The 72,089-nt window shown below is 39.3% G+C and overlaps 1 protein-coding gene across 1 annotated transcript; it reads right to left on the reverse strand.

Moving 5' to 3' along the window:
- Nucleotides 1-36,917: 36,917 nt before the first annotated feature.
- On the reverse strand, nucleotides 36,918-57,090 carry EMB1144 (chorismate synthase, putative / 5-enolpyruvylshikimate-3-phosphate phospholyase). Its single transcript, XM_028198667.2, has 13 exons — nucleotides 56,624-57,090; nucleotides 52,302-52,452; nucleotides 51,904-51,980; nucleotides 51,719-51,777; nucleotides 50,989-51,072; nucleotides 50,781-50,873; nucleotides 50,211-50,291; nucleotides 42,047-42,178; nucleotides 41,691-41,793; nucleotides 38,513-38,607; nucleotides 38,352-38,417; nucleotides 37,747-37,831; nucleotides 36,918-37,315 (listed from the first exon to the last, which is right to left on the reverse strand). The coding sequence occupies exons 1-13, from the start codon at nucleotides 56,760-56,762 to the stop codon at nucleotides 37,167-37,169; spliced, it is 1,314 nt and encodes a 437-aa protein (XP_028054468.1). The 5' UTR covers nucleotides 56,763-57,090; the 3' UTR covers nucleotides 36,918-37,166.
- Nucleotides 57,091-72,089: the final 14,999 nt, after the last annotated feature.

The raw sequence follows: 72,089 nt of genomic DNA on the forward strand, positions 1-72,089 counted from the left end.
CCATTCGAACACACTGACGCATCACACGTTGTAGTTCACTGTAAGCACACAGGCACCTGGTATTTGTTTGAATCCGAAAACATGCACACATGCTGTATACCTATATGCTTCTCAGAACTGCGTTTTGAATATTGCCTTGCAATTGTTGTTTTTTATTACAGGGGGATTCCCATACCATCCGCGGGTATGGGAACACCGTTGCTCGGGACTGGTACCTAGAGTTGCCAGACGCTGTTCGTCGCATCGTTGATGAGGCCGGCTTCGGCATCTTCTGCAGGGGGCTCTCCCGACTTACCACTTGCAGGCCCTTGCTTGCTGCTCTAGTGGAGAGGTAGTGGGATACCACCAACTCCTTCCACTTCTCCGTCGCAGGGGACATGACGATGACCCCTTACGACTTCTCGATGCTTACTGGCATTGGGGTGGGGGGTGATCCGATCCCCTTCGACACGGATATGGATGAGTGGGACGCTGCCCAGCTGTACCTACTTGGCACTCAGCCTCCCCTTGCTCGAGCGGGGTTCGTCAGGTATTCCTGGTTCGAGAGCCACTTTCAGGTCCAGTCGGCCTTGGCAGAGGAGGCGCAGATGTCCTCGGAGGAGGTGGACCAGTACACGCGGGCTTCATCATGTTCCTCTTCAGGATGACTCTCTTCGCCGATCAGGCGAACACCGTGCCCTTATGCCTGTTGAGCGCGCTGGTGGACGTCAGGCAGATCCGCCATTATGACTGGGGTGGCGCAGGCCTGGCCACATTGTATGGTTATATGAACTCTTCTTCCCGCCTCAGCAGACAGCTCCTTGGTGGCTACTGGCGAGCCTAGGGGGTACGTCTTCTTCCTTTTTACATTTCTGCTTCCTGCTTTCTGTATTCTGCATACTGCACATATACTGTACACTGCCCCACATTGACTGCACACTGCTGTAGACGTCCCCCGAACGCCCCGGGAGGGTGAGCTCCTGTTCTGTTCATTTGTGGGGTTCACTACAGTTCGGACTCGATTTGTGTCACGGTTCTTAATATGAACCAAGGAGTCCAAATCCGGCAAATCGTTTTGAGAAACAGATTTTTTTTTGAAAAGAAGTGCCAAACATGGACTGCTTTGCCAGATACAGAGTCGCCACCTAAATATTTTTTATGGGGGAATTTAGGAAACCCTGATTCGGTGCCGAAGGCCACATGTCCTTCATCACCGGAGTTGTCTCGGCTCGGGAGCTTGGGTACGATCGGGGAAGGTCAGCTATGAGCACCCCCTCTCACCCGATCCGAAGATCGGCCTCTACTAACCATGATATCCGTTTTGAAAACGTTATGTGTTCTTAAACCAATTATTAGCCTAGCGTTACTATGTTATGCGCACAGCAAACAAGTATAGACTAGATTGCCTAATTTGGAAACACGCATTGTATATCCGTTTGTTTTGAAAAGCGCTTTGGAAATTGCTACTCGCAAGTAGGCTAAAATACGGATTTCAACGAGTTTTTCCAACTCAAACAATCTAACCTTCACCCACAGGCATTCAAACAGTTTATAACAAATAAGCATCTAGCCGCATGGTAAGCACGTTATCATGGTGACATTCACACGCATGCGATATGCTAAAACATAAATACTTACATCGTACTCCGTGCCAAAACAGGGACGTGTTAGCAATCAATGCATGATCCAAGTCCATGTTAAGTGCCTAATGCATCGCATACAAAATGTCGCCAGAGTAGGCTCGGCTAGTCTATGAATGACATGTGAAAATGCACAACTAACACGTATTCAGTTTGGAATTTTGAAATACGGATATAGTTAGAATGATGAGCCGAGCCCGGTGTATGCAAAGCAAATGTATGAATGCACGCATGCATTGCATGAGGTATGCTAATTTAAACGTGCCCTAATACTAACCATCAAAGCAGGTAAATAAAAGGGAAGAAAGAAGTGGGGATTGGAAGACATACACACCACTCACACACACTTATTACAGATTTGCCCTCGCCCGAAGGGACCAAATAAATAATACAAATTAATTAACTACGCAAGCTAATTAAATATTACAAATTACCTAATTAGCTAACAAACTAATTAAGCTAGGAAAAGTAGTAAACCGCCTCAGGAGGAGGGCCAGATGTAGCGCATGCTCGGGTCTTGCTCGAAAGTGCACCGCCATGCCTAGTCTGCCTCTGTTTTCCCTACTCTGCCCCTCTGAAGACTGCCAAAGTCTCAAGGATGCTTCTCTGGATACTGGGAACCACCACCGGCTGAATAAAATTGCCACCATCAGTGAATTATGGTCATCGGCACAAAATTGACCCATCGGCTAGTGATTGACTGCCGGTCGGCAATATATACTGCCGGTCGGCAAAGAATGCCTGCAGAACCTGCAACTCACAGCAACGGAGGACAGAACTTGCATGGCAATACAATTCAAACAATGTATGCACCAATCATGCCCCCTATCATGTTTGTAACTCAAAAGGACATGTGTCTCGATTCTCGGACCACCAATCACGCATTTCCATGCATGATGGCCCAAGGAACCAAGTGTGCAACTTTCATGTCAAATGAAATGTAAACCAAACAAATGAAACAAGGCCCAATTCCTATCACCAAGTCAAGGAATAAGGCATGCATGCAAGATGCAATGCAACCTAGGCATACGAGCTAAGGATGCAACATGTCATGGCAAAACACTTATGCAAGCATACAAGCAAACATGAGGTAATGTAAATTGATGGAAAAGTGGACTTACACATGATTTAGGCAACTCTAAATAGGCCTAAAACAATGGCCAAAGTGACCAAAATAAGGGACCAAACACTTACACGCATGCACATGTTAAGGCCTAAATGCTTAAGCATCAAAAGACTACTTCTAAGCACACTTAGAAAGGAATGATCATGAACATATGACATGCAACATGAACTCTGAAAATCATGTTAAAACATGGTGCCAAACCAAGCAACAAGTCAAGCTAATCATGCAACAAATAACCCAAGTGCTTGAAGCAAGTCAAAGGGGCTTGAACCATGACCAAGCCAACCAAGCCTCACAAGGCTAAGAGGACTTAAAATAGGCTCAAGGCAGACCTAGACCATGCAAAGGGGACCCCTAGATGGCATCTAAGTGGCTCAAAATCAAAGGCATGTACAATGGCCAAAACATGGAACATGCTACACAAGCTTTCAAAGCTTCAAAGAGGTATCCAAAGTAAGCATGCGAGCATACTATAAGGTCTGAAATTATGCTATAAATGATGCCAAATCATTAGAATGAAGCAAGTAATGCATGCTATATACTCACACACTTGAGGCCAACAAGCCAAAATGCAAAGGGGGTATATGATGCATGCCATGGCCGACCCAAACAACCTAGGACAGACCTTAAATGCGGCAAAATGAGCACAAAACCTTCACAAGACTAAGCCTAAAACATGCTAGAACAAAGGCTAACAACCTAAGGCATATTAAGGCAATAACATGGCATTACATGGTAGGTATGCTAAGCATGCATGGTGTACCAAAACCAACACACAACAAGGTTATATTATGGCATAATAAGCATGGAAAACAATCAAGACATGACCAATACACACTCTAACATGATGCTCTCTCAAGAGGCCAAAAGGGGTCCTTTTCAAGGACAACAAGGAGAGGGGATGGCCCTCCCCTTTTGGAGACTTCAAGGCACCATCTCCACCACTGAAATCCCTCAAGATTTCAGTAGTGAAGAGGCCCAAACACCAAAGTCTCGAAACTCACTCAAAATGGCTCAAAATGGGGCCTTTCAAGGCCTAAGAGGGGTCAAACACCTCCAAACCACAAAACACTCTTAATGAACAATCAAGAGGGACTAAAAATAGAACTTTTTTGTATTATACACCAAGCTCAAAAACGATTTTAAGATAGGTAGAAATACAATGCAAAATTGGGAAATAAAGAGGCAAAATTGTTACCCTTGAAGACCCCTTTAACAATGGTGCTCCAACAGCTCCTTCTAGGTTGAAAACAGCTCCAAAACTTCAAAACCAACCTCTTAGAACCTCAGTAGCTAAGTGAAGGTGAAACACTATGTGTTTGTGTGCAATAGTAAGACACAAATGCACTTAAACACACACAAGAGGGAGATATAGAGATAGAAAGTGTATGGTTTCTAACCCTAGAACTCAAAACCCTAAAAATGGCTGTCTAAAAATATCTCAAGTCTCTCAAGTGTCTAACCCTAAAGCCAAGAGACAAGGCTCTCTCTTATAGAGCCTTTTGTCTTGTAAAGCTTACAAGACAAGCTTCCAAGAGAGAGATCTCTCCATACACGTGTATGAGGGGAGCAAAAAGCAAGACAGCTGTGATAAAATATCTGCAAAAGCAGATGCACAATAGTCGGCCGGCCAAAAATGTCATTTTGACAAAATTTAGTGCCGACCAGCAATATACATTGCCGATGGCAGCAAAAACCAGCCGGTGACCTCTAGCCGCTGTCGGTGGTGTGTGGGGATGCCTCACAAGGCATTCCCTGCCCCTCCAAGGCAAAACACAAGTGTTTGGTGTGAAACCAAACACAAAACGGTCAAGTTCGGAGATCCTGAGGCAGGGCGCGTAGCCGAGAACTCCGGGAACTCCAAACGAACACAAACAAGGGATAATCACCGAGTGTTCAAACGGTGACGTCCAAGTCTTGAGGACGGTAAAAAATGGGTTGTCTACAACTGCACACCCGGCACACATATACTCTGCTTTACACTGACTGCACACTGCACACTCTGCACAATACACTGCACAACACACGGTTCTGCCATTTCTGCTTTATTCTGTATTTTGCCTTATCTGATAGTCATACTGATATCTATTCTGCAGTTATGGGTGTATGCCTACTTTCCTAGGCTTGCCCCAGTACCCGATGAGGAGATCCCACTTGGCGCCCCCTTCTCTCATCGCTTCGATGTGCGATGCGTGCGGAGACCACGGGAGTCTCTTATTTTCTTCCGCCGATACTTTGACACCATCATCGCCGCGGAGGTATGTTCAACTTTTTATTTTTTTGGCTTTGCTTCGCTTAGCACTGTATGTTTTCAATAACAGATAGATAACAAACTGCATATTATTTTCAGATCACCTGGCAGCCCTGGGCTCCGTTGCCGGCCGTGGTGAGGGATCACTATGAGGGCGCAGAGGAGACTGCCCATTGTCGAGTTATATTTGAGGGCCCAGTCTGTCGGGCTTGGTACCTGGGCGAGCGTTTCTTGCGTTAGACCCTGGGTTTACCGGAGCAGATAGTGCCGGGTCCACCTCCTGCCCATATGAGAGATACCGAGAGGTTCGCCTCCTGGGAGATGAGGGATTACACCGTCGGCTGGGGAGCAGAGCATCACAGAGGCGAGGGCGACTACGCAGAGTACATCCGTACCTACATTATGCGACCCTTGAGCGGTGGCCGCCGAGCTGAGGGGGAGAGGCCAGCGGCACCGGCAGCTGGAGCGGGCGCGGGGGCTGAAGCAGAAGCAGGAACGTCGAGGAGAGCTCGAGTGCATGGCAGGAGCGGAGCTCGGGGGGGACGGGGGACTGGCTGGCCTGCCCTGCCCATTGTACTGTCATATAGAGGGCAGGATGGGGTGACTTACCAGATCCCCTTTGCTCCTCCCCCGGCTGATCATGAGTTAGCCGGTATCCCCGACTTGCCCCCGGTATGTATTACTACATTTTGCATCTTGCATTGGTATTTCATTTCAGTTTATTTGATATTCCGCAAAACACTGATGTATCTTATACTCTTGCAGGCGTCCTTCGAGTACACCCGGCAGTCCGTGGAGTTGAATGCCTCCATGATGGAGATGCTACAGCGGACCTTTGACCTCCTGGCCCTCTATAGTATTCCGGTATGCCCTTCTGACGATGGTCTCAAACCATTCATAAGCTGATTCACGTAATCTGATGCACGACACAACACCTGATACACTGATCTCACAGCATCTGATACACTGCATACACTGCATTTATACACTGTACTCTGCAATGATAAGCTGCCCACGGCATTCACACACTGTATACTGCATTCTGCACTGATAAACTGCTCACGACATTCTCACACTGTACACTGCATTCTGCACTGATACACTGCCCTCGGCATTCTCACACTGTACACTGCATTCTGCACCGATACACTGCTCACAGTATTCTGATGTTTTTGCCTTTTGTGCTTTTCAGCCTCCCTTCCAGATTCCTCCGGTGGGTGGTGCTTCGGCTGGGCCCTCTATTCCTGCTCGAGGAGGGCGTGGAGACACTGTACGTCCTCGTACCAGGGGGGCGTGTTCATGTCGGGAGTAGCTCTCGGGCGCCGACCCCTGACGATGACGATGATGATGATGACGAGTCCGAGGCAGAGGCAGAGGGCGGGTCATCTGAGGAGGCTGGTGACGACTCAGACTCAGGCTCAGATGGCGACGCTGATGACGATGCCCCTAGACCTTCGTCCAGGAAGAGGGTGAGAACAGATCCATGGGCCCGAGACTACTGATGATGATTCAGATCGCTGCTTTTCTTCCTTTTGTACTTTTTTCTTTCGTTTTCTTTTCTTTTCTTTCTCTTTGTTGGTAGTCAGATTACCTTGTACTGCTGCAGGCAGATTTTTGTTTTCAAAGCTATGTACTTGAAAAAAATAATGAAATGAACAAACTTTTTGCTTAAAACGTGTTACATTTACATATCTCATGTATTGCATCACATCACATCATGTTACACCTCAATGTGAATGGAATTGACCTGTTGTCTGAAAAATTGAGCATTTGTACTGTAATGATCAGATAACCAAACGACTTCATAGCAAAGCAACCCATACTCTGTTGGGGATTAGTCTGCATACAGCCCCTAACACAGCATTCGGTTCATTCGGCACACAGCAAATCCTGAGCAAACGGCCCAATCTAACAAGACGGAACACAAAGATGGAACCAGTTGGAGTTGAAGCACGCTCAGATGCCTCGAATTTTTCTTCTTTTTCTGCTTCGCACAGATGTAGAGAATGGCACAGCACTCTTAGCATAAACGATTTTCGAAATAAAAAAGGATTTTCAACCGGGGTATCGAGCCTACAACTGTACACAGCGGGGAGGACTCAAACAAAAGGGTACACGACCTGAACATAACGAGACACGCTCGGAAAAGACCTAAAACAAAAGTTGAGGTAAACAAAACAAAAGACACGACATACAGACGCGTTAACGAAGACGGGGGACCTCAGATCACGAGGAGCCAGTTTCTCTGGGTATTGTTTCCCACCCTTTCTGATTTGTGATTCTCACATCACTCGGCCCTCAGGCTCGGGTTTTTTTTTTTCTCAAAACCCTTTTTCTCACTTTTCTCTCAACTTACACCTCTCTATTCTTTATTCTCTCATTTTTCATCCCTCCCCAGGGTGATTGATGGATGAATAGGAAGTTGCGGGTTCATGCCCAATGCCGTTAGCTCACAGCTATTTCTTCTGGTGGGTAAAGTGCCCTCCTGGCAAGTATGTTGACGACGGGGGAGAGACAGAACGCCTGACTCAACTGTGCCCCTAGTTCATCATTTTGACCATTTTTTGTCTTGGTTTTCTACTAAAACAGTTTTGATCAAAATGAGAGTCGAATTAACGTACTTGTTCGATTTTTATTTGAAAACCATGCAAGTCAGGCTGTAAGCACTGAAAATTTTCCTTTTGGGGTCCAAGAAAATGGTCCAGTCTGGAAAATGGAATAGTTTTCGAGAAAATAGTCAACCTCAGTAAAAAATTTCAAAAACTATTTTGCAAACAGTCAATGCTCAACGAGCATGGAACGTACTCTTTGAGATGCGCAACCTCGGATCGGAGGCAATGGAAAATTGCCCCTGGCTTGAAAGGGGTGGATGGCAACGGAAAGTTGCCCCTGGTTTGAACGACAACTCATTGCAACGGAAAGTTGCCCCTTGTCTGGATGACGCCGTAGCATTTGGTAAACAGTCTTCGTCAGTGATGATTGCAAACGAACCCTCGGATGCTGAGAAGACGGAGATGGTCAAAACCAATATATGGACACAGTCACCTTGAAGGTGTCGAGGGCTGGACTTCAGGACAAAGTTGCCTAGATACTCCAAACATGGGAATCAAGGATGATTAAAAACCATTGCATGGACTTAGTCGCTATGAAAGCGTTGGGGGCTGGACTTCTGGATGAAGTTGCCTACGTATCCCAAACATGGGAATCAAGCCTTACGTAGTTCCGGTTAAGGTACACTCAGGTATTTTAACCTTCACTTTTCAGGCTCTAACTTTTGCCAAGGTGCCCGATGCGGGTTTTCGACCTTGCGAGGTTTCCTTTCCTTTTTTTTTCGATTTCTTTTTTTTCTTTTTTTTTCTTGATTTTTTTTTATTTTATTTCTTCTCTTTCTTCTTCTTTCTTTTGCATTTTTGCTTGTTGCTTTTTTTTGTATTTTTCTCTTGCTCTAACTTTTGCCTGGGTCGCCCTTCCGGGTTTTCGGCCTAGCAAGCCTCTCAAAGGGTAAAAGTGTAACAAGTCCATGCCAAATGGTTTTTGAAGTTGAAGCCTCTCTATATCTAAGAGAACGGTTGTTGCAATGATTTGTAGGAGAATCCATCATGGCTGCTCCACAAGCTTCTTCTGGTGAGATCTAATCTTTTGACTCGGCTTTGGTGCCTCTTGTTCGAGGGCTGCTTCAAAACTGGCCACATGGGCCTCCTCTGACAGTTGACTGTTGAATGTTCCGAAGGAGTTCGAGGTTCAAGACAAACAGGTCGAATCTTGAGGCTGAGAGCGATCCTAGGCTGCACAATCTCAAGAGCGGTTCCACACAGGTCTTCACAGGGCCGCGTAAAACATTTGTTTTTGAAAGTTTTTAAGAAAGCGACAAATTGCTTGCGCCGAAGATAGTGTAGGGCCAATCTGGATCAAGCCAGGATCCCTCTCAATACTCATGCCGACAAGCATGATTTCATTCATAAAAAGGCTTAGCATGCCTCTCCTTTTCTCAATTTAATCAAAGTTTTGCAAAACCCGAGGAATTCCTTCCTCTTCGTTTTTATCACCATAGTGTTCAAAAGGGGTTTGTAGAAAAACTTAGGTTAATGCAATGAGTTTGGCGCGCAGGAGAGCAGGAGAGATGTACTGTCAGCCTAATCAAATCCTCTGACACAACTAACTTACACTGAAAGCAAGCATGAAAATGAGATAGCCACAGCTGTTTCATTCAGATTTGTTGGCATAACTGGCCCCTTGGCAGAAACAGACTCAAAACAAAAACGGGTAATTACAAGACAAAACGGTGTTCGAGGCAACAACCCCAGAATCACCTGGTATTGTATACAAAGGGGACTGACTCGCTACAACAAGACATAGCCTTAAGCAAAAAGACTGACTCCAGACAAAGAGACAGACTCAAAACAAAAGACTGACTTGATACCCGAACCAGAATTCACAAAGCTAGCGTTCACAGATGCTCAAAAATGCGCGCCAGACGCCACATCCAAAATATACCAAATGCCGCTCGCAGATGGTTCACTTTCTGATCACATACTTGCAGTATCTGTGTCCTCAAAATCCAATAACTGGGTGGTAACGGACTTGACTGAGGTGGGCGTGAGGATAACCTCGTTGTCAATCAAATCTTGCACCTCGTGACGGAGGCGGAAACAATTGTCGGTAGCATGGTCTGTCTGCTGGTGGTACGCGCAGTACTGGGCAGCATCATGCGTGGCAGGGAGATTCTTCAGGAGAGGCCGAGGCTCCAAGGGTTTAAGGTGTCCCCTCTCGGCAAGGATTTGAAGTGCCTTAGACAGAGGCATGTAGAGAGCATGAAAGACCCTGCGCCCTCGGGGCAGGTACTTTGAAGTCTGAGCGTTCTTACTAGCCGCACAAGCAAAAGGGTCGGCTGGCACTGCCTTGGCTTTCTGATCTTTCCCAGGTGCAGGGGCGAGAATAGGAGGAACTGTTCTGGCATGACGGGACCTATCCCGATTTTTTGACTGACTTGAACTACCCTCAGGTGGAGTGGGGAAAGCATCCTCCACAGTTTTTGCCACAACTGCGGATATCTGTTGCTTGTTCATCCCTCCAGCCTTCAAAGCCTCGACTGCCCGCAGCAGTTGTTCAATGGGATCGGCATCTGCCTTCATTTTGTCTTTTCCTCTGGACTCAGCCTGATCGAGGGTTTGGTTTGATGTGGATATGTCATTACCATAGCTGGAGGCCATCTCCAGTTGGCTAAGTTCAATCACAATTTGCCCCAACAGCGGGGGCTCCTGGGGTACAAAACTCCCGGCATATGGTGCGGCTGGAGGTGAAGCTGACATTCCGTAGGCGAGATCCGCCACGGACCTCTGGAGATCACCTATCATCCACATTAGTTCAAATGTAGTAGGCTAGCGAGCCTGGTATACCTGGGGGGCCCAGACCGGGTGTGCAACAGGCGACCTGGGTGGATTTGGCATATCAGTATTGGTCTCACTTTGCAGAGTGATCCCTTGATCTAATGCAGCTGTCATAACCACGATCTCTTCCGAATTCTGCGTCATCATAAGTCCTACCTCAGCAAGGGGGAACACTAGCTATTCTGTACCAGCTGTCCGAACTAAAAAAGACAACAAGCAGCATTTTCAGCCCAAATGGATCAAACGCGGGTGTAGCTGAACAACTATACTCTACTGCTGATCACTGTTCCCCAGAAATCACTGTCCTCAAAACTGAACCTGATACCCGCAGATAACTGATTCTCATAAACTGACACTGATGCCCTCAGGTCTGATACTCAAACTTGCAAACTGATATGTACGTTCCCTGTAGAGATACACTCTAAAAGCACATAGCGAGTAAAGAGAGCCAAAACACCCCTATGTTGGGGTAGGGTTTCCCTGTCCTATTTTGTCAGGAGCTAGGGTTTTACTACGCACACAGCAGCTTCAAACAACCTATAATCGGGTAAGCAACCTGTCCGAACTTGGAATGGTCACTATGGATCCGAATATGCACTAGGTCAAATGGTCGAAAAGGGTGCCCCGGTAAAATCGGGGTTTGTGTTCCTATACTGTCAGAGCCCATAACTGGTCAGCCTTATGGTCATGCCTTGACAAGACAAGCCTCCGGCAAACCATTCAGGAATGGCAGATGGCAAACACGGTGTCCTAGGCGCACCAATGCACATGCAACGCAAAGAGACACATAAATGAAATCAAAACAGGATATCACGAGTTCGAGTCAAGCTCACTAAGTCCCCAGCAGAGTCGCCAGAAACTGTAGACGTGCCCGCGTGGGGGGCCCTCGCTACACGCTACAGTTCAGACTCGATTTGTCTCACGGTTCTTGATCTGAACCAAAGAGTCCAAATCCGGCAAATCGTTTTGAGAAACAGATTTTTTGAAAAGAAGTGCCAAACATGGACTGCTTTGCTAGATACAGAGTCGCCACCTAAATATTTTAAAAAGGGGGAATTTAGGAAACCCTGACTCGGTGCCAAAGGCCACGTGTCCGTCATCACCAAAGTTGCCTCGGCTCGGGAACTTGGGTATGATCGGGGAAGGTCAGCTATGAGCACCCCCTCTCGCCCGATCCGAAGATCAGCCTCTACTAACCATGATATTCATTTTTGAAAACGTTATGTGTTCTTATTCCGATTATTAGCCTAGAATTACTATGTTATGCGCACAGTAAACAAGTATAGACTAGATTGCCTAATTTGGGGAATAAGCATTGCATATCCGTTTGTTTTGGAAAATGTTTTGGAACTTGCTACTCGCAAGTAGGCTAAATACATGGATTTCAATGAGCTGCAACCCAACCTTCACCCGCAGGCATTCAAACAGTTTATCACATAAACATCTAGCCACATGGTAAGCATGCTGTCATGATAGCATTCACACGCATGTGGTATGCTAAAGCATGAAAATATTTACATCGTACTCTGTGCCAAAACAATAAACTAGTTAGCCAACATGCATGGTCCTAGTTTATGTCAAACTGACTAATGCAACACATACAAGATGCAATTAGAGTAGGCTCGGCTAACCTAAACATGGCATGTGAAATGCAACCAATTGATGCACGTATTCAATTTGGAATTGAAGTACAAATGCAGTTAGTATGATGTACCGAGCCCGGTGCATGCAAGACAAATGCATGAATGCACGCATGCATAGCATAGGGTATGCTGATTTAAACATGACCTATTACTAACCATCAAAGCAGGTAAGTAAAAGGGAGAAAGAAGTGGGGGTTGGAAGACATGCACACACTCACCCACACTTATTACAAATTCGCCTTCGCTCGGAGGGACCAAAAGAATAATACAATTCGAAAAATGAATTAACCATCCTAGTTAATTAATTATTACAAATTACCTAATTAGTTAACAAACTATCTAAGCTAGGAAAAACAGTAAACCGCCTCGGGAAGAGAGCTCAATGCAATGCATGCTCGGTCCTGCTCGGAAGTACACTGCCATGCGCAAGCTGCCTCTGTTTTCCCTGCTATACTCCTCTGAAGACTGCCAAAGTCTCAGGATTGCTTCCCTGGACATTGGGAGACACCACCGGCTGAGTAGAATGTCCACCGGCAGTGGCATGTGATCACCGGCTGTTGGTGAAGCTATCGACCCTGGAAAGATTGCCGGTCGGCACTTAACACTGTCGGTCGGCAGAAAGTTCTTACAGAATCTGCAGTTGCCAGCAACAGAGGGCAAGGCAGAGCATGGCAATGTAATTCAAGCAATGTATGCACCAATCATGTCCCTTATCATGTTAGTGACTCAAAGGGATATGCTCCTTGGTTCTCGGACCATCAATCGCGCATTTCCATGCGTGATGGCCCAGGAGACCAAGTGTGCACATTTTGATGTCAAATGCAATGCGAACCAACAAACCAAAGCCCAATTCCTATCACTAGATCAAGGAACAAGACATGCATGCTAAATGCAATGCAACCTAGGCATGCAAGCTAAGGATGCAACATGGGAATGCGAGATGTACATCCAAGCATGCAAACAAACATGCAAGGTAAGCATGCAAGCAAGCAAATGATGGACTTAAGCATGACTTAGGCAGCTCTAATTAGGCCCAAAACAGTGGCCATAAGTGTTATGAAATGAGAACTAAACACACATGCACACATGCACATGTTAAAGGGCTAACACTCAAGCACAAAAGGGCAACTCTCAAGCACACTTGAAAGAGGCATAACATGGACTAATGGCATGCAAGGTAAGCATTGAAAATCATGTTACAAAAGGTGCTAAGCCAATTAGAAAAGATAAACAAGGCATGCAAACGAAGCCAAAAACCCAAGACAAGCCAAAAGGCTTAAACCAAGACTAAGTCAACCAAGCCTCACAAGGCTAAGAGGACTTAAAATAGGTCTAATGCGAACCTAAACAACACCCAAGGGACACCTAGATGGCATCTAAGTGGCTCAAATTCAAAAGCATGCACAATGACCAAAACATGGAGCATGCAAGACAAGCTTTCAAAGCTTCAAAGAGGCATCCAAGGCAAGCATACAAGCATGTTAAAGGGACTGAAATAACATGGCAAATGGTCCCAACCCACTAAATTAAGGCAAGGATGCATGCTATACATTCACACACTTAAGGCCAACAAACCAAAAATGCAAAGGGGCTATACTAAGCATGCCAAAGTCGACCCAAACAACTATGGACAGACCTTAAACATGGCAAAATAAGCATGGAAGCTTCACAAGGCTAAGCCTAAAACATGCTAGAACAAGGGGTTTACCACCTAAGGCTTGTTAAGGCAACAAAGTGGCATTACAAGGTAGGTATGCTAAGCATGCATGGTGTACCAAAACCAATTAAAAACAAAGGCATATTATGACATAATAAGCACAAAAAATAGCCAAGGCATGGTCAACAAGAAGCTTAGCTAGGTGCTCCCTCAAGAGGCCAAAAATGGTCCATTTCAAGGACAACAAGGAGAGGGGTGGCCCTTTCCTCCCTAAGACCTCAAGGCACCATCCTCACCTCTGAAATCCCTCAAGATTTCAGTGGTGAGGAGGCCCAAACACCAAGGTCCCGGAGCTCACTCAAAATAGCACAAAATGGGGCCTCTCAAGGCCTAAGAGGGGTCAAACACCTCCAAACCACAAAACACTCTAAACAAACTATTTAGAGGGCCTAAAAATAGAACTTTTTGTATTGTATGCAAAGCCAAAAAACAGTTGCAAGATAGGTAAAAGTAGTGTACAAAAATAGGGTAAAAAGGGACTAGTTTCTTACCCTTGAAGACCCTCTTCAAAAATGGAGGACCAGCTGCTTCCTTGAGCTCAAAACAGCCCCCAAGCTTCAAGAACAAACCTTTGGCCCTTCAAGAATCAAGCAAAGGTGTAACACTATGTGTTTGTGTGCAATAGTATGACACAAACACACTTATACACACACAAGAGAGAGATATAAAGATAGGATATGTATGAAACCCTAATCCTAGAACTCAAACCCTAATATGGCTGTCTAAAATGTCTAACCCTTTTTTTTTCTAACCCTAAAGCCAAGAGAGGAGGGCTCCTCTTATAGAGGATCCAATCTTGTAAAGCTTACAAGGAAAGCTAACAAGGAAGCCATCCCTCCATACACGTGTATGGAGGGGAACAAAATGCCATACAGCTGTGTTAAAATATCTGCAAAAGCAGATGAACAGTAGTCGGCTGCTCAAAATTGCCATTTTGTCAAAATGGAGTGCCGACCGGCAACAAAAAATGCCGACCGGCAATATACATTGCCGATGGCATCAAAACACCAGCCAGTGGCTTCTGGCCATGGCCAGTGATGTATGGGGATGCCTCACAAGGTATTCCCTGCCCCTCCAAGGTAAAACACAAGTGTTTGGTGCAAAACCAGACACTAAACAGTCGAGTTCGGAGATCTTGAGGCAAGGCGTGTAGCCGAGACCTCTGGGAACTCCAAACGAACACAAACATGGATGATCACCGAGTGTTCAAACGGTGACGTCCAAGTCTTGAGGACGGTCAAAAATGGGGTGTCTACAAGGTGAAAAGTCAAAACTGCCCCGATTCAGGCATTTTTGGCCGGCCGGCCAAATATTTGGCCGGTGATGGATTTTGATGGCCGATGAACAGCCGGTGAATCCCCCTTCGGGCCGGTGAGCCTTCTACAACCTTGTTTAGGTCAGATCTGTAGGTTGGGGCCTTCATTGCTCAAGATAGTACATGAAAAGGCATTTCCAAAGCTCAATCGGCCTCCGTTTTGGCCTCGGACCGTGTCTTCTGTGTGTGGCACTCGAATATGTGCGAGGAGTATCCTTTTGTATCCTTTCGTCCCTTACAAGATGTGAAAGTTTCCTTACTTGCATTGCATTACGACGCTTTGTCGTGAACGCGCGCTGGTTATGCGTTATCTAGTTCGCATTGTTGCGCACATATCTTGTAAGTATCATACACATGTCAATCGCACTGTCTTGTGCATTTCAAATCAATCGCACTGTCTTGTGCACTCGCGTTGTCTAACGCAGCGCCCTATTTTGCGCATCTTATTGCATTTTGCATGCATTCCATCGCGCTATCTTGCGCATTGCACTGTCTTGTGCACTCACGTTGTCTAACGCATCGCGCTGTTTTGCGTATCTTATTTCATTTTGCATGCACCCAATCGCGCTATTTTGCGCATCTCATTGCATTTTGCATGCATTCCATCACGCTATCTTGCGCATCGCACTGTCTTGTGCACTCGCGTTGTCTAACGCATCGCGCTGCTTTGCGTATCTTATTGCATTTTGCATGCATTCAATCGCGCTATTTTGCGCATCTTATTGCATTTTGCATGCATTCAATCGCGCTATTTTGCGCATCTCATTGCATTTTGCATGCATTCAATCGCGCTATTTTGTGCATTACACCGTCCTGTACATACGACGGTCTAGGAGACCTTAAATCCTCGGAAGGTGCAAGACCTTTAGTGCATTGATGTGCACATTCCATTTGCATTGTCATGTATCTCAATAGCCGCGCGTTGCCGCGCATTCAAAGTTCATGTATTATCATGCGTCCTACGCCGTGCGCTGTCGTGCATTTCAAAAAAGCAACATGCATCATTCGCATTTCATTGTAAATACTGCATATGTCATGCATCATTGTAAATAGTGCATATGCATATGTCATGCACCATTGTAAATAGTGCATATGTCACGCATGCCACTGAAAATAATGCATATGTCATGCATCTTACAGTAAATATTGCATTTACGCCCATCCATTGCATATTTGTAAATAGTGCATTGTAGCTTGCATGCATTCACTGCATCACCCCCACCTATGGCTTGCACCTTTCCATGTTGAGCTTGGTCTGGTATGTGCCCACACTTTTCACATCGAAGCACAGTTCTGCATGTGTACGCGCCTATTCCACGCTGGTATGTTGGTTTGAGGGTTGCGGCACCGTTTCTGTGTTAGATGCGGTTTGTTTGAGTACATGCCTTTCCTAGGCAAGATTTGGTTTCACCCGCGTGCCTTATCCATTATAAATATTCCATTCCATTGCATATCGTAAATATTGCATTGTAGCTTGCGTGCATTCACCGCATCACTTCCATCTAGGGCTTGCGCCTTTCCATGTTGAGCTTGGTCTGGTATGTGCCCATACTTTTTATGTCTATACACTCATAGTTTTGTATGACCGTTCTATGTTAGACGTGGTTTGTGTGTGTCCATGCCTTTCTTCGGCAAGATTTGGTTTGGCTGCTTGCCATATCTATTATATGTATTACATTGTAGTGTAATTTTTTGCATCCAGCATTAGGATCATTGGTCTTTCTTCAGCGGGTCATTTCCCCACCTATGTCATTCCACCCAATTACTTGTTCTTGTGTCCGTCTACATCACTCATAGTTCTGCATGTGTACGCGCCTATTCCACGTTGGTATGTTGGTTTGAGGGTTGCGGCACCTTTTCTATGGTAGACGGACTTGTTACTTCCATCAATCTATTTGACATTTGTGTGGTTTTGAACCGCTCATGATTTGATTATGATTCAATTGCATTGCATTTTCATCTGCATTACTATACATAGTTTTGTATATCGCATATCATTTTGCATTCATTTTGCATATTGCTAACGATATCTGTACCTGTTAAGTTTGCTTTCTTTCCAGGCACGATATTGTATGTACGGTTCATTTGAGGCTGGTGCAACCAGACGAACCGCGCAGGTATTGTATTTTCCGAGTGAGACATATTGAGAATTACATAATTCTCTTACATCCTTTCTACATGGTAGTGTAGTTTGGTGTATGCTAGCTTAAAACTGTCGCATGTTATGCTTCGTTACAGCTTTCTTTGCATGATCATAAGTTATGTTCGTCTTTGTGCATTGTCTTGCATTTTGCCCCTGCCTTCGGGCACATATCTTGTTTGTCTTGCATGTTTGTCTAAGTCTTCGGCCTTGTCAAAAATGGGTCGTCTCTGGGCTTTGACATTCACTCCCGTCATTGTTATGACTTTCGAGTTCTGTCAAAGAGGGGCAACTGTAGGCACCCCATTTTTGACCATCCTCAAGACTTGGACATCACCGCTTGAACACTCGGTGATCATCTATGTTTGTGTTCATCTTGAGTTCCCGAAGGCCTCGGCTGCGCGTCTTGCCTCAGGATCTCTCGACTCGACCGTTTTGTGTCTGGTTTTGCACCAAACACTTGTGTTTTTGCTTTGGAGGGCAGGGAATGGCTTTTGGGATATCCCCACACTCCACCGGCCATGGCTTGAGGCCACCGGCTGTGTTATGTTGCAATCGGCCAAATGTGATGGCCGGCCGGCCAATTTGACTGCCGATCGGCCACTTTGATGGCCGGCCGGCCAAATGTGGTTTTCAACAGATATTTCTGCAGACAGCTGTAGCACGTTCGCGAGGGGACCTCGCTGCCACAGTTTGGACTCTCGATTTGTGTCACGGTTCTAAATCTGAACCAAAGAGTCCAAATCCGGCAAATCGTTTTGAGAAAACATATTTTGAAAGAAGTGCCAAACATGGACTGCTTTGCCAGATACAGAGTCACCACCTAAATATTTTTTAATTGGGGAAATTTAGGAAACCCTGACTCGGTGCCGAAGGCCACATGTCCGTCATCACCGGAGTTGTCTCGGCTCGGGAGCTTGGGTACGATCGGGGAAGGTCAGCTATGAGCACCCCCTTTCGCCCGGTCCGAAGACCGGCCTCTACTAACCGTGATATCCATTTTTGAAAACTTTATGTGTTCTTATTCCGGTTATTAGCCTAGAATTACTATGTTATGCGTACAGCAAACAAGTATAGACTAGATTGCCTAATTTGGAAACAAGCATTGCATATCCGTTTTGTTTTGAAAAGTGTTTTGGAATTTGCTACTCGTAAGTAGGCTAAAACACGGATTTTAATGAGTTTTTCCAATTCAAACAATCTACTCTTCTCCCACGCGCATTCAAACAATTTATCACATAAGCATTTAGTCGCATGGCAAGCATACTGTCATGGCAACACTCACACGCATGCGGGATGCTAAAGCATAACTACTTACATCGTACTCCGTGCCAAAACAGTAAACTAGTTAGCAAATATGCATGTCCTAATTCATGTTAAAATGACTAATGTATCGCATGCAAAAATGTAATTAGAATAGGCTCGTTTAACCTAATTATGGCATATGAGATGCAACCAATTTGATTCACGTATTCAATTTGGAATTTGAAATACGAATGTAGTTAGCATGATGTACCGAGCCTAATGCGTGCAATACAAATGCATGAATGCACGCATGCATAGCATAAGGTATGCTAATTTCAAAAATGCCCTAATCTACCATCATAAGCAGGTAAATAAAAGGGAAGAAAGAAATGGGGATTGGAAGACATACACACACTCACCCACACTTATTACATCATTGCCCTCACTCGGAGGGGCCAAATAAATATTACAGTCCAAATAATAAGCAACTAAAATTATTACAGAATTTCTAATTAATTAATAGAAAGAATGCAAAAGAAATGAGGGGATGGCCGCAGCCTCTGCCTCGGGATGCGCGAATGATACGTGCTCGAAAACCGGCTCGCCTGAAAAACCCGTACCATATCTCTGCCACCTCTGTTTACACTGCCCTGTCTTTCTAAAAATCGCCAAAACCCTAGGACAGGTTCCTTGAATGTTGCAGAGTACCACCGGCTTAATAGAATTCCCACCGGCAGTCCAGGATTTCCATCAGCACTGTTTTGATTTACCGGCCATTCAAAGATTGCCGGCCGGCACTGAATTCTGCCGGTCGGCAGAAACTTCCTACAGAAGACAGTTTTGACAGCAAACAGAGAACAGATAGTGCATGGCATGGGGTTTCAGGCATATGTGAGCATGGTCATGCTTCCCATCATGCTTTGAACTCAAAGAAGCATGACCCTCGATCCTCGAGCCATCAATGGTGCATGATAGCCAAAGGGATCAAATTTGCCACTTAATGTAAAGATGCATGCAACATACAAATGAGATCCAAAGCCTTATCATGTCGAAGTCAAAGGCCCCGGTGACCGAGAGTTAAGGCGTGTTTCATCACTTGTAGTATGAACACTCCTTAACACTCACACTTGGTTTGACACCCCAAACCAAGCAATGCAATGCATGTTATGCAAACATGGTTCAAATGCAACATGATACCAATTATTCAAGTCATGGCAAATGTTATGGAACTATCATGACAAATATGCAATGCTAAGCATGCAAAGTGCAAATGTGATGCAAACATGGACCAATTTGCCATAAAGTTAGCATGGGACTGCACATTAATGAAACAATCATGCAACAAACATGAGACAAGCATGCAAGAGGGCCTTAAATGGTAAAGGGGCAGACCTTCACCCACCTCAAAACAGTGGCAAAAAGTGTCCAAAAAGTGGACCAATGCTCATGCCAACAAGCCAACCAAAGGTCCTAAGGTTAAGGCACAAAAAAAAAGCATTTTACTCCCACCAACATGACCACTCATGGCATGATCAAGACAAGTAAAAACAGAATTTTCACATGCAAAAATGGACTCCAAAAAATCTCCTTAATATGGCAACTAAAGTAGCTCCAAAAAGGCATATGCACCAAGGCTCATGTGTAGGCATAAAAGAGCGCACCATCAAGGCATGAAAGAGACCATACATGCACACATACAAGCATAATTCTTGGGCTGAAATAAGGTCCTAAATGATGCCAAAATCATGAAGATGGTTCAAGCTATACATGTTAAAGGTCGAAATGCTCAAGGCTTACAAGCCAAAACACCAAGGGATGACATCAAACCATGCAAGCATGACTGAAATGAAGGGCCAACAGACTTTAAACAAGATAAAATAGAGCCAACATCTTCATGGAACCAAGCCAACACATGCAAGAATTAAGGCCCAAACACAAGACACGATTCTAGGCCAAATGGGGGAGTATGAAGCAAGTATACTAAGCATGCAAAGGGCCATAGATTCAGCCAAAAACAGAGATCCCACATGACCCAAAAACACCCAAAAAGTTCTGAAATAAGGCAAAAGAACAAGCAAGCATGCATGTTACCCTTTTAGGCCAAAACTCAAGGAAACAAGACAATGAAGGGAGAGGGGTGTCCCTCCCCTATGAAAGACTTCAAACCATCTTCTTTACCACTAGAAATACACTGGTTTTCAGTGGTGAAGAGATCAAAACACTGAAGTAAACAAAGCCCTACCAAAGAGGCAACAAAAGGGGCCAAATAAGGCCTAACAAGGTGAGTTTGCACTCAAACTACAAGACAACCTTAATGAAAGTTCTAAAGCATGAAAATATAAGCCTTTTTCATGTTATGCACAAAAGCTAAATCAGCAAGCAAGATAGGTAAATAACTATTGCAAGTTTGGGGAATATAAAGCAAGATGCTCACCCTTGAAGAACCTTTGAAGAACAAATGGTCCAGCCCTCTTCTTTTGATCAAAATCAGTCCAAAAACTCAAGAATCAACCCCCCAAGTCCCTCAATCTCGGAGCTAGGTGTAATAGTGTGTGTAATGGTGCAAAAGTAAGGTAAAAACACACTTTTGGGCCAAAAATCACACACAAAGGAGGAGAGAGAGGGAGATATAGAGATACGATGTATCTATATCTCTAAGCTCTGGTTTTTGGTTCCAAGTCTCTAACCTAGATCAGAGAGGAGAGCCTTCCTCTTATAGGACTCCCTCTTGCAAAGCTTATACAACAAGCTTGGTTAGAGGGAGATCCCTCCATACACGTGTATAGAGGGAGGCAGAGTTGGTGCCAACTATCACAGCTGGCACAAAATATCTCCATAAAGTAGATGAACAGTGGTCGGCTGCCCAAAAATGTTATTTCGAGAAAATTTAGTGCCGACCGGCAACAAAATATGCCGACCGGCAACAAACAGTGCCGACCGGCAATAAAAAGTGCCGATGGAATCAAAAACCAGCCGGTGACCTCTAGCCACTGCCGGTGGTGTGTGGGGACGCCTCACAAGGCATTCCCTGCTCCTCCAAGGCAAAACACAAGTGTTTGGTGCAAAACCAGACACTAAACAGTCGAGTTCGGAGATCCTGAGGCAAGGCGCGCGAGCCGAGACCTCCGAGAACTCCAAACGAACACAAACATGGATAATCACCAAGTGTTCCAAGCGGTGACGTCCAAGTCTTAAGGACGGTCAAAAATGGGGTGTCTACAACAGCTGGCAGCTGTCATTCCAGGCCATACCCCAGCCCATGCCTGGACGTGGGACTTCTGAGGAGCTGCAGATTGATATATCTCTATATCAATCAAGCTCTCAAGAGGAAGAGGAAGAGATACAAGAGGAAGAGGAAGAGATATACAAAAAGGAGAGCAAAAATCTTCCTCTCTCTCTACATTTTTCTGCCTCTCTCTCTAAGGTTTAGGGCTTGTTTGTGCTCAAAAGTGCATTTTCTTTGCACTTTTGCATACAAACACCTAGTTCTCTACTCCTTTTATTGAGCTAAGGTCCTTGGAGGTGATTCTTGGGTTGATTTGAAGCCTTTTCTTGGTCCAAAAGTTGTTGATTTGCTGCTGTGCTTCAAGGGTGAGCTTTTACCCCTTTTAAGCCTTATTTTCATAGCTTGTTTTTCCATATTTGCAACTGTTTTTGAGCTTAACATATAACATAGAAAAGTCTTGTTTTTGAGTGCTCTAAATAGTTTGTTAAGGGTGTTTTAAGCTTTGGGGTTGTTTGACCCCTCTTAAGGCTTGTTTGGCCCTTGTTTTGTGCCATTTCGGTTGAGCTCCGGGACCATTGTGTTTGGGCCTCCTCACCACTGAAATCTTAAGGGATTTCAGTGGTGAGGATGGTGCCTTGAGGTCCTAGGAAGGAGAGGGCCACCCCCTCTCCTTGTTGTCCTTGAAAAGGGCCATTTTTAGCCTCTTGAGGGAGTATATAGTTTGAGTGTGTATTGACTATGCCTTGACTGATTTTCATGCTTATTATGTCATAATATAGCATTTTTGTATGTTGGTTTTGGTACACCATGTTTTTCTAGCATACGTACCTTGTAATGCCATGATTCGCCTCAATACATGCATAGCATTTATACTACCATGCTTTTGTGTTTTGGCCCAGCTTTGTGAAGCTTATATGCATATTTTGATGCACTAAGGGACTGTTTTAAGTCATTTGAGTCATCCATGCCTTGCTTTGTATAGCTACCATGTAATCCCTCTTGTATGCCTTAAGCTTTGGCTCTTCTAGCATGCCATCCTTGCTTTGTTTCAGTGGTTTGGAACCACTTGACATGTTATTTCAGACCTCATGATGTGCCCATATGCTTGCCTTTGATCCCCCTTCAATGTGTTTAAAGGTGTTGCCTTATGCCCCTTGTTTAGGCCTTGGAGTATGTTTGCATTTTTAGACCACTTAGATGCCATGTAAGTACATCCTTAGCTTTGTTTAGGTCTGCATTAGACCTATTTTAAGTCCCTTTGGCCTTGTGAGGCTTGGTTGACCTAGCCTTGGTTTACGTCCCCTTTGGCTTGCCTTAAGTTTTGGACCATGCTGCATGCTTGGCTTGTCTTTGTTTAGTTGGTTTGAAACCATTTCTAACATGATTTTCAGAGCTTATGTGCATGCCATTAGTCCATGTTTGCATCTTCTTAAGTGTGCTTGAGAGTTGCTCTTTGTGCATAAGCGATGGACCATGTTTATATGCATGCTTATATGTGCAATTGGCCTCATTTCCTTAGTTGTTGGTCACTGTTTTGGGCTTGCTTGAGGGCTGCCTAAATTGGTTTAAGTCCACCCTTTGTGTGTTGATTGTATACTTGGCATATTATGTGTTGTTGCATGTTTAGGTGACTTCACATTTGGCATGCATTTATCTCGGCTAAGTTGCCCAACATGTTGTCACATGCCTTGCTTACTTGCATGCCCATATTACATGTTGAATGCTTGTCATTCCATGCCTTGCATGATTGATTCCTTAGGTTGTGTGCCTAGCATCATCATTTGCTTGCATGCCCATATTGCACACTTAGGCTCACATGCTTAGGATTGCATTGCATTGGCATGCGTGCCTTGCCTCTTGAATTGCTTGTGATAGAGGTTGAGCTCCATTTGTTTGTTTATGTGCATTGCATGACATTTGAAATCAAAAGTGCACACTTGGTTTCTAGGGCCATCATGCATGGAAATGCGCGATTGGTGGTCCGAGAATCGAGAATCATATCCCTTTGAGTCATGAATATGATAAGGGGTGTGATTGGTGCATACATTGCTTGAAATACATTGCCATGCCAAGTTCTGTCCTCTGCTGCTGTCAAAACAGATTCGGCAGGAATAATTGGCCGGCCGGCAGTGTAAAGTGCCGATCGGCAAAGAGTGTTTGGCCGAGAGCATAATTTTTAGCCGATGACCATTCTAAATGGCCGGTGATGATATCACCCAGCCGGTAGTGTCCCAGAACACTCAGAGAAGCAACCTTGGGAGTTATGCAATTTTCAGAGAAGCAGAACAGTCAAAGCAGAGGTAAACTTATGCATGGCATTGGATTTCCGAGCAAACCCGAGCACGCGTGCATTGGATCCTCTTCCCAAGGCCTTTACTGCTTTCTTAGCTTAGTTGATTTGCTTAACTAATTTAGTTGGTCAGTAATAATTAATTATCTAGGATAGTTGGTTTGCTATTCGGACTGTATTATTCTTTCGGACCCTCCGAGCGAGGGCAATTGTGTAATAAGTGTGGGTGCGTGTGTGCATGTCTTCCAACCCCATGTCTTTCTGCCCTTTTATTTACCCGCTTATGATGGTAGACTAGGGCATATTTAAATTAGCATACCTTATGTTGTGCATGTGTGCATCATTCATTAGTCTTGCATGCACCAGGCTCGGCGCATCATACTAACTGCATAAGTATTTCAAATCTAACTTGAATACATGCTACTTGTGTATTTTCACATGTCATTTATAGACTAGCCGAGCCTACTCTAGGTGCATTCTGTATGCGTTGCATTAGCCACTTTAACATGAACTAGGATCACGCATGTTTGCTAAGTAGTTTATTGTTTTGGCACGGAGTACATTGTAAGTATTTATGCTTTAGCATCTCGCATGCGTGTGAATGTTAACATAATTGCACGATTACCATGACGCTAGCTGCTTATGTGATATAACGGCTTGAATGCCTGTGGATGAAGGTCGAATTGCTTAAGTTAGGATAATGCGTTAAAACTGTGAGTTTTAAGCCCACTAGATAGGGGCAAAATCATGTTTTTCTAAAAGCCCACTCGAAGGTGGCAAAACCCGCATTTTAGCCTACTTGCGAGTAGCAAACCATTTTTCAAAACAAACATGCTATGTTTTGTTCCAATTTAGGCGATTTGGTCTATACTTGTTTGCTGTGCGCATAACATAGTAATTCTAGGCTAATAACCGGAATAAGAACAAATAACGTTTTCAAAAACGGATATCACGGTTAGTAGAGGCCGATCTTCGGATCGGGCGAGAGGGGGTGCTCATAGCTGACCTTCCCCAATCGTACCCAAGCTCCCGAGCCGAGGCAACTTTGGTGATGATGGACACGTGGCCTTTGGCACCAAGTCAGGGTTTCCTAAATTCCCCCAAAATAAAATATTTAGGTGGCGACTCTATATCTGGCAAAGCAGTCCATGTTTGGCACTTCTTTTCAAAAAATCTGTTTCTCAAAACGATTTGCCGGATTTGGACTCTTTGGTTCAAGTTAAGGACCGTGACACAAATTGAGTCCGAGCTGTAGCGAGGCCCGCGGGCGCGTCTACACACTCGCTATCAACTGCCGACAAGTAGTTGTCCGGCTCAACTTGGATCACCCTTACAGTACAAGCGTCCCCCTCAGGGTGACAAGCTGTTACGATTTTTTGGCTGTCTTTAATTCTCTCTCTTTCAAACTGCCTCAGCACAACTTCCTGTTTAGTATCTGTAGTTTCCACAACACCCAATTCTTGGGTTGGTTTTCCTGCACAAGTATCCTCAGGCAGTTTCCCTTTCTCCTCAATCTTCTCGACTACCACAGTTATCCCGACTTGTTTTCCCTCTGGTTTAACCCCAATTTCTTCTTCCTTGTCAAATTTATCACTTAGCCATCCAACATTATCAATCGACCTGTTCAGATCGTATCAAACAATCTGCACATTGCCTTGATCCTATTCGTCGAGAATTATAGGTTGCCCAAATCCTCTTCAAAATCCACCAGATCATCCAACCCTTGGCTCGGGCCATCCTCCCTAACCACATTAATGTCCACTGAGGCTGGTAGTACTACCTCAAGCATGGGTTGAGTAACGGAAGCAATGTAGTGGCTCGGGTCATGTGATCCCTCATGAATTCCTGATAAACCGACACCTCCCTCCGAGGTCAAAACCTCATCTTCCTCAGATGTTGTCACCACAGTTTTGTGAGGCTCAGGTTATGGGTTGGATGTGTCCATCATGCACAAGTCTGTGCTATCAAGGATGAACATTACTGACTTTGGCAGGTGGGAGGGGGTGATATAGACACTCGGGTTGAAGGTGGTGGGTGGCAATGTATGGATGAGGTGGACGTTTTTGGGTGGGATCTTGAATCTCATTATGCAAGCGGAAGCACCGGTCGATTTCATGGTCGTGCTGTTGATGGAAAGCATAGTATTTTGTAGGATCGTGCTTGGGTGGAAGAGGGTCGGGAAGTGGGCAAGGTTCTAGGGCTTTCAGGTGCCCCTTCTTGATTAGCACCTGCATAACTTTGGATAGGGTCATGTAAGCTGGTTGAAAGTTCTGCCCTGAGGTTGGGTAGGGTTGGAAGTTTGTAGGCCCATCTTGGCAAAGGGAATGGTAGTTTTGGTTGCGGTGACAACACTCACTTCTGACGGCCTCACAGATGTGTTACCCCCGGCAGCATTGGAACTACAAACAAATAGCCTCTTGGCCGGCTCTTTGTCATCAGTGATGATCCCCTGCTTCTTGACGTCTTCAATTTAAACACCCATTTCATAAAGTTCTTTGAATGTAAATAAGGGGAGAACAATCATTTTCTGTAGCAGCTTGCCGTGCGGGTTCCAGACAACCATTCTGATGTAGTCTTTCTCTGAAGGTCGCATGGTCATCATTGACACTTTGGCCCTCCATGTAGTTACAAACTTGAAGAAACCTTCCTTTAGCTCCTGATGCGTTGCTTCAAGATCACGAGTTGTGACCTCGATGTTCATATTATAAGAGCATTGAGCATTGAGCAATGAAGGACTTGGCCAATTCCTCCCAGTTCTGCTTCACAGAATCTTCTAATTTAGTATACCAGATTGCAGCTATTCCTAACATTGTTCAACCAAAGAGTGACAACTTCTACAGTCTAGTCAAACCCATTGGTTGCAGGATATCTGAAAATAGACGTAAGTGTACCATTGGGTCCCCAGCGCCATCAAAGTGGTCAATGTGCGGCATTTTGAACCGCTCTGAAAAGTAACTGCAAATTCGGTGTACCCATTCTCTATATCTGGAATGGAGTTAACCCCCTATGCTTTCTTAAACAGCTTCTCAAGTTTGTTGATTTTGAGAGCGGTTGGGTCAACCTCAAATTCAAACGATGCCTCAGTCTGATGAACTGGGGCTCTATATGTCTGTGCTGGAATGGGATTTGCCTGGACAGGAAAATCTTGAACACCCTCGGCCTGTGGATCTTGAGCTATAGTAGCATTGGTTATGGTACCGGGCACAGAAATAGCCGCGCCGGGTACATGCAACGTAGAAGCCGCAATTGGTTGTTGTTGTTGCTCCTATAACCTAGTTGTGACCTCAGTTTGATAGGCCACAATGTGTTGGAGTAAGTCCACTGACTATTGTAGACAGAGTAGCAAGTACTCCAAATTTGCTGAAGGGTATTATGCCATTCCTTGCGTAGATGGCTGTTCTTGAGGTGGACTGAATACGATTGAGCTGAGAGGTGATTGCTGCAAGAACTGAACTGGTGAACTCTATTTGATCCTCCTTCGCCTTGTAACTGATGACAGTGAAGCAAACACAGGTTGTCCCCGAACAAGATCTCTGGCCTTGCAAAGTCTTCCGACAAGGGTCCAAAGTACTTGGGGGAGATCGAAACTTTCTGAAGCTATGATTTTAAACTACCTAGGAAAAGAAATAAAGATAGAGAACAGTAATCAGAAATCAGACAACACCTCAGCTAAGATTTCATCAACACAGACATGATCAAAACTGTAAGACTATACTCCCCACTGAATTCTGCCCCAAAACAAATACCAACTGTGCCACTGATATGAACATTCTTGTACAGTTTCACTGTAAAGCACATACTAGTTAAAGAGAGCCAAAACACCTCTATAAGGGGGGTTAGGGTTACCCTGTCCTAATTTTGATGTGAACTAGGGCTTTGCTACTTTAAGCAACTAGTTTCACACAATCCTACATACAGGTGAGCATCATGTCCTAGGTTGGAATAGTCACTATGGCTTTACTATATGCAGCTAAGCCGAATGGTCAAAAGGGTATCTCAGCAAAACTACCTAATATACCTCTCACACCTAACACCGAGAAGGAAAAGGAGGATCAAGCGGTGCGATGATAATCCAGATCCGAGGGTTGTGTTTCCAACATGGCAGAGCCCACAACCGGTCAGTCTTTTGGCAAGCTTTTTGGGCAAGCCTCCGGCAAACCGTCCAGGAATAACAAATGGAAAACATAGTGACTTAGAGCACCAATGCAAATGCAATGCAAAGAACATATATCTGTAAATAAAATTTCACATCATGAAGTCCAAGTCAAGTTCTCAACTTTCCCCAACAGAGTCACCAGAAACTGTAGCTAGCTTTTCATGCTCCTCGGAAGGGTTTAGTCTCCTCGGATATAATAGCCCCACAGTTCAGACTCCGGTAGTTCTGAATCTAGTTTCACAAGTGCAATGTGAAACAAGAAAACACAAAAGAGTTCAAATCCGACAAATCTTTTTGGAAAATCAATTTTAAATCAAAAATGCAAAAAATAGACTGTATTGTCAGATTTCAGAGTCGCCACCTAAATGTTTTGGGAAATTTAGGAAACACGTGACTCGTACCAAAAGCCACGTGTCTGTCATCACCAAAGTGTCTCGGCTCGGGAACTTAGGTATGAGAGGGGAAGTTCACAAATTGAGCACCTCATTCACTCGATCAAAGTTTGGCCTCCACTAATCATGGTGTGATTCTTATGTATAGTATATGCTCTTGTCTGATTATTATGCTATCTTTACTATGTGATGCACACAAGTATAGACTATTTCACAAAATTTGGAATGCTTTGATTTTATGTATGTTTTGAAAAGTGTTTTGAGTACCTATCACTTGAAAAAGCAAGCTCGTATGTACATTTAATCAAATCATCCCAACTCAAGAAAATGGCCTTCATTCACAGGCATTCAAGAGATAAATGAACTAAGCGTGTAGCCTCATGGTAAACATGCTTGACATGGCAACAATCGCACACATGCAATATGCTAAAGCAAAAAATGCTTACCCCAAATATCCAATGCGAGCCAAAAGAAAGAAAATAGTTAAAAAAAATGCACGATCCTAAACAATGAAACATGACTAATGCAATGCATACAACATGCATTTAATAGGCTCGGCTACTAGCATGGCATGTGAGTCAATTCAAGACATGCGATAAAGCACGTATTCGAGTAAGGGATTTGAAATTGACATTGATTAGTATGATGAGCCGAACCCTTACTCATGCAAAATGAATGGATGCAAGTCATGGAAAATGCTAAGGAAAATATGATGCTATATGCAATCCATCATAAGCTAGTAACTAAAAGGGAGAAAGAATGGGGGTTGGAAGACATACACAATATCACAAGTTTGCCCTCATGCAAGAGGGTCCGAATAAATGTCCTAATTAGCTAATTATTACAACACCAAATAAATGAATTAACTACACTAACTAATTATTACAAATTAGAATTAAACTAATTATAACACCCTAATTAATCTAAGAGCAATTAACTAGGTTAACTAGCTATTACAAACTCAAAGGAATTTAACTAATTAATTACAACACGCTAATTAATCTAAGAGAAATTAAGCTAATTAATTCGAACGGGAGTCGAAGAACCACGCGCGCAACCGAGAAAATTTGGATTAATCTAAGATGGCATTCTGTACACGGTATGGCCATTATGAGTTTCTAGTGATGCCCTTTGGGCTAACCAATGCACCAGTCGTGTTTATGGATTTGATGAACTAGATCTTCCGTGAGTTTCTAGACCATTTTGTGGTCGTCTTTGTTGATGACATCTTGATTTACTCGCCCTCTGAGGAGGAACATGAAGAATACCTGTGGGTAGTACTTGAGTTACTTAGAGCCCACAAACTGTATGCTAAGTTTGGAAAATGTGAATTCTAGTTGAAAGAAATCAAGTTCTTAGGTCATATGGTATTTGAGAAAGGAGTGACTGTAGATTCATCCAAGATAAAAGCCGTACAAGATTGGGAACAACCTAAGAACGCCTTTGAGATCCATAGTTTCTTGGGGTTGGCCAGATATTACCATCAGTTTGTGAAAGATTTCTCTAGATTAGCTTCACCATTGACTAGACTGACAAGGAAATGAATTAAGTTTGTGTGGAGTGAGACCTGCGAGAAGTCATTCCAAGAAATTAAGATTAGACTTACTAGTGCCCCATTATTGATTATTCCAGAGAGGGGTTTGGGCTATTCAGTGTATTGTCATGCTTTACGGGAAGGTTTGGGTTGTGTATTGATGAAAGAGGGGAAAGTAGTAGCTTATGGCTCACGGCAGTTGAAGACACATGAGAGGAACTACCCTACTCATGACCTAGAATTAGTAACAATGATCTTTGCCTTAAAGATTTGGAGGCATTATCTGTATGGTGAGAAGTTTGAAGTGTTTGCTGACCATAAGAGTCTGAAATATCTGTTTACACAAAAAGACTTGAATCTGAGGCAGAGAAGGTGGATGGAGTTTATAGAAGATTATGATTTTGAGTTGTATTACCATTCGGGGAAGGTTAATGTTGTGGCCGATGCCTTAAGTAGGAAATCCATCAGCAGTATAGCTAGTATCGCCATTCGGGAATAGGAGATGTTGGATGCTATTGGTGAGTTTGACTTGTATCTTGGCGAGTCTGTTGAGTCTACAGGCTTGTTTTTGGTAGTGACACAACCTACACTTGTGAGCCCAGTGATGGAGGCACAGAGAGGTGACCTTGAGGTAGAATCCTTCTGGTAGAAGATCTCCAGTGGAAAGGTAGAGAAGGGCTTCAATGTGTATCCCAATTTGAGTGTTAGATACCGTGACCGTCTTTTCGTGTCGGGGTCTTTCCTAGAGGAAGTACTCCAAGAGTTTCACCATTCATACCTTGCGATGCATCCGGGAGGCACAAAGATGTGTCATGACCTTAGTCGCTAGTTTTCGTAGAGGGAAATAAAGAAGGATGTAGCTGTGTTTGTGTCGAAGTGCCTTACTTGTCAACAAGTGAAGGCCGAGCACCAGAGACCTGTGGGTTTGTTGCAACCCTTGCTTATAGTCGAGTGGAAGTGGGAGCATGTCACGTGGATTTTGTTGTGTGTCTTCCGAGGACTCAACGGGGTAGTGATGCAATTTGGGTGGTAGTTGACCAGTTAACTAAGTCGGCGTACTTTATATCTATGCACGTGAGTGACTCGGTAGATTATCTGGTCAACCTTTATATTAGGGACATAGTAAGACTTCACGGGGTCTTTGTAACGATTGTTTTGGATAGATATTCGCATTTTAAGGCTCGGTTGTGGTAGAGCCTACAGAATGCCTTGGGCACGAGATTGACTTTTAGCACTGTGTATCATCCTCAAAGTGATAGGCAATCAAAGCGTACCATTCCGATTCTAGAGGATATGCTTTGGGGTTATGTTCTTGCCTTTAAGGGGTCGTGGAAGAGGCACTTGCCCTAGTGGAGTTTGCCTATAACAATAGCTTCCAGTCGAGTATTAGCATGGCACCATTTGAGGCCTTGTATGGCCGACCGTGTAGATCTCATGTGTGTTGGGCCGAGATGGGTGATGCACCTTTGTTAGGCCCTGAGTTGGTTCGGGAAATGATTGAGAAAGTCGCTCTTATTCGAAAAAGGTTGGCTACTGCCCAGAGTCGCCAGAACTGTTATGTCGACCGTAAGAGGAGACCTTTGTCTTTTGAGGTAAGAGATCATGTCATCTTGAAGATATTACCTAGGTGGGGTTTGATGAGGTTTGGGAAGAGTGAGAAGTTATTCCCTAGATTTATTGGGCTTTTTGAGATTCTAGAGCTGATTGGAGAGGTAGCTTATCACTTGGCTTTACCGCCACAGCTTTCCGGGGTCCATGATGTGTTTCATATTTGTATGATTCGGAAGTATGAGCCGGATCCATCGCACGTGTTGGATTGGACCGACTTAGAGGTAGATGAGAATGCCTCATATGAGGAGAGACCAGTGAGAGTCTTGGATACTCGAGACCAAGTATTGTGAGGCAAGACAATTCTTTTGGTAAAAGTATTGTGGCAACATCACGGAGTTGAGGAAGCAACTTGGGAATGTGAGTTGGAAGACCATGAAAAGCATCCGGACCTATTTATTAATTTTTAACTATGTATTGAAACTTTTATGATGTTGATGTAATATAAACATTGTATATGTTTTAGAAATGTGAATTGTATATTCAGTATTGAAAACTTGTTTATCATGTTGATGAGAATGAATGACCGATGAATGGGTCACGATGTTGGAATTGATTAATTATCATTATTGTAATTTGTTAAAACATGATTTTAACGTTTGATTAAAAATTTCAAAGACGAAATTCCTTAAGAGGGGGGAGGATATAGCGTTCCTGGTTTAGACCCGACCCATTAATGTTTTGAATTCGGGCTTCTTTTGTCTTATTTATATACTCATACTGTGTTTCTCCTTATTTCTCATTGAGTTTGAGTATTGGAGTGTCTTGGTTGTGTTTGGAATAGGTTAGTTGCTAGTTGGTTCAAACTGTTGTTGTCCAGAATTTGGCCTATTCACTCGAGCGAAGTTTCTTGTGCTCGAGCGAGCTTTGTGAGCTCCCAATACTTTTGTAGGCCTGCAAAAATACTAGGGAGGTAGTGTTCTTCACTCAAGCGAGACTTCTTATGCTCGAGCGACGGTTTTCTGTCTGTAAGACTTCTGGGAGTGTTTATTTTGCGCTTGAGCGAATCTTCTTGCGCTCGAGCAGAACAACTTATTGTGTCTGGTCGCTCAAGCGACAACTCTTGCGCCCAAGTGAACTGTGCGTATATCAGTTCATAAAAAAGCCATTTTACATCACTTTTTCATATCTCTACCTCTCTAAACTGTCTAAAAACCCTAAGTTCAGACCCTCTCTCTCTCAAACTCACATTCTCTCTTCTAAAACGCTTAGATCCATTGATTTCTTCACCCTACTCCCTTTGAGAAAAAAGGTAGAGCTTACTTAGAGCTTCGTTTTCATCCAAGCAAAGATGGATTTCGGCTTCCTTGAGGTTTCTCTATTCCCTCTTTGGTCTTCTAGCTTCAATGTAGGGATTCTCTACACTCTTTTATGATTTTTAACTTAGCTATTTGTTTTTATAAAACAACCTTGTGATTTTTGAGGATTTTGAACAAACCAAGGGTTTTGATTGAAAATCAAAAGAGGGGTTTTCAAATGGTTGTATGGAAAATGGTTGTGGAAGTGGAAATGAGGTTGAGTGGTAATAAAATTGTTGATTTTGATACTTGGATTGAACTTTGGAAGAAAAAGAGGTTTGGACCTAAATGTTTCAAATATTTATTTTGTATAAATCAATGGAATTAATGTTGGGAATGTGAATTTGGATGGATATTGATATAGATGGTAGAGTTTGATATGTATTATCACTCACCTTGAAATTTGGAAAGTTTATCTATATTGGAGATTTTATGTATCTATTTAGAAATATCTATTTTGGGCTATTGGTGGAGGATAGCTATGATTGTTGTAGAAATTGCATGAGGATTAGGTGAATTGAAACTAATTTCTCATCTTTGTGCACTGAACATTGTTGCTCATTTAATACATTGCATATGTATATGAATTTGAGAAGAGAGATGAATATTGGAAAGAGATGTGTATCACCAAATTAAGTAAGCCTGTGTGTCCAGGGTGAAAGTCCCAAAAAAGGAGCATATACATGGGTGTCGATTCCTGCAGACAAAATATCTATGAAATGGTAATAGTAGTACTTGTATAAATGGGTGTCGTTTAACAGTTTCTCGCGGACAAAATATTCGTAAAAGGTTGTACCGATTGAGATTTCCCCCTTGTTTTCTGTTGTAAAAGACATGACTTGAGAATTGTGATATAAACTGAGCATGGCATGGTTTTGGGAAAGAAATGTAGAATGTTTTGACATGGGCACTGCATATGTATTCCACCCTTATATCGTTGTTAAAATTCATATATTGTGTTGGATTATTTCTACCGGGCTTTGGCTCACCCCATATGGGAAAACCATTTTCAAGTATTGGTGAGATGCCTTCACCAAAGACTTAGCTTGGGAGAACTGTGGAGCTGACGGCTCAGTTTTGTTATTTCGTATTTAATGTTTGTACAAGCCTAAAGCTTTATATGTATTGAGCTTACGACTCACTTTTCATATAACCAAGCATTGTCTTGGAAAGTTGTAGCCTTCAAGACACTTTCATTATCTATTTAATTTCTACTTCTTATTTTTGTTGTTGTTACATGTTATAGATTCAGGGGTAGGACTTATGAATGTATATTCGCATGTGCCACCTCTTTTGTACAACTGAGTTTTATGAAATGGAATGATATTGTACTTTGATTTATGTTGTTATTTAGTTATTGTTACGATTGGTTTATTATAATTATTTCGGGGAGTTACATTATCTTTGGTAGGCAACCCAAGACGGGGTTGAATTGGGTTATTAAAAATTATTTCACAATATTTTTTATACCAATTTGAATAATTGAAATTTAGCAAGAAAGTAATAATAAATATTCGAATTTCAACAAGTAAAAAAACAAAGAAATAATAATCAATATAAAAGAGATAGGGAGAGAAGAGCAAATACAGAGATTTATAGTGGTTCGATTTGTGGGGCCTACGTCTACTCCTCAAAGATTTTGCTCAAGAATTTCTTCTCTATCAAATAAATCAATACACCACCAAGGCTTCACGAAACTTGTGGATTTTACAGGTCTTACTCTTATTTATTGAGGCTCACTCGAAAATAAATGTCTCACCTTTTCAAATTTTTTGTCACAAATCAATCAATAATGATAAGAAGTATTTCAGTCCTTTTTTACAACAATTTCTCTCTTTCAATAAAAAGATATGAAAGTGCAAAAGCAAAGAGAATAAATAATATCACTCAGAAAATTTCAAATTTGAAAATGGAGGTGTTTAGAGTGTAGTAGAAAAATGATGAAAGAATAAAGCTTGTATGTGCAAAAAATTTTCTCTTCAATTTCGTTATTTTTGTCCAAGCAAAATACTTCTTTTATTGTCAAAAAATATATCCGTTGGAGGATGGGAGACACTCTTCTGATTTTTACGCGCTGCTCGGATCACGAGAAGATGGCTGAACGTTTCACTCTACTTCAGTTTTTTTCTCTTTGAAATTGCAGGCAAAAGTTTGAAATTATAGGCCAAAAGTCACTTTCGATAAATAATGAAATACTATTTGCATAGCAACCTATCTCATATTTTCAAACAATTAATAGTAAATACTATTCATTGCACAATATTTTTTCAAAACATGCATAGTAAGATTTATTTAAATATTATTCATTTCAAATGCATCATATAACATATATTTTAACAAACAATATTTTGTATCAACTAATATAAAATGTGTACTAAAAATATGATAAATCTAATGTATTTTACATCATCAAAATCAAACAATATGCATGAATTTCACAAAATTTCACATAAATAAATGCAACATAAAAATATACAACATCATAATACAAGTATTTATTTGCATTATATTTTCTCACCTGTAACAAATTTTTTGTCAAAAATTCATATATAAATCATATTTCTTCTTCCTCTGTAATATCATCAAAATAAAATTATACGAATTTTTATAGAGAATGAAAATTTTCAATACCCAAAATGAAAATCATGTAAACACATTTGAGAAGAAATTTATATAGAGAATGAAAATTTTCACATTCTTTGATACAAGATATTGTATGTTAAAATATATGTTGTATGATGCATTTGGAATAAAAAATATTTAAATAAATTTTACTAAAACATATTGTGCAATGAATAGTAAATTACTGCTAAAAAATCTGAGATAGGTTACTATGTAAATAGTATTTCACTATTCATCAAAACGACCTTTGGCTTATAATTTCAAACTTCCACTTGCAATTTGAAAGAGAAAGTTGAAGCAGCGTGGAATGTTCAGCAGTCCAAGCAACGTGCAAAAGTCAGAAGAGGATCCAACAGCTATATTGTTCGACTATAAAAGAAGCATTTTGTCTGGAGAAAAATAACGAATTTGAAGGGAAAAAATATGAATATTTAAGCTTTATTCTTCGATTGTATTTTCACTATGTTATTTTACTTTCAAACCTAATATTCTTTAAGTGTTGTTTATTCTCTTTGCTCCTTTACTTTCATATCTATTTTATAGAAAGAGAGAAGTTGTTGTAAAAGATGACTAGAATACCTCTTTTCCTTATTTGTTGATTTGTGAAAAAATATGTAAAAATGAGACATTTATTTTTGAGTGAATCTTAATAGATAAGAATAAGAACTGTAAAATCTACAACCTTGATGAAACATTGATAATGGATTGATTTATTTGATAGTGAAGAAATTCTCAAAGTGAATTCTTGAGGAGTGAACGTAAATCCAACGAGCCAAACCACAATAAATCTTCGTGTTTATTCTTCTATCCCCATCTCTTTTATATTGATTATTATTGTTTTTTACTAGTTATAATTTGAATCTTTATTATTACTTGATTGCTAAAATTCAATTATTTAAATTGGTATAAATATATTGTGAAATTATTTTTTAATAACCTAATTCATCCTCCCTCTTGAGTTGCCTACCTGAGATAGCACCAGCCATTGCATAACAATAAATAATGAGTTGGAAGTTACCAGCCTAGCATAGGGGAGAGAGATCCTCTCCTTGGTCTCTCCTTGTCTCTCTTTAAAATAATCAAATCTGAACCGTTAGATCATCTTGGAGTGCGTCTCCATTACTAGAAATAGGGAGGCAAGAAGAAAAACTAAGAAGATCATCTCAACTCATAGCATAGGTGCTTTCTACTAGGAAAAATTGCATAAAAATCAGAGATCTAACATAAGAGATGAGGTTGATTTCCATGACATTCATTTAGGAAAACTAAACAACAAAATCTGGCTGCTTCGCCCATAATTATATCCCCAACAACTCTACAATGACTAGAAATTATACATAGTTAAAGATGACCAAGTCACGCCAGAGAAAGCTCTTATTTTGCCAACAGTGGCACGATAATTCATTTATCAAGGGAAAAGAAATGGTGGAAAAATTATATCCCTACAGCCACTTATTACAACACCACACGAGTTCAATCACAAATTCTGTAACACTCCATAAAATCACACTAAATATATTGGGAAAAGTTGTCATTATACAAGGTAAAGAAGTTGGGCAAAGGCAATAGAGAAGAGGCGACAGCCACTTTGCGCCTTTCAAAGGGGACTGCCAGCAGGCTCGAGCCTTGGTAACTCCAACGGTTCCTGTAATGCTGGATTAATAGGAAACATATTGCATTGCGCATACTGTGCCATCAATTGATCCACAAGCACCAGAGCTACCATGGCCTCCACCATTGGCACCGCTGCACCATCACCAGAAAATGATCACGAATAAATAACAATGGGTATTTTATCACTCCCCCCTCCCCAACCCTCTCTTCTCTCCCCATATATATATATATATATATATGCATTATGTATGTGTCTGGAGAGAACCAAAACAGCATTATTGAGTCAAGAGCAGAAGAACTACTTTTCACTTGTACTAAATGTAATTCTTGCAGTAACTGATCAAAGCAATTTTTTTTAGCAAACTGATCGTTGCAATAATACCACAGTAGTCTAGGACCACACTATTCTGAAATTGGATGATCTATAGGTTGGAGTTAACAATCACAAGAACTGTACAAGGTAGCAAAGCAGATGATGGAACAGAAAAGAGAGCAACGGTGAAGAAAGAACAGCTATCAAACAGAGGAACGACTAGTTGAAAAATAAGAGACAATATACAAACCTCGCGGAACAACACAAGGATCGTGACGACCTCGGGCTATTAGCTCTGTCGCATGCTTATCTCTAGTAACTGTATGTTGTTTCTTCTGCACATACACATCAGAACAACATATCAGTTCATAGTATCAAACAAGAAAACTTACCAGAAACAGCTCTAAAAATAACATGTACGTGTAAAACAGAATGGGCCAATCATCTTGCAAACTTCTGTCAAAATGGTCATATGTCTAGATGGCTAGGATATAAATGCAGCATGATGGATTCCAAAGGTTCACAACCAACGGTTTTATGAATTACATCTCGCACAGATCACCGTAATTAAGCAATCTAAAAGGTTTAATGGAGATGATAAGATCAGACAGACTGAAAGATGTCCTAAAAAAGCATTTGAATATTTCTGAATTCCATTCATGAGGGTCACACAAGGCACTGGTAGATCCATGAGAAATTGCTAGCCTTTTCAAATTAATTATTATGCGTGGCCCACTGACAGTGCATCAGCTTTTGTTAACAACATTTAAATTTAATAGAGCACCCGGCAACTAAATATGCTTTTACTGCTGCAAATTATTGAGTGCAAAATATATGGAAAGAGAATAAACTTACTCCAATCGTAGACGTTGGCTTGAAAGCTATTCTCATGTTTATTATTTCTCCATTGGATATTCCACCCTGCTCGTAAGCATAGATAATCTCAAGGGCCAATAAAAAAATGTTCACTGATTTGCTATACATGCAGAACTAAATGATAAAGCTTAAATAAATACCTGGATCCCACCAGAACGGTTTGTTCTTGTCCTGATTCGGCCATTTTCATCTACAAAGAACTCATCATTATGCTCACTGCCAGTCATAAATGTACCTGAGCATTTTCATTGAGAAAGTTAGACATCACAAAAATTCTATCAAAGGCGGGAGCCAAATAGGAAAGTACAGACTAGTGGAGTCAGTCAACTAACCAGACTAAAACCGATTATGTGACTATCAAATTATGCAAAAAGTTTGGGATTTTCTGTATTTGAACCCACTAGAATGTTGAAGGAAGAGGGTATGGTCAACTTTGAATATTGAAAAGGGAGCTAATTTGCTAAACTACAAAAATTCAGCACGCCAATATTCCACTTCACAATCTTTATTGTTCCTTTTGTTTCTTGTTCTTCCGATTTCTTTTGTAAGTATTGACACCTTAGCCTTTTCATCTCCATCACTCAGTCATCCTACAGCCCAAGTAGAAGATTTGGTAGGAGTATAGAAGAGAACTTCGAGGTATTTCATTGTTGTTGCTGTAATCTCTCTTCAACTAATTAAATTGATCTGGATAAAATTCTGTTTATCTGATAAAAGTTGTACATTTAGAAAAACATTTTTTTGGTTTTATTAGTGTTAGATCGGTTGAAAGGAGCTTTATTTCAATTGCTTTTTAGACTAGAACTGATTAAGAGGCCTTTTATCATTAGAAATATCATTATACCTAAGTGAAGTTAGTTAAAAATTTGTATGGATTGATTTTTGGATGTGTTTCTTATAGTTTAGTTTGAAATCCATCCTAATGTTAGTAATTTAGCATTATCAGATGAATATTCGATTTCAATGTATCACAATGAAGTTTATGATTGTGGATTTTATAAAATTTAAGTTGATTTTTATGTTCTCATTCAAAATTCAATTAGCCGCAAGGCAGATCCAAATAAAGACCAGTAAGGTTGACTGACCCCATAAAAACCTCATAGACATTATATTAGAACATGCAAAAAAATTTGGTGGTTCTCAGTATTTAGACCAATTGGAATGCTGAAGTAGCTGGGATCAACTTAGAAGCAGGTCAGAGCCAAACAGAAACCTTATAGGCATTTTGTTAAAGCATACAAAAATTTGGAGTTTTCAGTCATTTAACCAATTGGAATATTGAAGGAAATAGCGGGGATCGACTTTGAATACTAAAAAGTGTGAGCCAATTTCATAACTTTAAGAAGTTGAAAACATTATTATTCTATTTTGCTTTCTTTCTCTGCCCTTTCTTCTATTATTCTTTTAATTTCTTTTGTAGGTGTTTATGGTGTTAATGCCTTAGCCTCTTCATCCATCACTTAGTCATCCCGGGACCCAAGTACCTGATTTGGTGAAAGTAAAGGAAAAACAATGATCTATTTCTAACTAAATTAGGTTGATTTGGATTAATTCATTGAAATTTTTAATTGATAAACAGCAATATGTTTATGAAATCAATTTTTTAATTTTTATTTGTTATGTTATATTTTTAGTATAATGATGGTATTTTGTGCATTTGGAATCTTATTTAATATAAGGGTAAATTACACTCACCTCTCTTGAGGTTTGAAAAAAATACAGTTAGCCGCACAAGTTTGACATAATTACATTAAACTCCCTTTTAATAAGATAAAGTGATCAAAACCAATGGCAAAAGGCGAGTAGACACTGAAATAGCCAAAGGTAATATACATTTTATTAGAAAATAGATGACAATATCATATTTTCATCCACACGACTCACAAATTACTGATAAAAAATGATCTAAGTAAGTTTATGTGAATTAAACCTCGAGTCAGGGAGGTGTAATTATGTCAAAAGTATGTGGCTAGTTGTATTTTCTCCAAACTTCAAGTGACTGTAATTTACCCTTAATATAAATATATGTGATAGGGAAGAGAACCCTAGGCTGTGTTTGGTTTGTGTTTCAAACCATGATTCCACACTAATAATCAACCCTCTATTTGTTTACAATTTTCAAATCATGATTCCAAATCAATTTCAAAACATATTTTGAAAACACGTTTGGTAAACCAGAGAGTTTTTTGAATTTTTGGTCTATCCGGTCGACCACCCGGACATCTGCCTAAACAATTTTTGAATTTTTGGATCTACTCGGTTGTCCCCCAGGTCGTCCGGCCAGTTGACTGGAACAATTTCTTCTTCTTCTTCTTCTTCTTCTTCTTCTTCTTCTTTTTTGGTAATTGGCACCTGTTATCTTGGGAAAAAATTTATATTCGGTTTTGATATTTTATAAATATAGAAAATATTTTTTTGAGACCCAAATGATAAATTATTTTGACATTTATTTAAAATTAACAAAAAACATTTTGAAATAAAAATTAATTTGTCACAATAATTTTTAAAAAATAAAAATAATAATAATATTTTCTTTTAATATTTTAAATAAAAAAATATTTTCAGAATTTTTTTAATTTGTTAAATAAAAAAATTATTTTTTGTAAGAGTTTGGTTATGAGCTTTGAATATAATTTTCAATAGAGTTTTAAGTTGTGCGTTTGGTTATGAGTTATAAGTTTTTTAATTAAGTTTTGAAAACTCTTTTCAAAACTCATAATCAAATAACTTTTCACAAACTCAATACGCATTTCAAAAATTCAACACTCAATTCAATTCAAAACTCATAACCAAACAAATTTTCTCTTTTCAAATCATAATTCCAAAATTTACAAACTTAAAATACAACTCCACACTCAAATCATAATTCTAAACACAAACCAAACGCTACCCTAATTTTTAAACTCCCTTTTTCAGCAGTGTACACCATTTTCACCTTCTTGTTTAATTGTGATTTAGGGTTTTAAATCCAATGGTAAACTAGAACTGGTTACGAGAGCTTCTATTATCCAAATATTTTTAATAGTTCAATGAAGTTTGTCCTTGAAAAATTTATATAGACTGATTTATGGAGGATTGTGCTTTTTAAAGTTAGCTTGAAATTCATCCTCATGCTCATAATTTAGGCCTTATAAAATGAATACCAATTGGACACTAATTCTAGAAGACACCACTCAAGAAAATTTCTAACCCTACCCCTGATTGAAGAAAAGAATCACCCACAAAATAAAAGCATTTCAATTTATTTTCCCTAGGACCCAACTCAATTTGAAATTTTTTTTGAGGAAAATGCAAACTGAGCACCACGAGTATATATACCTGCAAACCCACTTCCAAACTCAAAGCCCTTTGTTGCAGGTAAGGACATAGCAGCTTTAGCTAGTTCAGCTTCAAGTTTATCGAAGACCGGTGAACCAAGCCCCTGACATAAAAACAAATTTACATACATGTGGTTAAGGTTAATAAAAACAACACTCAATTAGTACACATTAATGTGTGTTTGGGACGGGAAAGATTGGGTACACACCTAACCTTTGGCATAGTGCACAAAGTGGTTGTCCCCAAACTCAAACTCATAACCTCAAAGTTATTAAACTAAGGTTTTACCATTAAGTCTAATAATAAAACAAAATAAAAACCAGAAACTTTGCTGCATTTAATGTCATGTGGCTTACACGTGGAACATTTCTCGCAATACATGTGACAACACCACCAACAGAATCCCCTCTCACTCGGACAGCATCAATGGCAGCAATCATCTTCTCTGCATACTCAGGATTTGGGCACCGAACAATATTACTCTCTATCTGGAAATATTTCATACACGAGAAACTTTAATTGGATTAATGAGGTAAGAAAATAATAACAATGATGAAAATAAAAGAAAAGGTGGACCAATGCGATCAGCAAAAATAAACAAAATTTTGAAATTAAATTAGAATTCCAAGAATATAATTTGAGAGCCAAAATTAAGAGTAATGCATCAAATCAACTCGACTCAACAGGTATGTCCCAATATTTGAGAACGTCACATACTACCATGGCTTTCTCGCATCTCAACCCATGCTCTGCATGTTTTGCCATTCAACTTTTCAAGGGCCATAGTTCAATTACCTCTAGCATTTCATGAAATATTGACAGTAATCGTGGTCATAGAAGACTCGTGAAATTTTTATTTTTCTCTATATTCTTTTTGGGAATGTTCATAAGGGACTGAAAGATTTCCCCTACCCCCTGTATCCTCACAAACCATATCTTTTTCTTTTTCCTTTTTTTGTTATAAAAATAAAATAAATTTGACATGGAAAACTTGTTTGTTAAACTATTTCTAAAAACATTAAGCATCTTGCTGAGAGTTCATAAAAATCAATAGATGTTAAATTTTAAGTTGGAGATTTGAAGAAAAGCACTTAAATCTAAAAGATTTAGGATAAGCAGAACTAAGACAGAGTATATGGAGTGTAATTTTAGTAACAGTCACAATAGAAGCAGAAGAGAAGTGAAGATTAAGAACCAAGAACTACCTAAGAGTGAACATTTGACTAGGAGATTGAAGCGAATGTGGTCCACAGAATTAAGGCGGGGTGGTTTAAGTGAAGGAGTGCATCTGGAGTACTGCGCAATAAACGAGTAGCCAATAGACTACAAGTGAAGTTCTATAAAGCGGCTATTAGACCAGCAATATTGTATGGAACGGAATGTTGGGCAACCAAAAAACAACATGTAGAGAAGAGTGTCATTAAAATGAGGATGCTAAGGTGGATGTATGGCAAGACTAGAAAAGATAGAGTTAGGAATGAATATATTCGATAATGGATAGGAATTAGTACCGATAGAAGATAAATTGAGAGAGAATAGATTGAGATGTTTTGGTCATATACAACGGAGACCAATAGAGGTAATAATGTAGAGATGCGATATAGTGGCGGTGAATGGTAGTGGTAGAGGAAGGGGTAGAACTAGATTGACGTGGACTAATGTAGTAAATAGAGATATGAATCTCCTTAATTTGACTAACGAAATGGCCTTGGATAGAGTCAAGTGGAGAAGAAGGATTCATGCCACTAACCCTATTAGATGGGACTTAAGGCCTGGTTTGGTTTGGTTTGGTTTGGGTAAATAGATATATGCACAGGACAATTAGGTTATTTAATCCGCTTAATGAATTCTTAATGAACATGAAATACATATACTAGCATGCACTTAACAATAAAACTGTACACTTTGTTTGAAAAACCAATCATTTTACTACTTATAATCAACAACCACATCAACAATTTTCTTTCTCTTTCTTCTTGTAGCAAATTTTACACATAGGATAACTCAAAGAGGACTCAATTGCAAATACCTGGTCATAATTCAAATTTTAGGTTTATCTAAATGAACATTGTATTCCCTCAGGGGCACAGGATTTGGAATTTAGAAGCTTACAATTAACAAGAGCAATTGCCCAATCCTAAACCAGCCATTCCGGAATGCTGATGGAGTAGACTGTATTATAGAGCTACCCACTCAATTAATTTGCTCAGAGCAAGCATCCCTATCTTGAACCCACATTCTCATGTTGACCCATTAAAGCTTAAACTATTCACCAAAAAGTGGCCCCCTCATTGCAATAATGAAAATATCATTGACTTCTCACTTGGTTCCTAAAATAACACTAACTTCCCTCAAAAGCTTTGTTTTAACATTCATTTACTCACTTGCAATGAAAATATCATTGACTTCTCACTTGGTTCCTAAAATAAATGATGTTTGATAAATTAAGATAACATACAGACCCCTGCCCCTGCAATGTAGGGGCTCCCACAGATAAAAAATGACATTGTATTACCTCTCAAATGAACATGTATAGTATTCAATAACAAGTATTATCTCCATGCACCTCTCAAATGAAAAGTACAGCTTTTACAGGAAGTACTTCAATGAAATGGAATTGTTTTTATGCAGACGAAATTTATTGAATTGAATAACCCATAAAGACAGGATTCCATTTCCCACGAGAAAAGCTAAAAAAGGAAAAGATAGCATTTAATGCATAATGATACAAAAGTGAGTGCATTATAAGAATTTGTTAGAAGACTTCTACAGTTGCTGCTCCAAGCTTCACTAAATAACCCACAATTGAGTTTACTATTTTATGCACCCACATCATCAAGCAATCACCTTGAACTAGGATGTCATGATATCCTAGGGAGTTTGCTTACTCTGATCTGATACTGGAGTAACCATGCCTGCCTAGGAACATACCTCCAATGTTATTAGACTCATAACATAATGAAAATGGATTCCTTTAGATTCCTTCAATTATAAACTTCGCTTACTTTCCATGCCATGTGTGCTAACTCCAAATGTAAAGATAATTGACCACATGTTTAGTCTTCAATTTTCTCCTTTAAAGCACAATCTCTTTCCTTAACCTTTCATTAGACATTGTCAAGCAATCCATAAACTTGCATGACGGGAATATGTTTTGATTACTAATGTTAGATACATGAAAAATGACTATGAAGACTTAGGAAGAAAATGCACTGTCAAGGTTGAGAATTAAGTGTTCAAATTATAGAAGGATGTTAACCCCAAAGGATTGGCCTAGTGGCAAGGCCTTGGGTCTTATGGGTGTGCTTCCTCCAAGGTTTAGGGATCAAAACCTCTTAGATGGTAACAATTCCTTTGGGCCATCAGACTGAGGAAAACCCTTGAATTAATCATGGTACACTTGCGGAAAACTCCTTGCCGAGGGCATGTGCACCCCTAGAGATCAGTTAGGCTTTGATCCGAACACCCAGGTGCCAATCAACAAAAAAAAAACCCTTGAATTAATCATGGTACACTTGCAGAAAACTCCTTGCCGAGGGCATGTGCACCCCTAGAGATTAGTTAGGCTTTGATCCGGACACCCAGGTGCCAATCAACAAAAAAAAAATAAAAAAATTATAGAAGGGTGACAATGCATAAACCTCCATAAGAAGATCAAAAAGTTCAAAAGCATAAGGAACCTCAAACTTATTCGGATCTAATAGAAGGGGAAAACAGGACAGCCTCCTAATAAACATTGAACCAAAGCCAAAAATGGCAACAAATCTAGAGAAAACAAGACGATATAATCAGAGAACGAAAAACAATAAGGGATTTTCCCCGACAACTTATCCCCTCAAGATCCAATTATAATACCTATGCCAAGATCTAATTTAACGAACAAGATGAAAAGTGGGTGCCCTTGACAAATCACCACCTATTGATTCACTGCAGTTTATTTTGGTTCTTTTGACTAAGATGACTCAATTAAATGCACCCTAACCGACACAAGATTCAGTTCAAGATAATTGCCAATGTATTTCAGTCAAAAACAATTTTGGCAATATTTTCTAACTATATTGCTATATTTTCTTATTTTTAGCTGTTTTTACAGTTTCATGTATAAAATAATAATCTCGGGCCTATCTTGTTACCATGTTGGGTGGGGCAATTTTATAAAGTGATTACTTCCAGATGGCTTAATAATAGTTTCCTTTGGAACAGCACTGGCTTTCTCCTCCTATTCCTTTTGTTCTTCATCTTCCTTGTTATCTTCGTTCTTCTTCTTATCTCTTAATTTTATCTTCTCTCTTACTTTGTCGTTGTTCTTCTCTTGTCTTTTGTTTCTCTCCTATATTCTCTTTCTACCTTCTCATTCTTCTGTATCTTTCTATCTTTATGCCATCATATATATATGGGAAATTCTATAATACACACCCAAAAAAGTGGTGTACCATATGCCCTACTTCCGATCTTTTGTGGTGTTTGGGTATGACTCATTGTGGTGTTAAGTTATGACTCATTGTAGTGCTGGTTATAACTTAGTTATGACATACTGTGGTTGTTATCTTGGTTAGGACCAAAGAGGTCTTTGGTTATGCCTTAGGAGGTGTTTGGTTATGATCAATTGTGATCCCTTTGGTTATGACCGAAAGTGGCTTGGTTATGACACAAAGTGGCATCAACCAAGGTTGTTCAAATTGGGATCCCACGTAAGATCGTTGGGAGGGACTCATGGATCAGATCATAGAATCGGATCAAGGATCGTAAAATCCTAATTTTAATGCAAAATAAAATAAAAAATTATCGATAATGATATAATTTATATTCTATGTTAACATAATTTAGAAGAGACGTTTGAAAAATGAGTTTATGGTCAAATTTTGTACATAGATATACACACATATATACATATATATAAGAAATAAATAATAACTAAAAAAAAAATTGGTCGAATCGAGATCGTATGCGATTCTACATCATTTTATGACTAGGACCGTAGTTACTTTAAGATCCTATTAAATTTAAGATTCTAGTGTGATCCGGATCGTTTGGCCTAACTGAAGTTGTAGAATTGTAAGATCCTACGATCCGGATTGGGATTCTGATAACAATGGTATCAACGCCACAAAATGTCATAACTAGCAGATGATACACCCCAAAAGAAGCTCCCTTTATATATATTTTATTAGCAACAAATGAGAAAAATTATTAAAAGAAGAAATAGAAAGTACAAAGAGAAAAAAATGACGATATCCTCCAAAAGTAGTAAAAGAAAGAAAACAAAATGCTTCGTGAGGTTTTGCAGGTAGTCTGATTCTCAAAATGCTTTTGTGAGAGGGGGGGCAGATTTTGGATGCAGTATTGATGGCTAATGAGTGTGTGGACTCCCGGATTCGACAAGACTTACCTGGTTTGATTTGTAAGTTAGATATTGAGAAGGCTTACGATAATGTACGGTAGGAGTTTTTGTTAGATGTTATGGGGTGCATGGGTTTCGCAGAGACTTGGTGTCGGTGGATTCAGTTTTGTATTTCTACTATCAGGATGTCTGTTCTAGTCACTGGTATGCTGGCGGGTTTCTTTCCGACTCATTAAGATCTTCGTCAAGGGGATCCTTTGTCGCCACTTTTGTTCATTCTAGTGATGGAGGCATTTAGTAGATTGTTGGATAGGGCTATCCAGGAAGGTTTGATGGAGGGTTTTTGGGTGGGTCCTATCTCGGGAGAGCCTCTTCGCGTTTCCCATTTGTTGTATGCTGATGATGCTTTGATCTTTTGTGGGGCCGTGGCAGAGCAAGTAGGGTATTTGAGATGTGTCTTGTTATGCTTTAAGGTCGTTTCGGGTCTTAAGGTTAATTTGCGGAAATCGGAGTTGATTCCGATCGGGAAGGTGGAGGGTCTTCCAGTGTTAGCTGCGGTGTTGGACTGCCAGGTGTCGGCTCTGCCAGTGACTTACTTGGGTTTGCCTTTGGGGGCCACATTTAAGGCGAAAGGGGTGTGGGATGGAATTGTGGAGCGAATTCGACGTCGATTGGCTGGGTGGAAGAGGCAATATCTTTCGAAATAGGGTAGGTTGACTTTGATTAAGAGTGTGTTGAGTAGCATTCCTATGTATTTCATGTCTTTACCTGTTATTCCAGTATCGGTGGCGCGGCGAATAGAGAAGCTTCAAAGGAATTTTCTGTGGGGCAATGGGAGGGATGATTTTAGATACCATTTGGTGGATTGGGGGCAGATCTGTCACTCAAAAAAGGCTGGGGGTTTGAAGATTGGTGGTCTTCAACCAAGCTCTATTGGGATAGTGGTTGTGGCGCTTTGCTGTAGAGTCGGAGAGGCTTTGGCGGCAGGTGGTGGCTAGTAAGTATGGGCAGGCTAGGGGGGGATAGGGGTCAGGGGTTGTGACTAGTTCTCATGGTTGTGGTCTGTGAAAAGGAATTTGGTTGCGGACCGTAGAGTTTCAGGAGAGGGTGGGGTTCCAAGTAGGTGATGGGATGAGAGTGCGTTTTTTTAAGGATAGGTAGTGTGGTGAGGCTTTGTTGGTGACTCGTTTTCCTTTGATTTTTGGAATTGCTTTGGATCAGGAAGCTTTGGTGGCATCTTATTTGGGAGGTGGGGATATGGTGGTATGGGATATTCACCTGCGACAGCCAGTTCAAGATTGGGTGGTTGCGTAACTGCTAGAATTATGGGATCACCTGTATGGGTTGGGTGTGACTGGGGTGGGAGAGGATGCCGTGGGGTGGAATGGTATGGGGACTAAGGGGGTATTTTTCAATTTCGTCCTGTTATCGGAGTTTGGTGGGGAAGGTGAGAAGGGATTTTCCTTGGAGGAGTGTTTGGGTGCCAGGGGCTCCTTCAAAGGTGGTTTTCTTCATATGGACGACGGCTTTAGAGCAGAATCTTACGATTGATAACTTGGTTCGGTGTGGTCATTTTCTAGTGAATCGATGTTGTATGTGTTGTGCAGATGCAGAGTCTGTAGATCATCTGTTCTTGCATTGCCCTGTGGCTAGTCGGTTATGGGGTGTTATTTGCTCCCTTTTGGGGATTGTTTGGGTTCAGCCGATGAGGGTGATGGATCTGTTGTGGAGTTGGCATGGAGCTCGGGTGGGTCGGCAACGGCGGCGTGTGTGGTCTTTGGTACCCCTTTGTTTGATGTGGTTAGTTTGGTTGGAGTGTAATAGACGAACTTTTCAAGAGCTTCACCATACTGTTTCTTGGCTTGAGAGTCGCCTTCTTATAGTTTTGTATAGTTGGATGGAACGAAAGTTTGATCCAGATTTGCTTGTTTTTTTGGATTTCTTAGATGACATTCTTGGTTAGGTGTTACTTTTTTTGATGTCTTGTATTTGTTGCATCATCTTGATGTTCTTTCAATAAATTATTTATTTATCCAAAAAAAAAAAAAAAGGAAAGAAAGAAAACAAAATCACAACAGACAAACAGGCCTCCAATCACTACTAATAAAAAACAAGGAAATTCCTTTAGAAGTAGTCAAAACTGACACCCAAAAGGAAGTCAAATAACATACCCTATCCTACAAACTACCAACTTCAACTGGTCTATCCTCAACCATTCTTGCATTTCTCTCTAACCATAATACCGCACAAATTGCACAACTCCAAAGAGCCCACAACTTCCTATTTGAACTGAAGCCGCTACAATCAATAGTAAACAACTCATCCATGAAAAATGGAATTGCAAAATAAACCTCTTCCAACTGAAATAACTTCCACCACAATCCCAAGGCCACTAGACAAAGCAAAAAAAAATGGTCAACACTCCTTTCACCATCACAGGGTATCAAAGAAGAAAAATTGTCAGAATAAGGAATGATGGAACTGTTCATTACGAAAACATATTTCTTGAGGCCAGATCTGCTGGCAAAGATGCAAAGTGAAATTTTAATTTTATAGTAAATTATTTATCTTATCTAGAATGATCATATATCAAACACTGGAATGTGCAGAAAAGTGCACGGAATTTGGCTAAAAAGTGCATTTATGCCCTGACATCAACAAACTACTTTATTTCAAAGTTTCCTACACATAATTTCTTGTCCAGTTGCATAATGATTTCTCTTTTTAGATCTTAATAAGGAGGTCCAGCTATCAGTAAGGAACTATTTAAGAAGGCAACATCATTATGTGTATGTACTTAACCAGATTCATGACATCATCCATTCAGTCTAATTGGGATGTCACAAGAACTAATGTTTATGGGGGAAAGTACACATCAACTGATCACAGTGCACGTAAGGAAACAAATTTCTATTACTAGACCCCAGAATTAGTGAAGTGAAATACTAATAAAAAATCCTCTCCCAAATGCAAATGACGCCCACCTCAATAGCAGAAAATTGATCTTCAGAACATATCTGTTATTAGTTGATTTACTTCTAAGAAATTCTTGTGACAATAAATGAGTTATAATCTCCAGGTTTTTAAGAGCTGATCCTGCTTCACTTGCATTTCCTGTGGAGGGAGGAACAGTGACCACAATCCCCTCAGGGGAAGGGGGGTTGGGTTGGGGGGGTTACCTCATCAAGTGACAGACTCTCGTGATCCACCAAATCTTCTGGAAGTATAACTTTGTGGACTTGAGAGACATAAGCAAGAATCTGAGACACACAAACATTAAGGGCATCAATAGATAATCACAAATAAGATCCAGACAGAGATGTAAACAGGAATAACATTATCCCAGGTACATAATGAGTTAAAACAATATCAGGTATGACAAGCACAGCCAAGGGGGTTATGCTCTCTTTCCATCCAAAGAACAGACATGTCCCACCAGTAACTCAGAGCTCCCAGCTATCATTATTTATTCAACTTAGAGGTTCAACTTGTTGAAGTCTACATACATAATTATGCAAATTCACATGTTGATAATCTGTTAAATACACACAACCAAATAGATCAAATGGACAATCATATATCCATACAATGACACATTATGCCAATATTATAGATGTATGCAACATTATATTTATATATATATATATATATATATTATCTGCAAGTAATATACCACTTCATGGAATTTTTTTCCCTTAAAAAACATTATAAAAAAATTAAAAAACCTGCAACACAATCAAGTAACCCACCTCAGTTCCTGAAAATAGCTTGAGAATTTTCTTAGCAACGGCTCCAGCAGCAACTCTCCCAATAGTTTCTCTAGCTGAGGATCTACCACCACCCTGCACTTCCATCAGCACCATTTTGTAGTAAAAAATTTGAGTACAAAATCCAGATAGACCTGCATTCCCTTTAGCTTCAGTGCTATTATGATAACATGACTCTCAAAGATGTTACCTGCACTGATCTCACACCATACTTGAAGTCATAAGCAGCATCCGCATGAGAAGGCCTATAGGATATTGACATTTCACTATAATCCTAAGAAATCAAATAAAACGGTCATGAGTATCAAAATAACAACAAAAAGAAAGCTAAGAAATTCACGCTAAGCTCACCCCTAGTCTCCTACAAATGACAAGTGCGATGATCAACTTAGACCAACCTAGATTAAGATAACTTAATAGATTCACTTGACATAGACCCTAATCATATCATCTCCCTAACCCTCTAAAACTAAAGTGAATTACATTACAATTTATATCTAGCTCATTTCATCTATCACCATGGACACATTTGAATAATGGTGGAAAAGGAATGCCTCCATTTCCTCCAACAGTTCAAAGCAAAATTTCAACCCCTCAAATGGTGTGATCGCAATGAACCACATCACAAATGATAACATAAAACTATTTTTTTTTTTTTCCATAGTAATAAATGGACACAGACACATTTTGCATGCAACCCAGGTAGGAATTCACTAGTTTCAAATACTATGTAAATGAACCCAAAGGGCCGAGTTCATTTAATGGTATGTGAAAATGCACTCTATGTGATTGTTCTTGTAACCTTATCCAATTGAAATCAATTGTTGCATCTCAGACCACCCAATAGATGCCTAACTGTTGGAGTCAGTCCGAACTGTTAAAGATGTCTTATGAACGTTGCATCAGCAATGGGTACTCACATGTCCTCTCTGATCTGTGTTGGGTACTTTTACCATAATTGGAGATCCAGTTGTCATGCCTGCAGTTAAACACAAAGCATCAGTCCACTACAAAAGATCTCAATCACCGATTCTCTGGTTGGGAAAAATAAAGGGGAAAATAAAAACATGAAAATCCTGAAGAGAAATGTGAAGAAAAATCTAACCTTCAGCAACGCCTGAATAAATTTCACATGTATCAGTCTCTTTTCTAGGTGTAGTAATTCGACTCTGACCTGGCCTCCTGCATGCAATTTCTTTAATTGTAAACCAACAAAGAGCCCTTGCAAGAGATATTAGAACTCGGTATTGTATTTATAAGACAGATTAGAACCCAGTATTGTACTTGTACGGGACACATTCTGTTATGGTGTGGATCATCATCCCGCAAAAGAGAGAAAGAGAGAGGCAGTTTAAAATCATTACTTTTTCAAGCATTAGTCCTTCAATCATGTTCCCAACTAATTGTTTCAAAATTCTATGAACAAATAGTAAGGATGCACTCGCTCTGCTATGCAAGCTTTAGAATGACAAAACAAACAACAGCTAGCAATTACGGAATTACCTTCTGTCAAGGTCTACTTGCATATCAGCTTCAGAGAGGGGAACCCTAGGCGGACATCCGTCAATGATACAACCAACTCCACCACCATGAGATTCTCCATATGTTGAAACACGGAAGTAAGTTCCAAATGTACTCCCAACTGCCTGTATTTCTGTGAATCATTATGAAAGGAACCAATGTTAAACATCGTAAAATTTGATCATACAATACCATAAGTCTAAAAGACCAGCAGCAAATCCAAAACTTCTTGTTCTCCAATGAAGAGAAACAGATTTTCCAGTAGAAGCTGCAAAGTTTTCATATGCACTTGTTCTCAATGCATACTGGTTTTCTAATTTTATAAGCTAAACTTATCTCTGCAGGCAACACATTATCATTAACTTAAACACGAGTTTTAACCAATTAGGGTTAAAAGCAAAAAGACGATTGAAGTCAGATCATCAGGTCATCAAATCATGCAGCTTATTTTATACTGTAATAATAAGTTGATTTTCAAGAATGAGACAAAACTAAGGCATATAGGAAATGACATGGACAAATGAGCATTGTACTGTCATACCTAATCTAAATAAAAGTTAATGTTCCACAGTTTATAAGGCAATACTTTTTCCAGTAGTCAATCCTGCCATGTATTAACCAAAATATGCGAGACAAGAAGCCCAGATAATACATTATACACCTAATTAGATGTGCATCTGAGTCATCTGACAATAGTGTGATTTTACAGAAATCAACCATAGGTTAATTTGGTTGCAAAGAATACTACTTTTCCAACATGATACTCCCATTTTGAAACATCACACAGGCTGAACAAAAGAACAATTGATGAAGTATTCTGGGAGTGATGAGGACACGCTTACTCTTTTAAATCAGTAACAGACACTTCATCTTCGATAACAATTCTGAAGAGGCCGAGGGAATTCCAAAATCACTTTTCCCAATAGAAGTAAAAAGTTCCTTTTTTCCAAAACAGAAGTATTTCAAAAAAAAAAAATGTAGAGTCGTACATGATTTTAGTAAAAAAATTAGAAGCTACCAAGCTAAATGTCAGAAAATTGTAGGCAATTAATCCTCTTTTGTTGGCAAAGTTCAAAGAATCTACCAACTATGAGTCCACTAGGTTGAGTCATCTCAAATTGAAGGAGGCCAACCAAATACCGAAACTCATTAAAATTACAGCATGATATGTGATAAGTGCCGAAATGTTACACATTTAGGCCCTCCAAAACACACTTCATGAGTCCATAATCCTGTGTTATTCGATGGTTTTGTGTTATTTTATGTAATTGTAGGTTTTCCAAGTCTCTACACTCAAATGACACAAGCAGGATGAATTTTGCAAAGCTTACATGGATTTTTGGAAGAAATGATTATCCAATCAAATTTAAGAAAAAAATCTTGAATTTTTTAGTTGGAAGTTCTCTGTGCAACAATTGATATTTTGGGCATATCTCCTTCATACTACATCAAATTGGGATGAATCAAGCTGCCTTGGAAAGCTAACTCGAAGGGCTACAAATCATCATCTAACAATAATTTCTCAATTCAGCCATAACGGCGATCAAAAATGAAGACACATTCAGGGAAAAGAATCTGAAATTCTGCACACAGGACAGATTGCATACACCAACTTTGAAAAATCATACCTCATTCATTTCAAGTCCAAACCATGCAAATCTTGTGTCTAAATTGAAACTCTAGAAGTCTAGTTTCAGTTGAAACTAGCCCCATGTCGAAATTCATAGCATAGAGGGAGATATGGACATAAGATCAGACATAACTCACAGTGTTCAACAACTAGGCACTAAATTTAACTTCCCAAATCTTCCATTTTCAACCATTGTTGGTTGCATTTATGAGATGAAGGACTTTGTGCATATATTTGCTCTATAAATAGAGAGATTGGGTTGATCAAATAGAGGGAAGAAGGGGAGGCGAAGTAGAGAAGAGTCAAAGAAAATCTAGTGTAGAAAAAGCTTTCTTCCAAGCTCTCTTCCAAGAGAGTTATGGCAATTTCTACAATCATGTGTAGCTAATCTTCTCATCCTTAGGGCTTAGATGAAGCCTACTCAAGAAAAATTTGAGTTTTTGTAATTAATTCTTGGGTTGTATTATTTTTGGATAATAATTGCATAACATTTAAAAGTTTTTCTACGGGTAATGTTTTATCTCACTTCTTGTGTTTGATTTCTATGATTTCAAATGCATAGTTATGCAATAGTTTTATTTGTACATATATTGGGATCCTAAGATAGACCATGCTAAGGGAAGATGGACTGTTCCTACGGCAGTAGTTTTAGTGTAAGACGGTAAGTACCAACCAAAGATGGTCTATACCTAGAATTTCAGAATATGAATTTTCTAGACGATCATATTAGGACTTGTAGTCATAATATATCATAATTATCTATTAACTAATCTCCCAAGAACGATTACATTGCCTCGTGTTACGCGAGTAGTGGTACATTCGAACACTAGGAATTTCATAACTTCATCATTATTTTATATTTACTTGTCATTTTCATCAAGTTCACATCATCAACCTTCTTCAATCAAGTAAAAATAATTTTCGATTTTAAGCACTTTAGTTAGTACAATTCCTTTGGATCGACACCTAATCTTAACCGTTATTCTATGGAGTAGTAGTTACTACTTGGTTTTAAATAAATAATTTTGGTGTGAAAACAAACCATGAATATATGTATATATATACATGTGTATATATATATATATGCATGTGGCTTGAGAATTGCATTAGTTGACTCAGTCATACTAACCATGCATTGCAATATGGCTTCTAAACATTTTGTAATCATCTAGAGATATTGACAAACAAATGATGAGTTGTAGGCTATATCTATGCAATTTTTATTTTTATTTTTATTTTTATTTTTTGGATAAGTTACACCAAAAGTTGATGTACATTACTTTTAGCCCCAAACTACAGCATCTCTTCTCTATAAAAGACACGAGAACATTGACTACTCCTCCACTATCCTTTTTATTATTATTTTTATTTTACAAGTAAAATTTAATTCATAAATAGTGTCAAAAAGCACACGACCTCAATGCAATGTGCTTACACAAAGCTAAAACAAAAGGCCATCAACCAGAGTGAGCTCTAAAATCAACAAGAGGGAAAGAAGATTCAAAAAAGTTTCCTTTCATCCAAAAACGAAAAATATGAAGTAAAGACAATTTTAATCTATGCCTAGGCATCTCTACATCCTCAAAAATCTGTCAGCTCTTTGACTCTCCTATAAAGATATGAGCACCAAAATCACTTTTTCAAAACACCTCTGAACAATTTAAGGCTCGTGTGTGGGCCTTTGGTTTTTTGTTACTCTAATCCAACAAATAAATGGCCCCTTTTTCATTCATAATAGGAATCTCTTGAGCTTATTTTGCACTATACTTTTGGATTATAAGGGATGTTGTTGACTAACCAATATCATTGTAATATAGTATTAAAGCAATGTGACTGTTACTCTAGTAATGTTTTCTACAATGTTATCTGTGTAGACAGTGTGTTTTGTTAGACCTATGGATCCTTTTTCTTTTCTTTTTCTTCTTATTATTGTCAAAAAAATTTAAACTTTTTTCAGTCTATCTGTGGGTTCGTTTGAGACTTGACTTTTTTTAGTGGCTTTTTGGTTTTTTACAAAACAAAAATGTACAAAGAATGAGTTGACTTTTTGGCTATAACATACAATGCATCTGCAATGTCTAAGCACCCAACCCAAGATAGTGACCAAATGATTAGTGATCGAGACATGAGCTATATGCATTGCAAGATTGATTCAGTAAATTTTTTATGTTAATCACTTCCTTCTTTTGTAATCTGCAAACTTTATTGTCTGTAACTGTGAACCACTACTAATGCAATACAATTCATGCAAGTTGAAGAAGCACCCAGCACAAGTGGCAATAAAACATATAAATTTAACTTCACGCAACTAATTCAGTAACAGATCTTCTGAGTGGTGTTGGATATGCAACCAAAACAGCCAACTAGTAGTTCAAAACTATAAGAAATTGAAAAAAATAATTAAAAATTAATGGTACTTTCAACCTTTCACTTTCTAGTACCCCAATATAACAATACCTACACTACCAGCTGCTAAATTTAATTTATTGTTTTTCATGTTGTTGAGAATTCATCTGAAGGTGAAATTTGCTTTTACATTCTGCTTTTAGGTTTTAAGCCAAAAAAATAAAACAACATTTTTAAATTTGTGGTTTTCTAAATCTTTCTCAGCAACCAAACAGAAAAAATTGCAATTGAGGGCAAAATAAAAGGAAAGGGAGTGATAAAAACTGACCGAGCTTCTTGGGATGTGATCGGAGATTAGAGAAATGGAGGGTTGGAGAGGAGAGGTTGCGGAGATCGGAGCGTTGCAGAGATCCGAAGTCGGAAGATGGAGACCCGAGAAATTGTTTGGTGGATAGAGACGACGCCATTGTTGGTTTGTCGTCTGACCTCTCCAACAAAAATATTAAATTATTATAGATATAGAAATGAGAAAATGTATAGAAGAAAGTAGATCAGATATATAAGAAAGGCAAATAATTGGGGGTTGGTGTAGCCTGTAGGTATGAACTTGTGGAGATGGGAAAGAAGGGTTGGTGAGGATTGTTAGTGGTGGTGGTGGGGCTGTCAATGGTTGTTGTGATACAAACAAAGATTTATTCAACATTCAAGCAGCCTCACCTAATCCCCATGATGTTCATTAGACCAGGATTTTGATACTAGAGGCATCATTAATCCTTAAGCCAATTTTCATTTGGTGATAAAATAAATAAGGATTAACGGGATATTAAAATTATGTGTTTTAAATCTATTTTTATTAATTTATACTTTTTATTTATTATTTTAGTTACTGGCCTCATTAAGTGCTTATTTGGCAATGACTTTTTTAATTGATTTTTTATTTTTTTAATTTTTTTAGTTTGAGACTTTTTTAGTCGTTTGGTATTCTTGTTTGGCTTTTTTTACTTTTTTGCTTTGGAATGGCAAATTTTTTTTTTTTTGTCTTTTTGTAATTTTTGTCCTTTTGTGATTTTTTGACTTTTTTTTGTCCTTTTGTGATTTTTTAGCCTAATGAGTTTACCAAACGACCCCTAAGAACAAATTATTTTAGTAATTTTTAGTTTTTTTTATTAAAATACAAAGTAAAAAAATTATATATTTGGGATAACTTTTTAGTTTTTTACGAAATAATGTGTAAAAAATAGAGAGAAATTTGTATTTTTGACTTTTTAATTTTTAAGTTAAAAATGATGTTCCCAAACCAATATAATGATCATGATAATGATCATTATAATTTAAAATGTAATAACATGCACACAAAAAAATGAAAAAAAAAAGGAAAAAAGAAAAAAGAGAGAGAGGTAGATAGATATGGAGAAAAACAAGAGAAAAATAGAAATAGTTATGAGGGCACTCGATCAAAAAGTCTAAATTTTAATTTTGTTTATCCAAATATCCAAGCGCTAAAACACTTTGTCCAAAAGAATAAGCTCAAGCAAAAAGATGAAAACGTGTAGGCACCCCATTTTGACCAGTCTTAAGATACGGACGCTTTCTTCTGAACACTCGATAATAAAAATTGGAATATGTTATTTTACGAATTTCTCAACAGAAAAGTCGGATTTAAGTTTTTATTCCAACCTTACATCCATTTTGACCAAATTATTTTAGACCTATTCAAAAATATTTTTCTGAATTTTTTTTTTTTTTGGGAAAAATTAGCAGTTTTGGAAAAATTCAGCTCTCACACCACATTGCAAGCCACATGATTTTAAGATACTGCATGGCAAGCCATGTGTTTTTGGAAATACCACATGGCTAGCCATGTGTTTTGGGTGTTTTGGAAGTTTATAAATATCCCATCATTTTGTTGTTTTGAGAAAGAAAAAAAAATTGAGAAAGAAATTTTTATTTCAAAAATAGAGAAAATTTCACAAGTCGTGAGAGGAAAAAAATTTGGAAAAAGAATTTTTGTTGGAACAAATCTTAAGCCTTTCCATCACCTTTCTATCCATAGATATATACTACCCAAAAATTCCATCAAAGCTTAAACTTGCAACTTCTTACTAAGATATCAAAACATACTCCATAACTGTGATGGTGTAAAGAAGAAAGTTTGGTAATCAGAAAATTTATCTTTTTCTCTAAAGTTGTTCGCAACACTTTAGTAAATATGTAAGTTTTTATACTTTAACATCCTACTTGTGTATATTTTTTTTTTACTATGTTTAAACATCCTACCATGAAGCTAGTTGCTTACTTGATATAAGTGTATGAATGCCGATGAATGGAGGTTATGTCGCTTAATTTGGAATGATGTTGATTTTCATGTTTGTAAACTCAATTTCTTTGAATTGTACTTATTCAAAACTTTTTCAAATACATGAAATCAAATTGTTCCAAAATAAATGACATAGTCTATACTTGTACTTCACATAGTAAATTCTAGGATTTATTAAATAAATCGAAATATGAATATATAAAGTAAATAAAATTCATATCATGGTTTAGTAGAAGCCGATCTGTGAACGAGTGAGTGGAGGTGTTCAAATAATGACCTTGCTCTCTCATTTCGAGCCAAGTATCCTTGATTACGACGAACAGTGGCCTTGGCACAAGTCACGGGTTTCCTAGGCTGTGTTTGGTTGTGTTTTCAATCCATGGTTCTGCACCTTGATTCAAGTATGATGTCTGGAACATGTTCTGAAATTACGTTTCCAAAACTTTGCAAAAAACACTCTGTCTCAAGCGCAGTTTTCGAAAAAAAAAAATTCAAATTTGACCTAACCGGTCGTCTTACCGGGTGACCGAAACAGTAATTTTTTTTTTGCAATTGACATATGTTAATTTTTATATATTTGAAAAAAATATTTTCTGAATTTTTAAATATTTTTTATGTGTTTTAATAGAATTTTGAATTGTATGTTTGGTTATGAGTTGTAAGTTTTTGTATCAAATATCATATGTCACATCAAAAATTCCCCACTCAATTCAAAACTCTTTTCAAAACTCTTCACCAAACAAATTTTCCACGCTCAAATCATAATTTTAAAACTCACAAACTCAAAATACAACTCATACTCTCAAATCATATTTACAAAACTCCACCAAACGCAACCCTAATTTTTTCAAAATATTAAGTGGCGACTCTGAGATCTAGTGATGTAGTCCATTTTTGGTAAAGGTTTTGCAATAAAATGGATTTTCCATAAAAATTGCCAGATTTGGACTCTCATCTATGTTTCACATTGCACACTCTTTTACTCACTCTCAAATCTCTCTCTCTCTCTCTCTTCTCTTGATCTCCTCACTTCACCTCCGCCACAGTTGCTGCATCTTCCGTTCTTGCTGCCAGTACCAATAGTTTCACCGACGGTTCATTCATGCTCAAGGTCACCTCCACCGTTCTCTATTATCAACTCCCACTGATCTCAACATCACTCACCACCGTCGCCGCTGTCTCCATCATTGTCGCCGTCAATGTTGTTATCCCCAATCACCGAGTCGGTGACCTCTCTACTTTCATCTACACCAATCTCTCTCTACTTTCTCTCTCTAGATCTGCCGTCGATCCATACCAATCCACCGCTATCATAACCAGATCTAAACCATCGCCTTTAGATTGTATACTTCTCAATACTGATTTTGAGCACCACCGCTGATATCTATGAGTCACCAAGGCTCTCTCTTCTAAATCAATCTTAGTTAGAAGTATAATACTTTTAACAAAGGCATTCTTTATAGCTTTTCTCTGATATCAATTTTAATTAATTTACATGTATTCTCTATCATCTGTAGTAACATTTATGGCCTATAAGAGATTAATGCCAAAAAAGACTAGTAGGTAGCAAGTTTTCACTATATAAGAGATGCAAACCAATTGATGTTCCCTGTTTAGGTCTTACGAAAGATTTTGATTTATTTGAAATAAAGAGCTAATGGATCTGTTCAAATATGTTCAAAATTTGAACATATCTAAAGAATGGCTCAATTAGGTCAACCGTTGGTTAAAGAATCGAACAAATATGTTGATTTGTTGTTTTTGTTAACTAGATCTCTAGCATATCTATTCAAAATTTGAACATTTTTTTTTTTGTACTAGAATTTTTTTTTTTTGTTGGTAGTTGTTGATCTATTTTGGTTCTTATTCTTCTTGTTGATGATGAATGTTGTTGTTATTGATGATGAAACAGATCTGTAATAGCATTGAACAGATCTATAATGGCTCAGATCTGCACACATTTGTTGTAATGTTAACAGATAAATTTCAACATATAGAGAAAATTATGATAAGAATTTGTACAGATAAAAAATTGGACAAGTAGAATGTGGACAGATAGAAAATTTACATAATAAAATTTGGACAAATGAAAAATTTACATAGAAAAAAATTGAACAGATAGACAAAAAAATTTGAACAGGTAAGAAAAAATTTGAACAGATAGTTAACAAAAGTCAACAGATAAACTAAGGGGTAAAATTAGAAGTAAAATATCCTTCAAAACAAATAAAAAGATTTCTCACCAAATTATTTCACAAAAGGTGGACCTTTCACCAACAAAAAAAAAAAAAAAATCACTGGACCTAATACCTTACAACATCCTTAGATTGGATTTATTACAAATTTACTTTAATTATAAGAGAATATTTTAATAAAATTAAATATTTATAATGGTAAATTATAATGAATTTATTAAAAAGAAAGAGAAAAGACAGATGAGATATAAAGATTTTGAAATATATTTGAAAATTAAAATGGGAGTAAAATGAAAAAAAAAATCTAATTACAGATAAAAGTGTAATTTTTAAGAAAATAAAAAGGGCACGTGCCTCTCTGGACCCTATGTAGCTCCATTTCTTATTATATAAATTAGGAAAATTACATTTTCAATGTTACTTTGTTTGTCTGGCACGTATCAATTAGTCCTATTAATTAAATTTATTTACCTACAAATCCAGGTTGATAACTGTAAATTTATTGAACTTTACCCTTTGTTTATTGAACTTTTTAATTGTCTCAATCAACTATTTACATTTTGAGTCCAATTACAATCAGATCCCGTCGAATAATGTTGTTTCAAAATCAAAGAAAAGACAACTAGATTAGAGGGGTTAAAGTAAGATTTTTTTTGTAAAAGTAGTGCTAGAAACTAAAGTAGAGAGACTAAAATAAAATTTTAATAAAACTTTAATACTAAGTGTAATTAATACTATTATGTGGTTGGTCATTATTAGTTTTGGAAATAGTGTTGTCTAGATGGGATTGGGGTGGCTATTGCACATGGTGTTGTGCGGCCAATGGATTTTTTTTTTTTTTTTGCCTCATTTTAATGATTTAAACCATTCACTTTTTAGAAGATATCGAGTAGAATATACTTAAAAAAATTAAAGTTAATCGAACATTGATATCCCTTTCATCAAGACATATTTATATCTAAAAAATTGACTGGTAAATTTAATTTCAAGTAAAAATTTGAATATAAACATGACTTGATGAAAGGGACACCGATGTTCGATTAACTTGAATTTTTGCAGGCATGTTTTACGTGATGTCTTCTAATGAATGGCTTCGAATCATCGAATTGAAGCTTGGAAAAGGCTCCATTGGCCACCTAACATGCACAACAGCCTCCCCAAGTTGTATCCAAATATACCAAATTGTTATGTGACTCAAAGTTTAGAGAATTGATTAAGAAAATTAAAAATTCAGGGGAATAAAGTAAAATTAGATATAAAGTATAGGAGTACTAAGTGTAATTTGCCATAGGCTAAATTATCATTTGGTCTTCAAGCTTTGGTTTTATTTTCAATTTTTTTTGGGTTAATTACACGCACTCTTGCACTTTTACTATAAATTCGCTTTAGTCTATTTACTTGTAGTTATGAGAGTCAATTTCATATACTTTAAATCAAGTTGCATTGTCACCCTTTTGTCTATCTACCATTAATAATACCGACAGAATTTATCATGTGAGCTAAACATAACATTTTTTTTTTCATTTCATTAACACCGAATACATGTTATCAAAATTTCATTTTAACCCTTCAGCCATGCTTGTTTAGCTCTTTGGAGAGGGAGATTTGACTAATAGTACGTGAGGCCTACCTATAAAGTGTTTGGTTGGGGTCATGAGTGGGGGGATTTACTATCCCCTTGGACTAGTAATCCCCCCTATTGGTAGGACTGTCAATCCCATAGAGGAGTTGGGAGTAGAAATTGATTGAGGGGATTAGTTAATTTTTAAATAATTTTTCTGCACAATTTATATTTTTTAGAACAAAAAAATAATAATTATAATATTAAAAAATATTAAAAATTAAAATATATTAATTTTATATATTAATACTATCTACAGTATTACTACTTTGATAGTGTACAAACAAACACTCTTTATCCCACATCTCCAACCTAATACCACCACAGTAATAATCTACTTACTCAATCCCACCGTACTCTTAATCCCCTCTATCTTATGGAGCCAAACAATATGGCCTTATATTTTTGCTAAAATCTTGCTTTGGTTTCTTCACTTTTATTTTCATTAACCTTATTATGGTAGATATATGGAAGTAAGCCATTATAACTTAACTTAAAGTGTAAGGAATTGATTGTCACAATTAAAAATGAAAAATATGATGAAACTATAAAGGGGATAAATGTAATTAACCTTTTTATTACCCTTAGCCTTCTGATTTTGATGGTTAAATTGTAAATTATAATTTGCTCTACAAGTTTATCATGATTACATTGTGAGTTCTTCAAAACGTAAATTTTATGTCACTTTAATATATATTCTCAGTTATTCATTAGTCAAATAGGTGAAAAATAATGATTTTGGTATTTTTTAAATCAAAAATGTCCACTTACTTTTTTTTATACTAGTTAAAGCACACGTGCAACTCACGTGACTATTTTGGTTCAACTCATTTTTTCACCAACTGTAATAGGTAGTGTTCATAAATTTAAGCAAAATTTTGAAAAATTTTGAGATCAACTTGTGCAGGATACTATCTGCATATATATCATTTGAAAATGAAATTAAAGTTAGGCGAAATAAAAAAAAAATATATATATATATATATATAAATTAAGGTGTGAATTAACTTATATACAGTTGTCTATATTGCATAATCAAAATATATGCATAAACTACATGAAATTTGGACATAAACATCTAAAAATGTATATTTAAACATAGTATAAGGTTGTCCGTCACAGCCATTAAATCAACCAATGAAATGTAAATGAAGTTTTTTTTTTTTTACTAATTCATAAAAAAAAATGTAGAAAAAAGAAAACTGAAGACGCTATCAAAATTTAAAGTCATTACAAAATAAAAATTTAGGAATCTTAAAAAATGTGACAAAGTTCACACCAGACCGAGTTGTACTCTTTATACATAAAGTTCCACATTATGTAGGTCCCACTCATTATAAGACATTTTTATCTCATTTTGTATTTGGTACTTTGTGCATTTAGACTTATTAGGATAATTCTATTTGTACCCAAAAAATATGTGACGTCCCGGGTCTTGGGCTTGAATAGTATTGTGTAGTAGGGTAGTATGCTTTTGTTTCGGTGTTTTGTTCACCGTGTCAGGTTGTTAAGATTCCTACTTAACCTCTCTTAGCTTTTCCAGGTTAAAAATTTTGTGTTTTGAGTATTGAAACTTGTTTTGGATTGTAAAATCAAACTTTAGGTTTTTGGAGAAAACAGCTCGTGCGAAATTGGGAGTCGCCTAAGCGGATCATCACGCAGTCTTCTAGGTTTTTTGGGAAGAATGCAAATTTTGGGTCCCACTCGAGCGGATTTTGGTGAAATTTTATGGGCAGCTCTCTGGAGCAATCCACCCGTGAGGCAAAAATTTCCGCCCTTGCGAATTGGAAATTCTGCTCGTGTAGAATTGAAACCGCTTGTGCGGATTTTGACGCGTCTGTCTTGAAATTCGTACTCTTTTCCTCAAAACTGATGCCAAAAATGAGATACACTAAGATTTTCACATTTCTCTCTTTATACTCATCTTTTTTCTCCCTTATCTCTATAAACACACCCAAATCCAACTTCTCTTTAAGATTTAGCTCAAATCTTTAAGAGTTTTAGGGGGCTTTTTACACCAAATCAAAGAGGGCAATGAGGGCTACATTTGTAACTAATTGGATCGTGTTTTTGTCAACTTTGAGTTCTAAGTTTTTTTTCTTCTTCATCTTCCAAGCTTGAGGTAGGGATAATCTTTGAGTTATATATATATATATATATTTGTAAGATTATGCTTGTTTGAAGCATTTATTACATGTGAGTTATGATTTTGGGTCGTTGAATCCTAGATGATGTTAGAAGATGATTTTATCTATTGTTCTCAAAACTTTTGAGAATATGAGTTATGTTCTAAGGTGTGAGTGTTGTGTTAGAAAAATCTTTTCAAAAATAGAACAAAAATCTTGTTTTGGTGGAAACCCTAAAATTTGGAGATTTTGGAAAAAGTTTAGGTATTGTGAAAATTATGTTTGATAAATTGTTATGTGAATAAATGATGGAGAAATTCTTATGATTGTATCTCATGAGGGAATTTCATAAAGGAATAAGAATAGTTGATTTTAAAACTTATCGTTGGTTTGTCTTGGAAAACCGAGTTTAGAAAATGATATCTAGCATATGGAGAATATATGAATGTTGATATCGTTATATTGTCTCTTGGATATATATATATATATATATTATAATGTTATATCGATAAGAGAAGTGGAATTTGATCACAATGGAGGATTGTGTGGATGAATTGAGAAATTTCAAGGCATTGATTGATATAAAAATACATTGCATTGGCATTTGATTTCATTATCATTACCTTTCGAATTGGCGAAGTTGAGATTATTAAATGGAACTTTATTATTACATTGGACATTTACATCGTCATTCCATTTACCATTGATGCAACTGATTTTGGATATTGCATTGGAAAAGTATTGCTTTAAGAAAGGAAATTGTTTTATGAAACAAGATCATATTGTTTGTTTTTGGGGTAAATACATTGGTAAGTCCGGATAGGAGGTGTAGTTGGTATTGGTTAAGTTGGCCCGAGAGCCCATGGTGAAAGACTAAAAACACCCGCGGAGGAGGTACCATGTGCCTTTCTGTTAGCAACCGGTAAAGTGGGGATTGATAGTGCCTGTTATGCCTACTTGTAAATACCAACCTACGGATTACCTGAGTCGTATTTACCACCCCCTTTGAATTATATTGAAATTATTGAATTGTCAAAATCTCAAAATAGCATTGTGCACAAAAGTTTCAAAAGATAGAGATATACATTTTTGAACATAGCATGTGTAGACACCCCATTTTTGACCGACCTTAAGACTCAGACGTCACCGATTGAGTGCTTGGTGATATTACATAATGTGCTCGTTCAGAAGTTTCAGAGTCGCGGCCGTGAGCCCTACCTCCGGACTTCCGAACCCTCTTTTGCGCTTTGCCTCGGTTTGCGAACCAGGCTCGGTTTTCGCTGTTCCTTTTTCTGAGGGGAGGGAGAGGTCCCGTAGACCATCTCTCAGTGGCCGTAGGCTACATTTTGTGGCCGCAGGCCATTTTGCCCATTCCGGAGTCCGGTTCCCGGTTTTCGGAGCCGTCAGGCCATGTGCCTCAGTTCGGGACCGCCTAACCATCTCCGTTTGTTCTGATTTTTGGCATACTTCCTTTCTACTCCCTTTTGAGGGACACTGGCATCTGAGAAACCCACTTCGTGGCCGAATGCCACTTTCGGTGCTTAACAGCCAATTTTCGGGACCTCGAACTGCGCGTTTTGGCCCCCGAACATTCGTTTTGCAACGGTTTTCGTTCATTTTTGGCAGGTACCTCTGTTTTATCACTAGGAAGGTCACTGAAGGGTGGGAGGCCAGTAATTGTTGCAGCAACCAGTTATGTATCCTCCGACGCCCTACGACGCCCGTTTTTTCACACTTCCGGGCTAATGTTGAACACCTTGGGCCCACTTTCTTGAACTTTGAACCACATACTTGGGATGTACACACATGGGAGGACCCTAAAAGTTGGTGACCGGCCACTAATGTTACTTGACCCTTTTGAACCCCTCCTTCCGGGCTAATTTTGAACACCTTGGGCCCACTTTCTTGAACTTTGAACCACATACTTGTGATGTACACACATGGGAGGACCCTAAAAGTTGGTGGCCGGCCACTAATGTTACTTGACCCTTTTGAACCCCTCCTTCCGGGCTAATGTTGAACACCTTGGGCCCACTTTCTTGAACTTTGAACCACATACTTGTGATGTACACACATGGGAGGACACCATTATGTGGTGGCCGGCCACTAAACCAACTTGACCCTTTTGACCCCTAGCCGGCCGGCTAGGGGGTGTGGCCGGCCGGCCACCTGCAACAAAAATACCTGGCCGGCCATGATCCTCACACTGTTCACTTTACAGCTGTATAGCTTTATCCCCCAGAAAATATCTATATCCGGGGGATATTTTGTGGGGGAAAGCTTGCCTCCTTTTTCCCCCACCTTTTGCCCCTCTTTTTGGTCCATATAACCAAGGGCCAACACTTGTATTAGGGGTTAGAGAAATTGCCTTCAAGGATATACATTCAAACCTCCCTCTATCTCTCTCATTTCCTAAAAAACATCCAAGTTCTATACTTCATTCCTTCACCACCACCAAGCACCACCACCACCACTCTATTTCCAGCAACAAGGAGGGCTTCTCAAAGGTTAAAGGTGCTGCAACTTGGTCCAAGAAGCAACCAAAGATTGGTCTACAAGGGTGAGTTGCTATTTCACCCTTTTTGGGCTTATTTTTGCAACTTTTCTTAACCATATATGCTTTTTGCTTTGAGCTCCGGCCATAACTGAAAGTGGCCTTTTTTTGAGCTCATTTTCACTTTTTATTAAGGGCTCAACCCTGTTTGAGCCCCCCATATTGCACTCGCTTCAATACCCCTCTTAAATACCGTTTTCTTGCATGATTTTTTTAGCTTGTGTGTGATCTGTTTTGGAGCATGATGTAAACTGTAAAATAGGCTTATTTTGACCCCCTCTTCAACATTGAAGAAGGGATCAACACTTTTTGGGACCTCCATGCTATACTTGCCTTTATACTCCCCTTTTGGTCCCATTTTTGCATGCTTTGGCAGCCTATTGTGCTTTGGTTTTTGGCCATTTTACAGCACTTTGGTCCATTCTTCATGTTTCATTTAGGGCCTTTCATGGTTTGGGACCTCCATATGCCACTTCATGTTATATCTCTCTTTTGGTCCCCATTCTTGCATGTTTTGTTAGCCTATCATGATTTTGTTTTTGGCCATTTTACAGTTCTGAAAATAGTCTTATTTTGGCCCATTCTTCATGTTTCATTAAGGGTCTTTGGCTATTTGTGGAATATTTTGCATACCTCATGTTATAGCCTCTTTTGAGCCTTATTTTGCATTGCATTTCTAGCATGTTGGATACTGTTTTGGAGTTTTTACAGTTCTGTAAATATGATTATTTTTGGTCCCTCTTCAATGTTGTAGAAGGGAATTTTTCAGTTTGGGCTTTGCATATACCACTTGCCTCTTTGGCCACCTTTTGGCCCTTTTTCTTGCATGGGAGTGCAGCCATACCTGTGTTTGTTTTTGGGGTTTTTACAGTTCTGGAAAACATCATATTTTGGGCCCCTCTTCAATGTTGTTGAAGGGTCCTAACCCATTTGGAGTTAGCAGTTGTGAGTTGCTTCATAATCTCATGTTTAGGGCCATTTTCGCATGCTAATTTTTCCCTATCTTTGCTTGCTGTTTGGCCATGTTTTGTACTAGTAAAATTCTTATTTTAGGCCTGCCTTGCTTCTGTCTTTTCATTCCATGTGCCAATTATGCATGTTGGGTATAGCTATAGGCCATTTCGGGTGCCTAATTTTGCATTTCGGGAGAAATTCCATGCATCGGGTGTGATTTCGCCTCATTTCGGGGCTGTTTTCCCCCAATATTTCAGTGCCTAAATTCCATATTGCATTCTATATGCCTTTTCCATGCCATTGCATTGCATATGTCATTGCCTCGGTTTGCGTGCCCGTGTGCACGCACTTCGAGGCACTTCATTTTCATCCATCGGCCTCTTATGTGAGTGTGGCTGAGGCTCTCTCATGTTAGTATAAGTCCATGTTGCATTCTATATGCCTTTTCCATGCCATTGCATTGCATATGTCATTGCCTCGGTTTGCGTGCCCGTGTGCACGCACTTCGAGGCACTTCATTTTCATCCATCGGCCTCTTATGTGAGTGTGGCTGAGGCTCTCTCATGTTAGTATAAGTCCATGTTGCATTCTATATGCCTTTTCCATGCCATTGCATTGCATATGTCATTGCCTCGGTTTGCGTGCCCGTCTGCACGCACTTCGAGGCACTTCATTTTCATCCATCGGCCTCTTATGTGAGTGTGGCTGAGGCTCTCTCATGTTAGTATAAGTCCATGTTGCATTCTATATGCCTTTTCCATGCCATTGCATTGCATATGTCATTGCCTCGGTTTGCGTGCCCGTGTGCACGCACTTCGAGGCACTTCATTTTCATCCATCGGCCTCTTATGTGAGTGTGGCTGAGGCTCTCTCATGTTAGTATAAGTCCATGTTGCATTCTATATGCCTTTTCCATGCCATTGCATTGCATATGTCATTGCCTCGGTTTGCGTGCCCGTGTGCACGCACTTCGAGGCACTTCATTTTCATCCATCGGCCTCTTATGTGAGTGTGACTGAGGCTCTCTCATGTTAGTGTAAGCCCATATCATATTTCCAGGTCATTTGCATTGCGTATGCATTTCCTCAGTTTGCGTGCCCGTGTGCACGCACTTCGAGGCATCTCATTTTCATAGCATAGTGCATACTAGGTTGTATCTTAGATCGCATTCATGCATTTCCTCAGTTTGCGTGCCCGTGTGCACGCACTTCGAGGCATCTCATTTTCATAGCATTGTGCATGCTAGGTTGTATCTTAGTTGCATTCGTGCATGTCATGCATATTGCATTGTGTTCGGAATAGAAGTTTGCCCGGGCGCGGGAAACGAGGTGCGTTTCGTACTCCGAGTGACGGAACGCGTCTCAATTCCCCAGTCACCGACACTCCGGATCATCCATGATGGAGTTAGGTTTTGTTGTGTTTTCATGTACATTCATTCTACATTGAATTGCGCAATTCGGCTCCTCGGCCATCATGCATCGATATGCGTGATTGGTGGCACGAGGATCGAGGCATGCATATATTTGTGAAATACATTGCTATGCCCCTTTCCTGCTCTCTGTTGCAGCAAAAATCAAGAATCAGTAACTTTTCAGAGTTTGGCGCGCATTTCAAGAAAAAGTGCAAACAGAGGCTAATCGGGGCATCGCCATGGATTTCCGCGCAAAGGCAACCCGCACATGCATCATTCATCACCCGGAGAAGAGTCAAGGCAGTCCCTGGCTTGCATGCCAGTTCATTTATTTTTTTAGTTAATTCGTTAATTAATTAGGAATTTGTACATTATTTGGACTGTATTATTTGGACTGTACTATTCTTTTATTCGGGACTGTATATTTATTCAGACCCTCCGAGCGAGGGCAAAACTGTAATAAGTGTGCGTGAGTGTGATGTATGTCTTCCTACCCCACGTCTTTCGTCCCTTTTATTTATCCGCTTATGATGGTTAGATTAGGGCATGTTTCAATTAGCATACAGTATGACAACATGTTTGCATTCATTCATCTGTATTGCATGCACCGGGCTCGGCGCATCATACTAACTGCATTGTATTTTCAATTCCAAGTTGAATACATGTTAGCTGTAGCATTCCATATGCCATGTTTAGAATAGCCGAACCTACTATAGTTGCATTTTGCATGTGTTGCATTAGGCATTTCTGTATGTTTAGGACCATGCATGATTTCTAACATAGTTTCTGTTTTGGCTTGGAGTACTCGGTAAGTTTTACGCTTTAGCATCCTTGCATGCATGTGAGTGACTGCCATGAATAGAATGCTTACCATAAGGCTATTTGCTTATGTGATATAACTGCCTGAATGCCTGTGGGTGAAGGTTGGGTTATTTGGATTGGAACAAATCATCAAATGTGTGTTTTAAGCCCACTAGATAGTGGCAAAAATCATGTTTTCTAAGCCCACCTGAGGGTGGCAAATCCACGTCTTAGCCTACTTGCGAGTAGCACCATCAAACCATTTTCAAACAAACAAACATGAAATGTTTTGTTCCAATTCAGGCGATCTAGTCTATACTTGTATGCTGTGCGCTTCACATAGTAATCTAGGCTAATAACCGGAATAAGAACACACAATGTTTTCAAAAATAGATATCATGGTTAGTAGAGGCCGATCTTTGATCGGGCGAGCGGGGGTGCTCACGAAGTGACCTTCCCCAATCGTACCCAAGTTCCCGAGCCGAGGCAACTTTGGTGATGACGGACACGTGGCCTTTGGCACTGAGTCAGGGTTTCCTAAATTCCCCCATAAAAAATATTTAGGTGGCGACTCTGTATCTGGCAAAGCAGTCCATGTTTGGCACTTCTTTTCAAAAATCTGTTTCTCAAAACGATTTGCCGGATTTGGACTCTTTGGTTCAGATTAAGAACCGTGACAATTTGAGAGTCCGAGCTGTAGTGACCCCAAAATGAACGGAACGGGAGCTCGTTCCTCCCGGGGCGTTCGGGGACGTCTACAGCATGGCATATGCATTGATCTCAGGAAATTGTATAAAATGTATATACTTTGATAAGATATTCCTATTGGGCTTTATGCTCACCCTATGGGATTTTGTACAAGAAATGATGTGGTGATTCCATCGAGTTAAAGGCGTGGAATATATTTTGAGAGCACAAGGCTCTTTTCTTTTGTTGTAATTATTTTTGATAAGCCAAGGGCTTTATATGTATGGGTTCGAAAATCACTTTGTGTAACCGGGCTTAAGCCTTGAAATTTGTAACCCTTGAGGGCATTAATTTGTACTTGACTTATTGTGCCACATGTTATAGATTCATATTCTAGGAATGTTGAATATATACTCGCATGTGAAATATTTTTTTGTAAATCTCTTGATGTTTAGAGAATATACATGTTAAAGATTGATGAGGTTGTCTATGTTGAGGTGTTATATTCCTTACATATATACTAAGCATTGGAGGGGTTGATTTGGAAGCAAGATAATGTAAATGGGAAGGTGATGGATCTATTTGTGTTAATTTTAGGGGCATGACAACTTGGTATCAGAGCTACTGGGTTTGAATACTTGGGCTCCCGGAAGTGGTTGTTTACCCACAATGGGTTCATTCGCTTAATTAGGAGATGTTACACGCTTTAGGTGTTATGTGATAACATGTTTATATGACTAGATAGGTATGGGTTTGAACTTTTGGGATGTAGTTTGCGCCTATTAAATTTTTTGAGGTCTTATTAGAAGGGTACTTGATCAACACAAATTCTAATAAGAATTCTTGGTATTTTGTGGGACAAATTTCATCGTAAAGGAATAATCCGTATGTGTTTATGTGATTAAGCACTTATGTGGAGTGAAACTAAGTATTTTTATGATATGGAAATGTAAAAAAAAATTGTTGTGATATGGCATATGAGATAAGTTGTAAACACAGTTGAGTTAGTGTGCTAAATTGTTTACTTTTATCATTAATTAGGATGTTAGGGAGAGGTCAAGCACGTGGTGGTAAAAACGAGAGGCGTGGTAGGCCTCACCGAGATATGCATGAAGTACTGGTCCATAA

This window comes from Camellia sinensis, chromosome 8, assembly GCF_055761805.1.
Source record: "Camellia sinensis isolate YWXY chromosome 8, ASM5576180v1, whole genome shotgun sequence".
Classification (NCBI taxonomy): domain Eukaryota; kingdom Viridiplantae; phylum Streptophyta; class Magnoliopsida; order Ericales; family Theaceae; genus Camellia; species Camellia sinensis.

Excerpts from the sequence above, each read along its gene's own strand:
- EMB1144 (XM_028198667.2), bottom strand. The coding sequence starts at position 56,762 with ATGGCGTCGTCTCTATCCACCAAACAATTTCTCGGGTCTCCATCTTCC. Across the intron at positions 52,453-56,623 it reads ATCACATCCCAAGAAGCTCG|AAATACAGGCAGTTGGGAGT; the intron begins GTCAGTTTTTAT and ends AATGATTCACAG. Across the intron at positions 38,418-38,512 it reads ACCGTTCTGGTGGGATCCAG|GGTGGAATATCCAATGGAGA; the intron begins GTATTTATTTAA and ends GCTTACGAGCAG.